At 46.4% G+C, this 61,401-nt stretch overlaps 2 protein-coding genes across 2 annotated transcripts; both read left to right on the top strand.

Moving 5' to 3' along the window:
* The first annotated feature begins 1,467 nt into the window (after positions 1-1,467).
* Positions 1,468-34,595, top strand: Slc2a11 (solute carrier family 2 member 11). The gene is given in 13 exon segments (XM_020151700.2): positions 1,468-2,067; positions 4,949-5,047; positions 9,266-9,426; positions 15,931-16,055; positions 18,086-18,124; positions 18,127-18,214; positions 18,765-18,913; positions 20,560-20,749; positions 20,864-20,972; positions 21,340-21,441; positions 21,517-21,592; positions 21,827-21,954; positions 22,171-34,595. Coding segments are annotated over 13 exon segments (1,509 nt in total). The 5' UTR covers positions 1,468-2,025; the 3' UTR covers positions 22,372-34,595.
* A 142-nt stretch (positions 34,596-34,737) lies between these two features.
* On the top strand, positions 34,738-35,665 carry Mif (macrophage migration inhibitory factor). The gene is made up of 3 exons (XM_074061360.1): positions 34,738-34,984; positions 35,185-35,357; positions 35,467-35,665. Exons 1-3 carry the CDS (start codon positions 34,877-34,879, stop codon positions 35,531-35,533), a joined length of 348 nt encoding a protein of 115 aa, XP_073917461.1. The 5' UTR covers positions 34,738-34,876; the 3' UTR covers positions 35,534-35,665.
* Positions 35,666-61,401: the final 25,736 nt, after the last annotated feature.

The following is a 61,401-nucleotide window of genomic DNA, read 5'->3' as shown; positions in this document are numbered from 1 at the left end:
GGGCACTGGACTTTAGAATGTTAAACCCAGTTCCAAATTTCACACCTATCCCCTTATGTATATTCTTATACAACATAAGGTATGGTTTTGCCTATTTCCAAACTTAATATAAAGGCAATATAGTGTAGAAATCGAATCACATGATTCACCTGTGTTGGTATGAAAGGTATTCTATCATATGCTATAATTTATTGCTCACTCTAACCCTGAGTTAGAACTCAGGGTTAACACTTGCTACGTTCAGCCCTTTTTACTTTAGTTATTTTTTGAATACGGTCTCACATATTTGCCTAGGCTGGCTTGGACCGTGATCCTATTTATGTCTCTCTCATAATTAAGATGACAGATACATACTGCCATGCCCAACTTTTATTGGTTGAGATAGGGATTTTGATAACTTTTATCCCCGGCTGGACTTGAACCATAATCTCTCAGTCTCTGCAACCTCATTAGCTGGGATTACAGGTGTAAACCACGAAGTTTCTATTTTTTTTCTTTTTCTGGTGGTACTAGGGTTTGAACTCAGGGCTTCCTGCTTGCTAGGCAGGCAGTTGACTACTTGAGCCACTGCACCAGCCCTGGTGTGTGTGTGTGTGTGTTATTTTTTTAAATAGGAGCTCATGAACTTTTTGCCCAGGCTGGATTTGAACTGTGATCCTCCTGATCTCTGCCTCCTGAGTAGTTAGGATTACAGGCATGAGCCACCAGCGCCTGGGCCATATATTTTTTAAGGCAGGAAAAACAATGTTTTGAGAAAAATAATCTATTTAAATTAAATTAAAAATAAGCAGTTTAAACCAAAAATGTATTAACAGCAATAATAACAATCCTATAAGCAAGTTGTGTCTGTCCCAAGAATTTGATGGTTTCCTGTTGGAAAGTCTACTGGTGTGTGGGCGGGGGTTTTACTCAAGTGGTGCTTGCCTAACAAGCCTAAGACCCTGAGTTCAAACCGCAAAAAAAAAAAAAAAAAAAAGCCTACTCATGTAATTGATCTCATAAACAAATCAAACACCCACATGTCATCTCAAGAGATGCAGCAAAAGCATGCAATAAAATACCCATTATAAGTGCTCATACTTTGTTGTGGTGGTGGTTTTCTTTAAAATGAGTGTTGTTTGGGGGCGGGGTGGGGGGTGCTGTGACTGTGGCTCAATGGTAGAACACTTGCCTAGCATTTAAAGCCCGGATCTGATTCCCAGGACCAAAAGAAGTAACATGCTGTTCATGGAAAATAAAGTTCAATAAAGACTGCAGTGCCTTATTCAGGTGTCTGCCCTATTCATCTTTGTTCAGATGACTTCACAAGTCAGTTTCAGCTCTGTTTCTGACCACAAATAGCATCTCTGGCAAGTCTGCTCTGGACTAGCCTTGGTCCAATCCCTGGATTTCATGCAGGCCCTGTCAAGTCTTCATCCCGCCCAGTGGACTGTGCGTGGCTCTTGTACTTCCAAGAGCGCCCCCGACGTGGATAGGCCAGGCTGGCTTCTCACGCCATAGGTCCTCCGGCAGCACTCCGAGACCGGTTCTCCTCTGCGCGGGCCAAGTCCCCGGCTGCGCCCGGGGCAGACAGATGAGCGCACTCCCGAGGCTGGTGGGTTTGCCTTTTGGTCTCTCCTAAATTTGCCTCGCCTCTGGGGAAAGGATGGCGGGAAGTAAAGATTCCATGCAGAATCAAAGGCTCGGCCCTCCAGAGTGCTAGGGGCCGGCTCTTCCGACGTCCTGCTAAGGGACAGAGGCCCCAGGTGGGGGTAAAAAGTGGCCAATAAGAGGTGTTCTCAAAGGGCGGCGGTGGAGGTCAGAGGTGGAGCGAGGCAGGGACCGCAGAGACGCAGTCTAGTGAAGGCAGCCTAGGAGGAGGAGGGATTCCAGGTTAGGACCCCGGAGCGCGGCGTGCTGAACCTGCAGGGGATCAGCCTGGATGACTCACACCAGAACCTCCTCCCGGTCTGCAGAGATAGGCTGTGGGATGGGTGGAGTGAGGAGTGAGTAGCTTTTCAGCCTCGGCGCTGCGGAAACTGCGGAATGGAGGATAAACCTGAGCCTTCCTTACAGCCTCGGAGCCAGGTGACCCACCCCAGTCATTCCCGGTTCCTCTTACTGTGCTGTGCACTTGCGCATGCGCCTCAGGCCGCCGCCGCCTGTAAGGTAGCCTCTGTGCACCACTGCGCCTGCGCATGAGTCTAGCGGCCCCGGCCAAGGGTAAGCGTAGCCTGAGCCCTCTGCTGTGCCGACCGCCCTCCTGCCCACTGCGCTTGCGCATCCGCCTGAGCCTCCGCGCGCTTGCACCGCTCAAATGCCCATGCGCGTGCGCTGTCTCCCAAACTTCAGCACCGCCCACCTCTCAACGTGCATGTTCTCCACCGACCTACGCCTGAGGAGGCAAATGTCCGCTGTCGCATAGCACAGCCTCGCTGGCTTCCCCACCCTGGGATGCTGAACTCTTTCCTTGCGAGTTTGAAAGCTCTGAATTCCAAAACTTACCCAAAACGCCCAGGCGTTTCAAAATGAGGGAGTGCGGGCCCCGGCGAACGACACGGGTGCAGTCACAATTGAAGGCTTAACGAAGGTGTCCAGTACACAACCTTGTGCGTTGTATGTACAGTGGAGTCAGGTGCGAAGCTCAGAAGACCATAAGGATGCCCTGTGGGCGGGTGCAAGGTTGCCGGACCCGAGGCATCCCAGGTGGGTCTTGGAGCAGACCGGACATGCTCCGGAGGCAGTACCCTTTTGAGCACTGCAGTCCTGGCCGCTCGCCCTCTCTTTTCCTTCTCCATACTCCTCAGGTGCTGGTCCTTCAGACAGATGCATGGCACATTCCCTCACCTTCTTCAGTCTTTGTGCAAATGTCAGGCCATTTTTCGTGACCACACTATTTAAAATAGTACCATCCTGTCCAAACACTTACCCCTTTTCCTAATTTATGTCTCCTTCTTAATACATATTTTGCAATTGCCTTCCTCCCCTAGCTGGAAGGAAAACGCCCTGGGGTCACAGATTTTATCTCTTTGTTCACTGTAATATCCCTAGCACCTGGAACAATAGGTTTATTGCCCCTAGTAGAGGGAGGAGTAAATATTTGTTCATTGAATCAGTAATCACTATCATAAGTAATGTTTGAATGGTTAACTTTTTTTTTTTTTAAGACAGTGTCTTAAGAGGCTGGCCTCAAATTCATGATCCTCCAGCCACAGCCTCCCAGTGCTGGGATTACAGGTTTGCACCACCACACCTGGCTTGAATATTTATCTTGATCAAGCATGGTTATAGACAATCAACATGCTTAATCTCATTGAATTAAATAATTTTCTGCAGCCTTGGAGACCTGTCAGCATTGCCTACCATGTGTGCTCAGTTGTCATCAAGTTTGTGTCTCTTGCTGCTTCCTACAGTTCTGTCTTAAGGAAACTCTCCCTTCACGAAGCTCCCTTAGAAATGCAACATGGCCCAGGTGGGATCATTTTCCTTCCACCTAGTTTCCTCCTTATGAGTTCCGGCTTAGGAGAAATTTGCTTAAGCCATGTAAGAATTATGTGCAGCAAAGGTCCCTGACACGGACCCGTCTTCAGATCTGCAGCAAGGTCTTCAGCAAGATCCTGCTCTCCAGAGCTTCTTCCTGGGCTTCCCCACCCCCAGAAAAGTATCTCACTGAACCGTGAGTGTACTTTTGCCTCCTGGCTATATCATCTCCCCAGCACCCTTCTTGGCTGGAATAAACATTATAGACAAGGTCTGGAAATACTTTAGAAAACCTTTAGCGAAACAACCTGTCATAAAACTTGCATTTAAGCATTCAAAAAGTAATTATTTCAAGACTTTAAATCAGCAGGACAATTTGCCAGGGACAAGAAATACAGTATGATATTTTGGGGGGAAAGGTCAATGATTTGGTTTTCTAAGGTCAACTACTTTATGAATGCGAAGGAAATTATCTGAGGGAAGCAGTTCATCGTTGTGCCTTTAGGGGAGTAGAGAACTTTGTATACTAAAATTTTCAAAAATTTTAATGAGCGGGCTGGGGGCATGGCTCAAGGTGGTAGAGCACCTGCCTACCAAATGAGGCCCTAAGTTTAAACCCAGTAAGGCAAACAAAATCTTGATGAGGGCTAGTGTTGTAGCTCAATAATAAGAGTGCTTGCCTAGCATCTGGGAGGCTCTGGGTTTAATCCCCATCATACACACACAAAAAAAATCTTAATAAATATCATGTATGTGTGTGTGCTGGACATAGAACTCAAGGGTCTCACAAATGCTAGGCGAGAGCTCCACCACTGAGCTCCACCCTCTACCACAAGCATATCATTTTGTAATTTAAAATCAGGAAAAATAGACTGCAACTCCCTAAAAAAAAGTAAGATAGGACATCAGGGCCCTTAGTTCTTCTGGTTGAGTGCCTTGGGAAATTTTCCTCCCATCTCTAAGGGGGTTGCACTAACATGGAAAGCTGTGCTTTGTTATAGCAAGTATTCCTGGCACATGTATACCCAGCCCAAAGCCAGATATCATCTCCAAGAACAGGCTGGTGGGCGGTAAGAGGAGGCCAACCACTCTCTGGGGGAGCCTGTTACCCTGGGGGAAGTCACTGGGGCTCAGAGGCTCCTGCCAGAGGCAGAGCTTCACTTCAGTGGGTCCCCAGCTCAGGACTGTTTTCCTGAACCACAGCAGGCATGCCCAGGGGAAGTCCAGGAAACAGGGCCAGGAGCTGTTTTCCATCCCAGGAAAATGCCAAGAGGGTGCAGGTGGGGTGAGAGTGGAGCAGAAAGCTTGGGTTTCCCTACTGTCTGCCAGCCTTGTGACCTAGGTAACTCCTCTCTGTGTGCCTCCCAGTACAAAGTGGAGACATTGTTACCTAGTACAATAAATTGTAATGCTGTGATTGGTAGGTCTGCCCCAGGGAGGGATGTGGAGATTGTTACTAGTCATTCTGTGTCCTGCCCTGTCTCCTCAGATCCAGGCCAGAGTCCTGCTCCTGACCATCTGTGCAGCTGGCATTGGTGGAACTTTTCCATTTGGCTACAGTCTTTCCATCATCAATGCCCCAACCTTGGTATGTACCTTCTGTACCCATTATCACTATGTGAGTGGGTATGGGGTGGAGGCCAACAGCTGCCCACCTCTAGGCTTCAGCTCAACATCCACTTAGTAGCAAAGTGCTACTCACATTCCCCTTTCCATTGGGATACCTTACTGGTCCCTTGAGGTTTAAACAGAGCTCTGCATCCTCCTGCAAACCTGTGCCCTCCTGAGTCCCTGATCTTAGCAGATGACTCTACATTCTATCTAGTAATGAGGGGAGATTACCCTTGACCCTTTCCTTCCTCTCTTGGATACCAAGACCTTCCTAACTACCTCTAGAATCTAGCCATTTCCCCCATGTCCCCAATTCTGACCCAATTCTGAGTCCTCATTAGATTCCCTCTTTCCCTGTCTTCCCCTCCCTCCCTTTCTCTTCTTTTTTCCTTTTTTTTTTTTGGCAGTACCAGGGCTTGAACTCAGGGCCTTGTGCTTGCTAGGCAGCTGTTTTCTCACCCGAGCCACTCCTCCAGCCCTCCCTTTCTCTTCTTGATCCCCTCACATTCTCCAAGTCACTTCCCTGCCCAGAAACATTCTATGTTTCTTCCCAGTGCCTAAAGGAATGACAGACTCATCCAGCTCAAGTCTAAGGCTTCCTGGGATCAGAACCTCTCCCTCTGCCTTCTGCCTTCATCTCCTCAACCCAGATAACCAAGTTAGATGTCATCCCCCAAATATCCTTTTTCTAAGCCTCCTTCTACTGGGAAGTCCTTTATGCCCACCTGCAGAAGCCTACCCCAAACATTTCCACCATCCCAAAGCCTTCCTTCCCTCCCTGGCCCTCAGTGTTATCACTTCCCAGGCTGTCATCACTCCAGCTTGTGTTGGCCATTTTGTGCCCATCTCATTTCTCTTGCCTTGTGTCTGAATCATCTTGAGTTCCCAGCACCTGACACTGCCCTGACCCATGTCAGTTGAATCTTTCAGTCCCCATGATAGAAGCTCACCTCTAACTTGTTTAAGAAGGTCAAATGTGCTGGGCGCCAGTGACTCACACCTGCAATCCTAGCTACTCAAGAGGTACAGATCAGAAGGATCACAGCTCAAAGCCAACCCAGGCAAATAGTTCGAGAGACCCTATCTGGGAAAAAAACCCATCACAAAAAAGGGCTGGTGGAGTGGCTCAAGATGTATGTAGGCCCTGAGTTCAAACCTCAGTACCAAAAAAACCCCAAAATTTCCAGAATAGGCCTGTGGCTCTTTCCCCTGCCTGGCTTTGTTCTTCACTCAGTGGGCAAGTGGGCAGCTATCACCAAATTGACTCTGAGCTGCCAAGGCAGGAGAGAGTTGACCCAACACCAAACCTACTACCCTCCCTCATGTCTTGTCAGGAGGATTAAGAGCAGTATTTCATCCTTAATCAAGAGAACGCTATTAAGGACTTCCCCATTCACAGTCTTTCCAAAACATGTGGCTTCCATGCACAGCCCTGAGGTAGCAGCTGTGGAGGGTGAGGCTCTGTGGAATCTGAATTACCTGGGTGCAGCCCTGACCTATGCCTGAGGCCATGGGCAAGTCATTTCAGCTCCCCTGTGCCTCACAAAGTAATGTATGCATAATCGGGCACAGTCATCCCTCAGTATCCAACAGGGATTGATTTCAGGATCCTGGGTTGATTCCAAAATTGCCTGGATACTCAAATCTCTTTTATAAAATGATATTGTATTTGCATAGAACTTACACAATCCTCGTTTAGATTTTAAATCGTCTCTGATGACAATAATACCTTATCCAATGTAAATGCTACGTTAATAGTTGTTCTACTGTATTGCTTAGGGAATAATAATGAAAAGTCTATTCATGTTCACTTCAGATATAGTTTTTTTCCTGAGTGTTTTCCCCATCTGCAGTTGGTTGAATCCACGCATGGGGAACCTGTGGATACAGAAACATGGCTCACTGAAGATAAGTCCAGGAGTTTTGTTGTTGTTGTTTTGTTTTGGCATTGGTACTGGGGATTGAACTCAGGGCTTGGCACTTGTAGACAAGTGCTTTTACCAGTTGAGCCATACCCCAGTTCCAAGTCCAAGAGGTATAAATATCACAAAAGATAATTCATAGAGGATTGACTGGGGCGTAGAGAATGCATACAAGCAAGGGTAGACTGCTGTAACCATATAAAAATACTAATTATGCTCTAAGGAAACAAGAAAATAGTTTATTCTGAACCAAATATGAGTGCCCATGGTCCAGGAACACGGATTCAAGATGCCCTGAATGACATGTTCCACCATGGAAAAGGTCTTAATAGTCCCAGAAGAGAAAGTCATGAGTGCATGAGGTAGGTGGGTTATAACAAAACGAGGATTTAGAAAACAGGATTTAGGATTTAGATATTGTCTTTATCATATTCTTAGCTTTAGGGTTGGTGGGGGCTAGAGGTGTGTCCAGCTTAGTGATGCATCCCAAGAGTTTTATGGACGTCAAGAGAATATTAGCCCCCCTCTACCCTGTACATCTATTATATGATAAATTTATAAAAGTGAGTGTTAGGTCAGATATAGAGGTTGATAGTAAATGACTATTAAAAGGAAGCCGGGCACCTGTGGCTCATACCTGTAATTCTAGCTGCTTAAGAGGCAGAGATCAGGAGGCTTGTGGTTTGAAGCCAGATTGGGCAAATAGTTCATGAGACCCTATCTCAACAATACTCAGTACAAAGAAAGGTTAGTAAAGTAGCTCAAGTGGTAGAGCACCTGCCTAGCAAGCATGAGGTCCTGAGTTCAAGCTCCAGTACTGCCAAAAAAAAAAAAAAAAGCAAAAAGCTAAGGAATAACCCAAGGTAATTTTGGCTCTTGATCTCCAACATTCTATTTCTCCACAATCAGGATGTTTTAGTCAGCCAACACCAAGCTATCTGCAGGATTGGTACAAGCTATCTGCAGGATCAGTTCATAGTTGTAATGCAGATTGAGAAGCACTGTAGTCTTATCATTCCCACACCCAAGAGACAAGTGGAAGGAGCAATTGCTTTTTGACCTTTCAGCTAAGATCAAGTGTAGAAGCCATATAACAGAGCACAGTAATGGTCAAGGATTATAGCCAGCCTGAAGTGACCTCACAGCGAGGAGACCAGAGGGAGCCCCTACCTCCTTCTCTTGCCACCTCTGAGATTATGCTGGTGTTCACCATTGCTCATATCCGACAGAAAACCAATCCACAAGGGAGCCCAGTGTTGTAGACTGTTCAGGAGGCTTCCTGGGGCAGCAGCAGGATGGAAAGGGACTTTAGTTGGCTTGGAAGATATAGTATAACCAGAACTACATTTGGCCTTTGCCCCTGGTTCCTGGCACCAAGCTCCTGAAATCCTTGGAATTTCCCTAGTATGGAAAGGAGCATCTTTTGTTATTTGGAATGAGCTCCTTTTGATCATACCTTAGTTTATGCTAGTGTTGTGGCTTATGGTGGGGCCCCCAGATAACCTCAGAAAGGCCAAGTGATTAGAGGAGGAGAACTTTCATCCCCACCCCCTGACTTTGGTAAGGGGAGAGAACTGAAGATTAAGCTCTGTAAAAATACTTGAACAGCAAGATTTGATGTGCTGTCAAGTTTGAAACACCGAGATGCTAGGAAGGTGGTGTGCCCAAAGAGGGCATAGAAGCTTCTACCACCACCCCTTCCCTAGAGCCTTACCCTGTGTATCTCTTCCATGTCACTGTTCCTGAGTTGTATCCTTTATAATAAACCAGTAAACATAAGGAGAGTGCCTGAGTTTTGAGAGCTGTTCTAGCAAATTTTTGAACCTGAGGAGAGGGTTGTAAACTCCCAATTTATAGAACACTTTGACTTGTGGAATTTGATGCTAACTCCAGGTAGAAATGGATTAAATTGTAGTACACCTAACTGGTATCGAGAGGTGGAGCATTGCTTAGTGTAGAAAACCTCAACATATTTGTGGTCAGAAGCATCGTGTGTGTGTGTGTAGAGGTACAGTGTAATCCCAAAGTGGGCAAATGGCGAAGGACCAGCTCTAGGCTACAAGAGATACTGAAAGTCAAAGAAACCAGCACATTGGAGGTGCTCAGGTGTTAGTTCTTGCCCCATGGGGCGCAGTATTGCTCAGGCAATTTGGTGTTTGCTCTCCCTAGGCACAGAGACCTCTGGGTATGTGTGGGTGGGGAGAGGCCTGTCTTGTCCAGCACCATTTCCTTACCCCCATCCCCAGGAATCTAACTGGCTTCTCTGTCCACAGCATATTCATGAATTCATCAATGAAACATGGTGGGCACGTACTGGTAGGCCTCTGCCCAACCACCTCATTTTGCTTGTGTGGTCCTTCATTGTGTCACTCTACTCTCTGGGGGGCCTCTTTGGAGCACTGCTCACCGGACCCATGGCCATCACACTGGGAAGGTAAGTGCTTCTGTTACAGGAACTGGTGACACTCCAGGAAGGAGATCTCCAAAAGGGAGGAGGCCTCTGCCTAGTCCTTGGGTACCAAGTAAAGAATTTTAGGACGCATCAAGATAGAGATCAAGAAAGTTTATTAGTAAAACAAAGCTGAGGAAAGATAGAAACAGTACACAGCCCAGACATGGGTGCAGGCACATCTGATAACAAGTGCAAAAAGTGCTCTAACATCAGGGTTATTTATGGTGAAAAAGTAAGTTGGGGGTTTGGCAGGAATTTACCTTAGGAAAAGGGCTTGCCTTTGTTCTGACACCTGGTTTATTTAATCATTCTTGCTGTTACTTTGTTTTATCAATTGGGCCCAGAGACTTCAAAGGAAGTTCCTTTTAAGATAGGTGTCATCTTTGTAAGTACTTCTTGTACCCAGAGGAGTCATTTTCCCGGGTGTTCTTCCCAGGATAAATGTCTTGCTTTAAGATATCCTGGCTTAGTTTCCAGTGCACACTATTTTTTGGGCAAGTGGGCAAGGTCAGGGGAAGGAGATCTGCTCTTTTTCCCTTTTGTTTTTTTCTTTTTTACTAAATGTTGCAATTTACTGAGAGGGCATAAGGCTTAAAGCAAAGAAAACAGTGCCTGCGTGCTTTTATTCAAGACATTTATTAATACCGTGTTTATCACTGAATTCCTGGCTGCTGTTTCCCAAGCCTCATTTTCCCTGATCTAGCCTGCCTCACTTCCTGGGTACCCCCAGCATGCCCTTTAATGGGGGGGGGGAGTGTTAGAGAGGGAAGATGTCCAGCGGACTCCAGACTCAGATCAGCACCTCAGGCAGCCTCTTGCTCTGCCTGTGGGTTAACCTGGCTAGTCACATTTTCAAGGAGATTTAGTAGAGTTCTGTCTGTTCAAGGAGGGGATACTCCTGGTTGCTCAGTCCATGTCCTCTGTGTTATTTGACCTTAAGCAAGTGTTTTCTCCCTTGGCCTCACTTTCCTTCTATGTATCTCATACAATTCTTTGGTTGCAAAACAGAAGAAACTGGTGCTCGAACAATAAAAATTATAATGACTGGAAGTATATTGAGGTGACTCCTAGAATGGAAGAAGTGCTTAAAGCCAGGTCTTGAGAAGGACGTGAACCAGGGTAGGGCCAAGGTTTCAATAGGCAGAGCCTTGGACTCTTATTTCTAGGGAAGATGACTTCAGCATACTCACCTTTAGCCACATTCTGTCTCCAACATCTTCCTTCAAGGTCCAGAATCCAGGAGGATAGGCTGTTATTGATACATTTTGAGTCACAAGATTAAATCTGTGGAGGACTGGGAGAGAAGCAGTTCCAGTAGAAAAAACAAATGGCTACCACACTCTACCCTTTGCTAGTTACTAGAACATGTGTTCATGTTCTATTCATGGAGCGAATACAATCTCCACCTCCTGAGTAGCTGGTATTACAGGCATGAGCCACCAGACCTGGCACTATTTAATATTTTTGTACCATCATTGACCTTTGAAACTGTGGTTAAGGGTATCAATAAGATAGGAAGAGGAAAGAAAGAAGAGTAAAATTATGAAAAGGGACAGGGTGGTAGAATTTCTTTTAAAGCATATGATGCAGAAAGCCTGCATCATATGCTTATTTTTGCTTGCTTGTTATGTGACCTTTATCCTCCAGTTTTCTTCTCTCTCTCTCTCCCTCTCTTTGTCTTCCTCTCTGTCTTTGTCTTTCTCTCTCTCTCTCTTTCACAAAAAGAAAAGGCTGTCCTCAATCTCTTGATCCTCCTGCCTCAGTCTCACAAGTGCTTGGATTACAGATGTGCACTGCCTCAGTCTCCTAAGTGCTGGGATTACACATGTGCACCACCACATCCAACTGGTTGAATTTCTTTGCCCATTATGGTGACCCAAATACGCATTCTTGAATGGGCTTGGTGGTCCTGATTGTGTACGATCTTCAGGGGTTGTTATATTTTAAGGTCATCTGCTTCTGGATGATGGGTTCATGGCACAATAATGAGATCCATTGATACCAGCCCTTCTCCCTTCATAGACATAACTTCCTTGATTGGATCAAAAAATGCTTAGGTATCATGTCTTTCTATTTAACAGATATCTGTTAGGGCATCTTCAACTGCAAGAAATAGAAAACCACAACCCAATCAGCTAAAATAATAGGAGATCTTTTATCTCCCACAACAAGAAGTCTATAGATGGCTGACTTCAGGGCTGTTCAGTGCTCCAGCTCTGGTGCTCTGAAATTTCCATAGCTACAGTCTTTATTCTGTGCCAGCTTTTGTTGTGGTTTGGATATGAAATGTCCTTCCCAAAGACTGAGGTGTTGAAGGTTTGGTCCCCAACTGGTGACACTATTGACAGGTGATTAGACCATGAGGATGCTAACCTCATTAATATAGTAATCCATTGATGAGTTCACCGCTGAGTGGACTATTAGGAGGTGAGGTCTTGTTACAGGAAATAGGTCACTAGAGGTGTGCCTTTGAAAAGTATATCTTGTCCCTGACCCTTTCAGCTCTCTCTCTGTTCTTGGCCACTCTGAGTAACTTTCCTCTGCCATAGCCTTCTGCCATAATGTTCTGCCTCACTTTGGGCCCAAAAGCAATGGAGCCAGCCAACCATGGACTGAAACCTCTGAAACTGTGAGCCAAAATAAGAATTTCTCCCTTTAAGATGTTTTTCTCAGGTATTTTGTCATAGCAATAAAAACTATCGAACAGCTTTAGTCTCAGGTTTATAGTTGAAAAGCTATCAGCAGTGCCCCACTCAGATGCAACAATAGAAGGGGAATTTATTTCTTCCTGGGTGATACTTAGAAGAAAAAGAAACTTTCAAAAAAAGTACCATGTTTTGTTGTCCAGCGTCAGGTTATTAGCCATCTTGCTGCTACAACAAAAATACCCGAGACTGTGTAATTTATAAAGAGCATAATTTTTTTTTAAGTCTAAAGACTGAGAAGTCCAGGATCAAGAGGCACTAACAGATTCAGTGTCTGGTGAGAGCAGTTTTTTGCTCCCATGATGGCCCCCGGTGTCTGTATCCTCATATGGCAGAAAGATTGAGCAGCAAAAGGCAAAAAAGAGTTAGGAGTATAGCTCAGAGGTAGAGCACATGAGTACCATGCAAATGCCCTAGATTTAATCCCCCAACACCCACACCCACACAGCATAAAGGGCCAATCTAGTTCCCTGTAGCCTTTTAAAATCATTAATCCCATTAATCAATGAAGGCAGAGCCCTCATTGCCTACTCACTTTCTGAAGGCCCCACGTTTTAATACTGGTACACTGGCAATTAAGTTTCAACATCAATTTGTAGGGGACACAAACATTCAAACTATAGCACTCACTTAGAGACTGTTTCATGCTATTGGCTTCACAACTGAACCATGTGGCGATAGGGGCACTGTCCAAACAAAAGTAGGGCTCTTCCTACAAAGAAGAAGGCAGTAATAGCTGTTACCTGAGCATCTAGTGACACCTGGTATGATATCCCTAGATAACAGTACTGGTATAAGCTTGAAGGGATAGAAAATTCAAATTTGGCACATATGCCTAGTTGAACTCCATTCAACTCCTGTCCCATGCCCAGTGGCAGGGACCTAGCGCAGTACTTCCACTCAGAAGCTGACTGAAGCCTTGAGATGTGCGGCTTTATTGTGTGCTCAGGGTTGGTATTTGCTATGGTCTGGATAAGTGTCCTCCAAAGGTCTCTGTGTTGGTTACCAAGCTGTGGTGCTGCTGGGAAGTAATGGGACCTTTCATAGGTAGGGCCTTACTAGAAGGAAGTTAAGACCTTTGGGGGCATGCCCTTAAAGGAGATATTGGGACTCCAGCCCCTTCCTGTCTCTTTCTCTGTATCTTTGCTGCCATGAGGTGAACAGGCCTCATTCACTACACACTCCCACCATGATGGGAGCCCAAAGTAACAAGGCCAAGTGACCTGAATCTGTGAGCCAAATAAAACTTTTCTCCTTTAAAGTTGACTATTTTAGGCATTTTCATCACAGTAATGGAAAGCTGACTAACAGTTGGGTGGGGTGGCAGGGTGGTAGAAAGCCCTATCCTTGAGCCCATGTGATTCTCCATCCTTGCCACTCTGGTTTCTTTGTTTATGAACCAACCGAGCTTTTTCTCATTGAGAGGATAGTAATTCACTAAAGTAGACTGACTTTATTCCAAAACTCGAGGTCAGGTATTGGGATTCTCCTTTTAGGGTATTCAGTTACAGACACTTGGAGCACCATAGGATGTCTGTATTAGTTACTTTTCTCATCACTGTGACAAAATACCTGACACGAACAACTTAAGGCAGTAAGGATCTTATTTGGGCTCATGGTTTCAGAGGTTCCATCCATTATGGCAAGGAGGGTGTAGTAGAACAGAGCAGTTCACACCATGGTGGACAGGGGGTTGGATGGGACAAGGTACAGCCCCCAAGGGCATATCTCCAGTGACCTACTTTCTCCAGGTAGGCCTCAGCCTCCAGAATCTCCCAAAATAGAGCCTCTAGCTGGGTACCAAGTGTTGAACATATGAGCCTGTGCGGTACATTTCATACCCCAACCATAACAATCTCCTAGGTCTAAAGAGTCGAGTGGAGGGGCAGCTACTTTTGGGACCCTGGCCCCAACTCTAGGGACTCTACTCTTCCATTTTGCACTTCTTCATCTCAATAAATGCTCCCACTTTACTTACAGTGTCAAGTAAAGTGACAGAGCTCTTTTTTTAGTGGTACTGGGGCTTGAATTCAGGGCCTCGAGGACACTTGGTAGGCAGGCACTCTACCACTTGAGCCATTCTGCCAGCCCTTATAGAGCTTGCTGAACTTGGTTTAGACCCACTAGTGAATATTCCTCCTGCTTACCTCCACTCAGAGTTGCCAGGTTTTCAAGTCACCTAATGTGTCAAGTCACAATATCTAATATGATATGTGCTTATATTAGTCAACTTTTCTGTTGCTATAAGAAGGTACCTGAGGCTGGGGACTTTTTAAGGAAAAGAGGTTCATTTAGTGTGGTTCTGAAGGTTTAAGGACATGACACTGGTGTTGGTTTTGCTCTGGTGAGGACCTCACGGCCGATGGCATCCCAGTGATGGGAGCACAGGCAAGAGGGGAAGACCATACGGAAAGATGGGAAGCCAGAGCGAGGGGAGGGGACAATAACGACCTCCCATTAGGCCTCACTTCTTATGGGTCCCACCACCTTCTTAACATTGCCACACAGGGGACCAAGCTCCCAACACATGGACTCTTAAGTGACAGACCATACTCAAATCGTAGAAGTGCTGCCTGCAAAATGGAAAGAGCTCTCTGAGATTTGCCCCTCCTTCTCGGGTGCAGCAGTTCATCAGGCACTTTGGAGGAAGTATGCCGGCATCTTAGTCCACGGGCCTCAGGAACGTCATTGACGTGGCAGATCCTCATTTTTAGTCTTCCTGCTCTATGTCATACCTGTACCTTATCAAGACATCTAGTGTCCTCGCTGCTGTTCTCCTCCAGGTCCTCTCAGTATGAACTCATCATAGTAGTGGACCACCAGGATGTCCCATGGAATCCATAGATCCCTGTGGAATAGATTGTGGCCGTCAGCTAGAGAGCTGCTGTATCCTTAAGGCAGATTGGATAAGGTGTATTACCATCCTTGCCAGGTGACAAGGATGTCTTTGTATTGAAATGGAGCAAAATGCATTGGCAAGAGCAAAGTACTGTATTGTTAATAATTATTATTAATGGAATTTATTGTTTCCAGTGAGAAAACCATATATTATTACAATTGCAATTACTAGTTACCACTAGTTTGTAATCTTTTGTCATTTTCCATACTGTAGTCTCAGGAGACCTAAGCTTTGGTTCATATCCTATTGCTGATGTGCTCTTATCTCTGGGCAGAACACTGTCCTTCTCTGGTCTTCAGTTTTCCCACCAATACAGTAAACGCTCCTGGGCAACCTGTTTAATAGCACTTCTGAGCTCCACATCAGGAGCCCAAAAGTGGGGTTTCATCATGTTGGAGCAGATGACATTTCTCATGTTCCCTTCCTTGCTTTGGAGTCTTGATCCCCCTGAAGTGACTTTATATATGATGAGAGAACTGTACTTGGCTTCCCACGCATCCCTTCCCTGTTCTTCCTCATGAGGGTTTTATTTAGTCTGAGAAATTACATATTCATTCATCCACTTTAAAAAGGAGTTCAGGAAGAGCAATGCTTCATCTAAAGAGGAAAAGCAAAACAAAAAAAAATTGTCATTTTAAGCTGCTGTGAGGCAGAAAGGAGAATAATTTGGGGGCATATTAGGAGAGGACAGTGGGAGTATGCACCCCAAGACATACAACAAGTGAACTTAGGGTTTTCAATTCACTTGGTTTGTTTTCCTTGAAACAATTCATGCACACACATGTTTCTGAGTCTGATCGGGACTTGTTGGAGTTGCAAAGAGGACATGGTCTCTCTGGACTGCAGCAGAGCCTCTCTTGCCCGTGTTCCATTTCTCCCAAGGAAGAAGTCCCTCCTGGTGAATAACATCTTTGTGGTGGCTGCGGCGATCCTGTTTGGCTTTAGTCGCAAAGCAGGCTCCTTTGAGATGATCATGCTAGGAAGACTGCTCATAGGAGTCAATGCAGGTACCTCCTCATGCCTCTCTGTTCCTATTCATTCCTCAGTTCCTTTTCTTTCCTTCCTGTATTCCTTTTATTCATTGACTAATTATTCATTTATGCCCACCTGTTTTACAAAATGATTAAATATGGCGTATTTTAAAAGATTGAAATAACTAGACATTGGCAGTAAATATAAATGAAAAAAAGTTGTACAGCAATGGGGGGAAATCCCCCAAACTTATACTAAGTCCTGTGTTTGAGTAACACTCTAAGCATGAGCTTCCTGGCAGCCAAGTTATAAGGAATATAGGATGAATTCTTTGATCTTCCCTGCAGAGGCAGAAACTCCTCAGTTTCTGGGTATCTTCATGTGAGGGAGCAGAATTTTGAGTACATCCACCTGGGTATTTAGGGGCTCCAATCGACAAACATGTCTTGACTCCCCTATTGTTTATACAGTTAGGTGCTAATGTCTATTTTAATTATCCGTTCCTGTGACACAAATTACTCCCGTATTTAGTGACTTTAAAAAACTGACATTTATAATTCCACAGTTTCTGTTGATTAGGAACCTGGGAATGTCTTAACTGGGTAGCTCAGGCTTGAGGTCTCTCAGGAGGGTGTGATAAAGCTGCCCGGCAGGGCTGCCATCATCTAAAGCTTTGGCAGGGGCTGGAGGATCTCTTCCAAGATGGCTCCCTCACATGCTGCCTCGGCATCATGGTGCTGCTTGAGTGTCCCTATAACATGGCAGATGCTTCTCTAGAGTAAGTGGTCGGGAGGAAGGGAGAGAGAGAGAACAAGGAGAAAGTTCTAGTGCCTTTTTTGTCTCAATTCTAGAAGTTCCACACCACCAATTTTTCCACATTCTGTTAATTAGAAGTGAGTCACTCAAAACAACCAACTCTGCAGGGGAAAGGAATCAGGTCAGACATTGTGGTGCCCTGAGTACCCAAGCAAGAAGGAAGGAAGAGCAGGGGGACCCCTCAGACTCCTTGGCCAGTCACACAGTTGCCTTCCTCTCAATTCTCTTCCCAGCGTGTAAAGAGAGAGCCAGACATTGATGGGAGATGTTTCTCCATCCCAGGCCTGGGAGGGAGGTGGTGCTGCTGCACTGCCTGCACCATTCCCAGGCTTATCATGCCCCATACTGTGGTCTCCTGGCTTTTGCTGTTGTCACCATCTGGGGTGGGTGGTGAAAGTGCTGTCCAAGTTCTGTGTTTTCCCACTGGCTGTGTAGGTACCAGGTACATCCATGGGGAAGGCAGGGTGAGGTGAGAACCTACACTGTAGTTGTCAATGAAAGTGTTGACATGAGAGCCTGGACAACTGGTGGGCATCCAGGATGCAGTCCTTTCCTTTTCCCACCTCTGCCTCGCAGAGACTATATTATTCATCTTTTCATCACTGTAACTAAATACTCGAGGTAATAAACTCACAAAGAGAAAAGGGTTATTTTGGGGTCCTGGTTCTGGATGTTTCAGTACAAGATAAAGTGGTTCCTTTGCATTAGATTTCTGGCAAGGGCAACCTATCACAACAGACCACTCTCTCTTCATGATCCAGGAAGCAAAGAGAAGAGGAAGAGACTGGAGTCCCATTATCCCCTTTAAGGTCATACCCCCAGTGACTGAAGAATCTCCAAAAGGCCATACCTCCTAAAGGTCCATAGCACCACACAACAGCAATACCCTGGGGACCAAGCCTTAGCACATGGACCTTTGGGGGACATTAAACATTTAAACCACTGCAGAGACCTTAATACCTACAAACATCCCATGAAAATGTGGGGCTGTGGTGAGGGACCAGGGTGGAAGCTGATCTAGAAAAGACTTTCTTTTCTCCCAGAAATCGTGAGGAATTGAGTTGTGATACTATTGGCTCTACACCAGACATGGTGGAGCTCCTCAGAGTATGTGGGGTGAGAGAGCACCCCTCAGTGCAAGAATCCAGCAGATAAGTGGCTGGGTGGTGATGAGGGAGGCCCCTGAGTGACCAAGTGTTGTGAGGGTCCCTCCTGGTGACTGATGTGCCCCTGCTGTGCACGTGTCCAGGTGTAAGCATGAGCATCCAGCCCACGTATCTGGGGGAGAGTGCCCCAAGGAGCTCCGGGGAGCAGTGGCTGTCACCTCAGCCGTCTTCACAGCCCTGGGGATTGTGATGGGGCAGGTGGTTGGACTCAGGTAAGCACCTCTTTCCCCTGTGCATTGAGTGACTTCAAAGATGCCAACAAAAACCTTTCCTCATCCAACTTCCTCTCACATCCACCAGATAGATTAGGATATTGCTCCTTTGCACGAAGGCATTGAAGTTCTGAACACATCCATGTTCCCAATACACAAAAAGGGTATTGATCAATCACACACGTGGGAATCACTTTTTCCCATTCTCTCCAGGACACTTTGCAGAGAACGGGTCTTGATAGGGGAGAAGGTGAAGATTTGGGTTTTTAAAGGGGAGCATGTCCGGGCATCCCAGGACATAGAGGAGAGGACAGAACCTGGATCCCTGGGGAGGAGAGTTGCTAGGTTTGAGTTGGGGCAAGGACCCTGCTCTCTCTTGGTTCCTACCTTGGTGAAAGAGATCTTGATGTTTATACAGAGATGGACAGACAGAGGCAAAGGGCAATGCAACCCTCTGCAAGCAGATTAGCAGATAGACAGGGGGCCAAGGGGAAAGGTGGGCAGACTGTGGAAGGAAGTATTTGTCCTATCCTGTCTTCTCACTCCCCAGGGAGCTCCTGGGTGACCCACAGGCCTGGCCCCTGCTGCTGGCCAGCTGCCTAGTACCTGGGGTGCTCCAGCTCACATTCCTGCCCCTGGTTCCTGAGAGTCCTCGGTACCTCCTCATTGACTGTGGAGACACCAGTGCCTGCCTGACAGGTGAGTCCCTGCCATTGGGCCCCAGACCACGCTTAATCCAGGGATGCATCTCACTAGACCATATCAGTCCTCATTTCTTGGGGTTTATTTATTAGGGAAAAGTCATCCTTCTATTTGTGCTTCAACTTCATGATCAAGCCATAGCATCCCTTCAAAACTGTTTATCAAGGGGACATCTTAAATTGTAGGACAGTGGGATAGGTCACATCCAATCCCTTCCATCCAGGAAACCCAGGGTGGTGCAGAGAAAGAGCCACACGTATATGCAAGGTGAAGCACCTGTGTAAGCCTTACCTGACTATGTCAACTGGGTGATGATTATTTTATCAGTAAACTATAGCTATAATAAGGATACCCAAGAACAATTGAAAAATCTCTGTCTTAAAGTAATAATCATTTACGACATATTTTACTCATTTAGGGAGCCAGTTTCACACTGCTGATCTCAGCTGGGCCAGCTCATGGCATTGTGGATCATGGCCCTTCTAAGCTAGTCTGGGCTGTAGAGACCTGAGCTGTACACGTCTTTCCTCTCACTCATGGTACCAGTGGGCTAGTCTAGGAATGCTCTTAGTGTGGTGGTGTCAGAGGTACGAGAAAGCAAACCCAGCTGCATAAGCACTTTTTAAACCTTTAGCCCCCTTCACATCCTTTATTCCACTAGCCAAAGGGAATCACACTGTTAAATAAAAAGCCAATCTATACATCTCTTCAAAATTTTTTATCCAGGGGATGTCTTAAATCACTGGCATTCCCTCTCCCAAGGAAGAGGTACAGATTTAGAGAAGAGCAAAGACCAGGGCCCATGAATTCCTCTTCTCCATTTGTCATCATAGGTACAATTATGCATGGCTCTGCCCCATGTAACAGATGTTCAGTCCCATCCAAGGATTCCCCCAGATTCTCATCCAGTCATGTCATCAGCTTAAAGACCTGGCTTTTAAGATCACATTAAGTCTGTATATGCCTTTTCTTGATCCAGAGTCTTAAGGTCTAAAAAGACAAAGCGTCTTTTCTTGTACTTAGCATATAATGGTGAAAGTGAGACAAGGGAACCAGAATTAGTAGTCTGATTTTAAAAATGACAAGGTAAGGACAAGTCATTGATCCGTAACAGCAATTCTCAAGAGTCCCTGGGAGCATATTGCCAGGTCTCCCTTGCTTGGGAGTAGAGAATGTTCCTTGATCAGGCTCTGGCTCTGTCCTCTGGGAGGGGCTTCTAGGTTATGGTTTTCCAAGATTCTTGCACCTCCCCTCTGAGATATTATCCCTTTTCCACTACCTTTCTTGACACCTTCTGAAGAGAGCATTGGAAAATGCTTTTGGTGATTAAGCAAATTTCTCAACCTGCTTCCTTCCTATAGAAAGTTGGGGACACAGAAGTCATTATATTTCAAATTGTTTCAGTATCTTTTAGTCCAAGCTAATAGAGCTTTTGCCAATACAACTTTCTCAAAAATGATTTCAGTTTCCTATGTATTTCACTTACGTGCTGAGAGAGAGAGAGATTGAGATTGAGATTTGAGGATGGGGTGAAGGCTCACTGTGAGGGGGAGAGAGATGTCTGAGGATAGGGTGAGGTCTCACTGTAAGGGACCAAAGAGGGACTGAGGGAGGGGAGCTCAGCACCCCTTTCCCCATCTCAGCCCTGCAACGGTTGAGGGGCACAGCAGATGTGGCAGGAGAGCTGGAGGAGATGGAAAAGGAGCATGCCACCTTCCAAGGCCAACGTGCACGGCGCCTGTGGGAGCTATTCCAGGATCCAGCCCTGCGGAGGCAGGTGATAAGCCTCGTGGTGCTAAGCAGTGCCATGGAACTCTGTGGGAATGATTCGGTGAGGTCCCTTCCCTACCCTACACCCTGGGCCCAGGGGCTTAAGTAGCTTGGATCCATGGGAGGTTGAAGGGAGCCAATGCCTCAGAGCTGCCCCTCCACTGACTCAATATTAGGTCTATGCTACACCTCCTCCGTGTTCCTGGAGGCAGGAATGCCCTACGAGAAGGTCCAGTATGCCATCATTGGGACTGGTTGCTGCGAGCTCCTCACTGCCTTTGTTAGTGTGAGTTGGGATCTGAGCCTGCCCTGCTGGGAGGGATCCTCAGGTACTGGTGCCCCTGGGACTGCAGTCTTCCAAATTAAACCATTTTCCACTCCTGCCCACACTGTCAAAAATGCAATGAGTCATCAAGCATTTATTGAGCCCCTACTGTTTTCTAGGCATTCAAACCATCATTTTGAGATGAGAAAACAAAATGAAGTTGAGAAAATAAAATGAAGTTGGGAAATTAATAAAACCATAATCTCCTGAATCAATAAACTACTCCCCCTAGCTTCCTTGTGAGGCCCCTCCTCATTGCCTGCCCCCAAACCAAAGGGATAGTAACCTGGTGTGTGAGTAATTCTTGAATTGCTCCTTTCCCTTGCAGTGTGTGGTGATCGAGAGGGTGGGACGGCGGGTGCTGCTGATGGGGGGATACTGCCTGATGACCTGCTGGGGAGGCATCTTCACAGTGTCTCTGTGTCTGCAGGTACTAGGGGGGTGAGGGGAAGTAAGTGGCTGGGCCAGGCCTATTTCCTCCTCACCCTTACCCCATCTGCTACAGAGCTCCTTCCCCTGGATGCCCTACCTGGCCATGTCCTGCATCTTTGCCTTCATCCTCAGCTTTGGCATCGGCCCTGGTGAGTGGACCCAAAAAGCTATGGGCTCTGGGCCTTGCTGCAGGAACAATGGGTATCTGGGTGAATGACGGGTGGGTGTGCGTGCAGGATCATCCAAAGACCCCAGAGCCCACCTGTACTGAGGCTTCTGGGAGTCAGTGGCTGAACTGGGCTTACTGGGAGCACACTGGGCTCAGGTGTGAGATATGTGCAGCAGGGGACTCTAGATGAGTGCCCCATCACCACTACTTGCAGCTGGAGTGACGGGAATTCTGGCCATGGAGCTGTTTGACCAGATGGCCAGGCCTGCCGCCTACGTTGTCTGTGGTGCTCTCATGTGGACCATTCTCTTCCTGGTCGGGCTAGGGTTCCCCTTCATCATGGTAGGATCACCCCTCTCCAAAGTGGGGTACCCTGCCTCAGGTTTTTTTCCCCATCACTGAGTACCCCAGAGGGAGGCCTCCCTCCAGGGAGACTGAGGGGAAGGGGTCTTACGTGAACAAAGGAGACAACTCCCTCCTCACCGTTGACTTGATATGGGCCTTCCATTGAGGGCTCTGGGGGCCACACCAGGTCTTGGGGTCTCTTTTAACCCACAGGAGGGCTTGTCCCACTTCCTCTATGTTCCTTTCCTCTGTGTCTGTGTCTGTGGGGCCATCTACACTGGCTTGTACCTCCCTGAGACGAAAGGCAAGACCTTCCTAGAGATCTCTGAGGAATTGCATAGACTCAACTTGCCCCAGCGGACTGGAGGCCCCAAGTGGAATAACCTGGAGATCATCCAATCCACAGAGGTCTAGCTGCAAAGGTGTGACCAGAGCCAAAGTTGTTGTGTCTGAAACATAGGTTTTCATTTCTTTTGTGTCTTAGTCTCTTTGTACTGCTAAAACACAGTATCTAGACTGAGTGGCTTATTATAAATAATAAAAATTTCTTATAGTTCTGAAGGCTGGCAAGTCCAGGATTACAGCATTGGCAGATTTGGTGAATCAGGGAGGACCCACTCCCCGATTCATAGCCAGTTCTCTTCTTGCTCTAACTGCACATGGAAGAAGGGCTGAGAGAGCGTCTCATAGGTCTCTTTTAGAGACGCTAATCCCATTCATGAAGCCTCTGGCCTCATGACCCAAAGGCCCCATCTCCAAATACCATCATATTAAGTATCAAGACAAATGATAATCAGATATCTCCAGAGAATAATGATATTTATTTGGGAATGGCAGAGCACTGCAATGGGAATGCTGTGTCATGGTAAACTATGGGTGTCTCCAAAGCCAGGCAAGGAGATGATTTTAAAGGAAAAAAGGATGAAATTTCCCTAAGCAGCTTGGATAACAAAGTTCATTGCTCTTGGGGACCATGCAAGTGTCCAGAACATCTTGTCTGAATAGTTACAGCCTTAAAGAATGTTAAGACAATTTGTGTTACAGGAATCTGTACATACATGGTAAGAGTGCAAAGCATGGAGTGTACATAGAATGAAAAGAAATCTCTTTTAGGCCTCATGTTAGTTGTCTTGTCTTACTATGACAAAATACCTGAGACAAGTTAACTTAAGAGGAAAGGTTTATTTTGGCTCTGGCTTTCAGAGATTTCAGATTATGTTGGCATGGACCCATTGCCTTTGGTCTTGTGGTGACACAGTACATCATGACAGGAGTACCTGGTGAAGGAGCCGTTCACATAATGGCAGCCAGGAAGGAAAAAAGAGAGAGGAGGAGCCATGAGTCCAACCACCTCCTTCAAAGGCGTACCTACAATGACTTCATTTTCACCCACTTGGCCCCACATCTTAAAGGTCCACCACCTCCCAATAACACCATGACCTGGAGACCAAGCCTTCAGCATATGGCCTTTGGAGGACATTTATTCAAACCTTAGCAGGCCTTTAGAAAGTCCTTGAAGAAACTATTGAGAAGGATAAAAAATTAAAACATCATTATGTAAACTAACCAAGATTAATGAGAGGCTGCAAAGGCCAGTGAAAATCTTGTGGAAATGCAGCAGAACAAATGTTATAAGGAACATCTAGACAAACTTTTTGAGTTAATGTCTAGAAAATACTTGGGAGCCAGAAAAGAAGAAAAATGTTAAATTAGGAAAAGCTAACTGCTACAAGAAACTTTCACCAAAGTTAAATGGAGTTTAGTTTCCATGGTGACTGAAAAACCAGTCAATTTGAAATAGATACTCCAATTAATAGGCTAAGACATAAAACAGTTTTAGCACCAAAACCCACCTAAATTTTGGAAAATGTAAAGCGCTCGGTGCTTCAGGGGAAGAAGTCCTCGAGAAAGTACTTCATCTCAGGCAGGCATGAGTACTTCGCACTTCATAACTTCCTAGCTCTGGATTTGTCTGGATCAGACAAGAATGATTTTATCATTGTATCATCAACTTTCACATGGGGATTAGGTTTCAACATATGGAGGGAGGGACAGATAAAATTTAAAAAGTCTTTAACTTCTCAGGTAAATGAATCATCAGGCTAAATAGTAAATGTACATTTAGCTGTATAAGTGATTGCAAGGTAGTGCTTTACATTCATGCTAACAAAACAGATGTTAGAGATCCACCTCTCCCTAGGGCACTGGGACGGGAGTTAAACATTTTAGAACACTGTTAAAGTATTGTTACTGATAAGCTTTTGTTGTAAGCACCCTTCTGAAAGTTTATTTTTCCTTTCTGCTAAGATGCTGGAGGCTGGGGAGACTTAACTCCCTAAATGACAGTTGCTAGGCCTTCCCTCGGGCCCCTGCTGCCTTGAGCAAAGGTCTGTCAGCTAGGCAGCTGGACAGCCTTCATGCCAACAACCAAAGCAGGACTCCAGTTCCAGAAGACATTGTCCCAGCAGGCAACTTTGCACAGGACTTTTTCCACCAGGTAGTCACTTTCACAGAGGCCAGAGTGGGAGCACTTCTTCCCCTGGTGGCCCAGCAGAAGACCTGTCATAGATGACAAGGATTATGCCATGACTGGTGCATACACAATCCTTCACTTCCATGATAGGCCTGCCATGATTGGTACAGATACACTTGTCACAGTTCTTTTCTGGCTATATAAGCAGGCTGCTCAAACTCACTTTGTGAGCAGATGGGAAATACTCTCCTGTGTAGCAGTGGCAGGAGGTAAAGAGAAAAATCGACAACAGAGTGGCCCAGCAGCAGTGGCTGGAAGGGTGGCTGGGGCTACCCTTGGCCACAGAGTAGCAGTGGAGCCAGCAAGTGGTTCCTATGGTAGCAGGAGCTGTCAGCAGCAGCAGCAGCTGGCCAGCAGCAGTCAACCAGACCTCTTGCAACAGAGACAACAGAAGCATTGGGACAGTAAGAGCAGAGCTGGGCAGCTGAAGTTGCCCGAGGTGAAATAGACAGGGGCTGTCTACAGCATGGAATGTAAAACTGACATCTGAGGGCAGTGATGAAAGTGAACCTGACAGCAGTCAATCTGGATCAGCAGGAAAGAGCCGCCCTCCCACCGCAGCTCCCTGCCAGGGGTGCAAAAGAGCTCTAACACTTTGGTCCTCAGCTCAAACCCCAAGGCCCAGAACCCCAGGCCACTACCTAGGTACCAAAGCCCACGGCTGCCTGCTGCTCCCCACTGCCGTCCACTGCCGCTGACTCACTCACTCGCCATGAGCCCAGCATAACTGGAGGAGCTTCGCACATACCCATGATTTCCACCTGGGTAGAGCAGAAGGTTCCCAGCCACCCAGCCAGCTGGTATGTGACACTAACAATGCATGAGACTTTTGCATACTCCAAATTCTCACTAATACTTGGTATTGTCAGTTAAGTTTTCAAGTTAAGCATTCTTGTGCTATTTCCCTAGTTGAGCGTCTTTTTATGCGCTCAGTAAGACCATTCAGATATCTTTTGTGAAGAATCTGCTTCTTTTGCCACTATTTTCAGTGGATTATCTTATTAGCCTTAAATTGTGGCTTTCTTTATACATTTTGGATGCCGGTTCTTTGTCAGGATATATATATGTTGTAAATTTTTTCTTGCAGGTGTAGCTTGCCTTTTTTATTTTCTTCAGTAACTAAGAACAGGAAATTTTATTTTGAGAAAGTTCAATTTATCAGTTTTGGGTTTATTTATGATTCATGGTTTTTTGTCTCCAAAGACATTCTTTGTCCGAAATTCCAAAGATTTTCTTTTAAATTTTTAATAGTTTTAGCTTTTACACTTATGTTATTGATCAGTATCAAGTTAACGCTTGTGTATAGTGTAGGAAAGAGATGCTCTTTTTATTTTTAGTGGATAACCAGTAGCATCAGCACTTTTTGTTGAAAAAATCATCTTTTACCCAAATGAATTACTTTGGCACCTAAGTCAAAAAATCAACTGAGGGCTGGCATAGTGGCTTAAGTGGTAGCGTGATAGCTAGCTAGCTAGCACAAGGCCCTGAGTTCAATCCCCAGTACTGCCACAAACAAATCAATCGAGTATTGTTGCATAGTAAAGAATTTGACCGACATTTGGCTGGAAACTGTAGCTTATCAAGTACAAGTGGTAGGATAGTGTGTTCTCTGAAGACAGAAAAATCTCTGGGTCGATGGCTGGAGGGGTGGCGGGGCAGGAGTGGGTTAAGTAATAGTCTCAGGGCGAAGGTGACCCTGGACTGGCTTTTCATGCATAGGATCAGCAGTGGCGTATTTTAAGGCAAAGCCATCCAGAGGCAGCAGCATTGAAGGATAGAAATGAAGCCCCTGTGTCTGACAGATGTGGAATCTTTTAGAAGGCAGGCAACAGCCTCCCCAGGGGTCCTTGTGTGTTCACTCTGTGTCTCTGTGTCATCTGGGTATTTCTGCCTCTGTCCAATGGCCTCCCCAGCTTATCCTTGGGCTGCAATGGCTGCCCTGGCTGCTGTGGTTACAGTCCTCCAGTGAAATAATTTGTTGACAAATGCTCCCTGAGATCCTGTGGTATACAGGCTATGAGCAGAGCAGAGGTCAGATAGAGCCTTGGTGCCCTGGTCCCCAGGCTGGGCCCATCTCTTCAAGCATGTCATGCTCACCCCATCTGCCTTGCCAGAATTGGATCTGATGAGACTGACTTCCCTCTGGGATTGAGGGATGTGCAGTTAGTGGGTGCTGTACTGGGAGGAAATGGGAGAGATTGGAGGGTCATTGTGGGGGACAGAGAAAGAAAATCTGGCCTGGCAGCTGACCTGTCTCTGCTGTGCCTGCATGTCCGTCCAGGTATGAGCATGAATGTTCAGTCCATGTACCTGGAAGGTACTCCTTCCAAGGGAATCCAAGGAACACGGCTATGCTCTCAGCTTCCGCCCACTCACCCAGGTCCCAGACTAGCCTCTCCAAGACCTCCTCCCAGAGCACTTAGCCCCTCTCCTGGCCTGAATTCCTCCCTCCCCCGCTTACTAGTTACCTGGGCCCGCCAGTCTGACGTTCTCATCTTCTTATCCTTGGGGCAGCAGGGGCATGTGGCTGCCAGGCTCCTAAGCTCCAGGTGGTGCTCATGAGAGCCTAGCCCAGACCAGGTTATTATCTGTTCTCTCGGACTTGCTCTCATTACCTCCACTCTCACACCCTCTGTGTCCCTCTGCTCCCACTTGTCACTCAGCTTACTCTTTGATTCCTCTACGAAATCATTCATTCATCCCTTTAGTTTACACATATCCACTTAGGCTCCCGCAGGCTCTCTCTCAGGCTGCACCTAGAGTTTTGAGAATAGTGGAGACCTTCACTTTGCAAAAAGTTCAACAGTCTTACAACAAATTGTTCAGAGCTGACATCCAGGAAGGGTTTTCTACATACCAGAGTTGTGCTGTATGCTTTACAAGACTTGGCTCCTTTAGTCCTAGCAAGACCCTGTTGATGTGGCCTGCAGTTTGTTGTGCTTCCTGATCCTCATTTTATTGGAGAGACCCAGAGGCCACCTGAAGAGTACACCCAATGGATAAGTAATGGAGTTGGGGCTCAGGCCAGTGCTCTCCAAGATGGGAGCCAGGATGGGTCGGAAGCATCAGGGTGTCCACATGAGTCCAAGCACCAGGAAGCAGGTGTCAAGTCCCAAGGTTGTGCTCTCCCTTCTCTCTAGATTTGTTCTATGGGCTGCAGAATAAGTGTTTGAAAAGCAGAATCTGTTCATATCAGGAGAAATATAATTTACAAAGTGCTTTCAAAGAACAGAAGCGTGTGCCACCTTCTCAGCCTCCTAACTGGCTTGTTTTAGAACTGCTGGTTTTAGAATCATTGAAAGTTCAAGAGAACCAGACACCTAGGATGTTTAGGGAGATCCAAGCACCTGTTCTGGTGGTCTCAGCAGGGGTCCGCATTCCAAGAGAAGATGCCAACTTCTCACCTGCTCAACCCTGTAGGCTTACACATGCACCATGAATACACACAGGGCTATCTTTGGAGGCAAACCATGAAAATCCCTCCTTGGAGTCCCAGGGGTGAGGAAGCTGAGAGACAGGTGGTCATTTCCAGCTGGAGGTGCTCAGGGAGCCTCATGAGCAGCAAGGTGCGCTTGAGTGGAGATGCAACACCTGTATGGACAGAGGGAAGATACAAGAAGGAAACCCAGAGCACACCTGTCCTCCTAGAGGAAGGTCCTGGGGCAGGAGATGAAGTGGGAGGATGTGAGCCTGAAGACCAGGAGGAGGAATTTGTTCTGTAAGGACGGGAAGTCATATCCTCCTCTGGTCCCTTCTACATAGCCAATGACCGTTGTCCCCATCTGTATGCCAACACCTCTCTGTGTTCCAGGAAGTCAGGATATTTTTTCTTTTTTGGTTGAACTCAGGGTCTTGTGCTTGCTAGGCAGGCATTCTACCACTTGGGCCATGCCCCCAGACCTTTTTGCTTTCTTTTTCTTTTCTTTTTGTTGGAACCAGAGTTTGATTTCAGGGCTTTGCGCTTGCAAAGAGGGCAATCTACTACTTGAGCCACACCTCCATTCCATTTTGCTCTGGTTATTTTGAAGATAATAATTCTTGAGAATTATTTGCCCAGGCTGGCCTCTAACCTTGATCCTCCTGATCTCAGCCTCCTGAGTAGCTAGGATGCCTGGCTGCTTTAGTTAGTTTTTGAATAGGGTCTTGTGTTTATGCTCAGGTCAACCTGGACTGCAACCTTCCTATTTATGCTTCCCGCATAGCTGGGATGAGAGGCATGCATCACCACGCCTAGCTTTTTATTAGTTGAGACGGTTCTCATGAACTTTTTGCTCAGGCTGGCCTTGAACCTTGATCCTTCCAATCTCCACTTCCTGAGTAGCTGGGATTACAGATGTAAGCCACCACACCTGGCTTGGATTTCTGGTAAGGATTTCTGAAGAGCAGCATAGACCACCAAATTTGGGGCAGGTCACTATGAGTTGCTTGTGGCTCTTGTGAGTCTAATGTGGTTCCTGTCACTTTCTGTGTGCTGAGGGCTCCCAGGCAGCCTGGTCTCAGCTTTGCTGAGATTCAGAGAGGGTGGGTGGGGACAAAAAAGGAAAGCACAGTCTCCTACCCTGCCCCAGTGCCCATTAGGATCTCCATCCTGTGAGTCCATGACTTAATCCAGACTGTTTGGTTACCATGCAACAAGAGTAGGCAGCATTTACTGAATACCTACTATATATGAGAAACTTGGCACTCATCATCTTATCTAATTTAATCTTCACACACATTTATAGGAAAGGACTCACCATCCCCCTTTTGAGATGAAGAAACTGAGGCTAGACTGAGGACCAGAGGGCCTCAGTCAAACCTTAGTACCACAAAACAACAAAAGAAAAAGGGAGAAGAGAGAAAGAGAAGTAAGGAAGGAAGGAAGAAAGAAAGAAAAGAAAAAGAAAGGAAGAAAGAGCCAGGCACTGGTGGCTCACGCCTGTAATCTTAGCTCCTTAGGAGGCAGAGATCAGGAGGATCTCAGTTTGAAGCCAACCTGGGAAAACAGTTCGTGAGACCCTGTCTTGGAAAAACCCATCACAAAAAAGGGCTGGTGGAGTGTCTCAAGGTGTAGTCCTGGAGTTCAAGTCCCAGTACCACAAAAGAAAGAAAGAAAGAAAGAAACTCAGGCTCTGAGGCTTTGAGGTTCTGAGAGCTTAAGCAATTCAGTCTGTGTCACCTTGCTCTTACCAATGTCCTAGTGTCCTGTGGAGAAAGCTGGCTGTGACCATTGGTTCCCTGTGTTAGCCAGCTTCCCATCATTGCATCATTGTGACAAAATACCTAAGACAGCTAGGTATGGGTGGCTCATACCTATAATCCTAGCTACTCAGGAAACAAGAGATCAGAAGGATTGCAGTTCGAAGCCAGCCAGAGTAAATAATTCTTGAGACCTTATCTCGAAAAACCTCAACACCAAACAGGGCAGGCAGAGTAGCTCAAGTGGTAGAGCAACTGCCTCGAAAGCCTAGCAAGTGAGAGGTCCAGAGTTCAAACCCCAGTACCATCAGAAAAAAAAAAAAAAAACCTAGGATAAACTACTTATAAGGAGGAGAGGTTTATTTGGGGTCACAGTTTCAAAGGTTCCACTCTGTGGTTGGTTGGGTGACTGTTGCTTTTGGGCCTGTGGCAAGGCAGAACATCAGGTAGGGAACCTGCTCACCTCATGGCAGCTGGGAGGCAAAGAGAGAGGGAAGAAAAGAAGTGAGGATCTCAATATCTTCTTCAAGGGTACATCCCCAAAGACCAAACTTCTTTCCACTACACCCCATCTCCTACTACCTCCCAACAGTGCCATAGGCTGGCAAGCAAGCCTTTAACACCTGGGCTTTAGGGGACACCTCTCCAAATGATAGCACTACTCACCCAGCCCACTTTGCAGTGTGTGTTCACAAAGTACTGGGGGTTGTTCTGTGGTGGGGTCCTGGCAGTTATTTTAAAGTATACCTTCAGGTAGGGCTGGGTGGGAAAGGGGGGTCACCTGTAGGGTGATACCCCTCCAAGTCTTCTTCCACTGTGACTGGATAGGAGTGGGGCTAGTTATCTTTGCTGTGGCTTTTCTCTTGTTCAGTGCCCTGAAGATGGGCACAGGCACTAGAAAATTGAGATGGTCTGGGCTCAAGTCCTGCTGGTTCTCACTGTAGAACTGCAGAGTGCCTGATAGAGAGCCGTCAAGGGATTTGTGGCTGGAGAAAGGTCTGTGCATACCAGTGAGAAGTAGGGAGAACTATAGAGAAGCCAGCCAGGTCTCCTGAGCTAGTGTTAGGGAGAGATGTTGAGGGGAAGAACAGGCAGCATCTTAGAGGGGAGCTGGGTAGGCCCCCTGTCCTTCCCCATCCTCTATTGTGGATGACTGCTCACAGAAATGGTCAACCAGCTGCCCACCCCTGGGGTCTTCTAGGCACTCATGTAGACAATCTTCTTCCTCATCTAGCTGATATTCTCTTCCCTCCCCTTTCTCTGCCTGGCAGCCATTACCCATGGGTATTGTGTCCCAAGAAGTCCTTTGTATCATCAGGGAGTTGCACGGGGTCTGCACATGGCAGAAACCCTGGCAAACTGCAGCTTGAGCAGAGGGGGGCTTGTTTTTTTCATGTAACCACAAGGCAGCTGAAGGGACCAGGTCAAGTGCTTGTCTCCTTTGAGTTCCTATTCCCTCTTTCTTGGTCTGTGTTTTTCCAGGTCCTGGTGCCCTGACATCTGGTATACATCTAGGGTCATGTCCAATTCCAGGCAGGGAAGGGACAGGAAGAAGAGGGCAGAATGGTGCCACCTTTGGCAAAGCAGACACTTGCCTATAAACCCAGGACACTGCACAGGCTATAGTCATGCCATGTGGCCATGTCTAGATGCCAGGGATTCTGGGGCAGTCAATATTTTAATCAGACAGAATCTGGATACTGCTGTCAGTGAGCATGAAGGTGGGAAGCAGCAGCTTTGCCTGCCAGTGTATCCTGGTGCATTTGTCTATTGCTGGCATATGATTATTGAGCCCCTAAAGATGCCAAGTATATTACTTTTCCATAACTCCTTTAACAAATCACCACATTTATCAACTTAAAACAACACACATTTATTATCTCACGGTCTCTGTGGACCAGGAGTCCAATGCAACATGAATGGGTAGTTTGCTTAAGGTCATCTAGGGAGGAATCTACTTCCAAGTTCATTCAGGTTGCCTGCAGATTTCAGATCCTCCCAGTTGTATCACTGAGGTCTCAGGCCCTACCTCGGCAGCAGCCAATCAGGCTCTTCTGCTCCCTACATCCAAACCTAAATGTATGGATTTTCCTCTCTCACCTGATGGTCTGCCAGTGAAATGTACCTCTGTCCACTGTCCCCTTGTCTTGCTCCACTCACCCCCCTTCATCTTCAAAGCCAGTAACATCACGTTTAGTCCTATTTTGAGTCTCTGGCTTCTCCTTCTGCCATACCCATCTGCTTTTAAGAGTCCATATGATAAGACTGGGCCCACCTACATTCTCCATGATAGTCTCCTTGTATCAAGGTCCATAACCCAAATGACATGTGTGAAGTGCCTTTTGCCATGTGACATAACATTCACAGGTCCCAGGGTTAGGATGTGGGCCTCCTTGGCAGTTATGTGTGCCTACTGTAGAAGTAACAGGTCAAGGTAGGCATACAGGAATGACGAAGGAGACTGTACCCACCTTCATGGGATTTGCTGCCTAAAAACACAAAGCATTAGCTCACAAATACAACAATGAGAAAGTCTCACACAATAGGGCAGGTGTTGGGCACATATAGAACTTGATTGAGCCAGGGCTCCAGGGGGCTTTCATAAGGCACTGAGGTCACATTGAGGTCTACAAAATGAGTTAGAGTCTGATGAGGGAATGTATGGGACAATCACATCTCAGGACCAAAGCCTGAGCCAGGAGTGGGAAACCTGGCATGGAAGGGCAGGACTTAGAACCAGGGAAGGTAAAGGAGGCTGGCAAGGGACCAGGTGTCATCCAGGGCATATGACAGTACTAGTTCTAGTATCCAGGGGGACTTTTTTTTCCCCCAGTACTGGGGTTTAAACTCAGAGCTTCGTGCTTGTTACACAGGCCCTCTACCATTTGAGGCGCTCCTCTAACCCTTTTTGCTTTAGTTATTTTTTTTAATAGGGTCTCATGTGTTTTTGCCCAAGCCAGCCTGAATCACAATCCTTCTATTTACACCTCCTGTGTAGCTGGGATGATAGATGTGTACCGCTATGCTCAGCTTGTCCAAGGGGACGATTTCGGCCACTGGTCCTCACAATACCTCTTTGTTGACACTATTGTCACTCCCAAATTACAGGTGAGTAAACAGATTCAGAGAGGTTAGTCAAGTGTCCAAGCCAAGAAGTGAGACTGAGAACTTCAGTACCTGCTCAGATGCCATTCCAGAAAGATGAAGGTGACTGCTACTGGAAACAGCTGGGGAGAGTAGTAGTAGATGATAAATGGCTCAGAGGCTGTCCTGGTCAGAGACGCCACCCCAAGGCTATGGTAACGACTTGAAACCACAGGGGAAGCACACAGTGCTTGATGGTGAGAGTTCACTTTGTCACTCACATCCACTATCACAGAGAAGGGGCCAACCAGATGCTGGTTCTTCAGTCTTCTGCCTGGAATCACTCAAGTCACTGATATGTTTCAATAGGCAAAGCAAGTCAGAGGTCAAACCTCCTGTCCTGGGGTCAGGAAAGAGAGCTCTCCCTCCAGGAGGAGCAGCCCACCTCAGGGGTATCACAGCAATCTTGAAGAAAGGTGGTGCCAGCTAGTATGGACTGAGTGGTGGAGAGACAGGGAGAAATGAGGACAAGGGGACAGTAGAAGGAGGTACATTTTACTGGCAGACAGTCAGAGGGAGGAAAAGCAATGCACTTAGGTTTGACGTAGGGAGCGGGAGGCACTGACGTGGCTGCTGCCAGCTGCTGGGGTTCAGAGGAACGACCCTGGCTGCAGACATCATATAAAGCATCCTCAGTGCATCTGTATCATGGAACCCTGGGTGCCTGGGCCCAGATGGAGGAATCGACATGTACAGTCTCTTTGCAAAAATGGTCTCCTGACTGGAGGCTTGAGTGGTGGCACTCAAGTCTCACAGGCATGGGTGTACTTGCCATCACATGGCCACTGTGTACTGTGCCATCAAAACTGGATTGTGCCTGTCAGAGACCAAAGACAGGCCTTTCCCTGGAGAATACTAAGAAGTTGGCCAAATGCAACATGTCTGCTCCAGGGCCTGAGAGGTCAACCACCCAGCACATGCAGCACCCTAACTCTACTTCAGCAGAGTAGGGGTAGCCACAGGCTCCTCTGCCCAATGGTGGTAGATCTGCAGGCTCATTCTGCCCATCTACTGCATGGCCAGGACCCTAATCTGGTTGCCAGTCTGTTCTCTTCCTGCTGTGTGTCATGGGTACCTTCATGCACCCATTTATTCACCTCATACTTGGTAAATATTTCCTGGTTGCCAGGCACCTGCTACATGTTCCCTGAGCTTACGGTTAATAAGTATACAAGATCCACCAAGGATTTTATGAGAGAGCACCTCTCTACTGCGTCTGCCTAGGGTGAGGCTTCCCAGAGGAGGTGAAGTTGTTTCCCAGGGGTGCTGTTGTTTGGGGTTTTCCCAGTCGAGTACACACATGTTGGAGGAGCACAGCAGAGTACCTTTGGCTCTCTTCCTGCTCCCTGCCCCTCCTCTTGGGGCCTCCCAACACGTAGTCATCCTTGATGAGTAGGGGTACAGTGAAAGTACCTGAACGGTGTGGCAGCTCACTCCCACCCACAGCAGTGGTGGGTGCCTCCCCTCTGCACCTCTCTCACACAGGAGTTCACACAGGACTCAGTTACGTATGGTGGATGGAATGAGCTGGACTTTATCACTCGGCATGGTGGATGGAATGAGCTGGACTTTATCACTCGGCATGGTGGATGGAATGCGCTGGACTTTATCACTCGGCATGGTGGATGGAATGAGCTGGACTTTATCACTCGGCAGAGCTCCGAGAGGGCATAGGACATCTGCCTTATTAACCGCCGCGTCCGTACTTCTGCCACAGCAGGAGAGAAAAACATCAGTGTCCCAAGTGAAAAGACTGACAAAGAAATGGGACAGGAAAGCACAGGGGACGCCGCGTGGTGAACCGCTCCAAGAAAGTGCTACGATCGTGGGAGGAGCAGGCGGACTTGCCCTCGCAGAGCCTTGGCCTCTAGTGACGTCACTGGGGGAGCCGCACCCTCTAGGGGGCGTGGCCTGCCCTCCGCAGCGGCGTCACGGGAGGAGGAGCCGCAGCGGCGCTGGGGGTGGTGCCGAGCCGTGGTCACGTAGCTCAGGTTCCCCGGGCTGCTTCCGCGCTGCGCGTGTTGCTTGGTGCTCCCACCCCGGACCCGCTGCTTCTCTGCCATCATGCCGATGTTCATCGTGAACACCAACGTGCCCCGCGCCTCCGTGCCCAACGGACTCCTCTCTGAGCTCACTCAGCAACTGGCGCAGGCCATGGGCAAGCCGGCCCAGGTTTGTGGGGCGGGGGGCACATGAAGAGGGTGTGCCCGCCAGACGAGCAGACTCGGGCTGAGGGGCGGGGAGGGGACGGGAGAATGGTGGCTCGAGCCCAGAATGGACGCCCTGGGTCCGGCAAGGTCGCCCCCGAGGGCTGACCGCGCTTTCCCTCTCACCGCACCCCCCACCCCCCCGTTCCGGTTCCGGTCCCACAGTACATCGCCGTGCACGTGGTCCCTGACCAGCTCATGGCTTTCGGCGGCTCGAGCGATCCCTGCGCGCTCTGCAGCCTGCACAGCATCGGCAAGATCGGTGGCGCACAGAACCGCTCCTACAGCAAGTTGCTGTGTGGCCTGCTGGCCGAGCGTCTGCACATCAGCCCGGACAGGTGCGTGGGGATGCGGAAGGATTGGGAGCGCGGACCCGCTGCGGAGGTGTGAGTAGACTGGCTCACTGTCAGCGCTCCGAGACCTGAGCCTATCTTCCATCCCTCGCAGGATCTACATCAACTACTACGACTTGAACGCGGCCAATGTGGGCTGGAACGGCTCCACTTTCGCCTGAAGGTTGCCCTGGCTTGATTTCGCCTGCACGGCCCTGCCCGGGGCCCTGCCGCACGCAGTATTCTGTGCTTGTCCTCACCGCAGCGACCCCCACCCTCCCGATCAGGAGAAATAAATGGTTTAGCGACCTTGACTGCCTCAGCTTCCTTGGCTTGCGGAGAAATTAGTGCATGGCAGAATATTGAGAGCCCAGGCCGGTAAGGGTGGGGTAAGGTGGGGTGGGAGTCGTGGTGTTAGGGCCAACTTGGCCCCCTCCAAACCTGCTGTTCGAAGTGTCCTTTTGCCTAGCCTTCCCCGCCCCCCATGCTCCCAGCAAAAGCCCCAGGCCTTTTCAATTCCTGGCGGACTGTTAGGACAGTAGAGGTTGGCATCCTGCCCAGTGCCACAGACTCAGGAATCAAATTCGAATCTGAGCCCTCCAGTTTTTGTGTGCAGATTCACTACTTGGGGGGAGGGGAGGAATCCAGAGTTGTGTTCTGGCCCAAAGGGTGACCCCAGGAGCACTGGGCACAGTGAGAGGAGAAGGGGTTAGAATCAACCGATTGGCATTCAGGGTAGGAGATGAGCTGGGCCTCACCTCCAGCCCCACTTCTCTCCATGTTCCAGATTGGCAAAGGGTAGCCGGAAGAAAGATTTCTCTACTCCGTTTCTGTTAGACCAGTGCTCCAGTTTCTTTTTAAAAAATACATACCAATATTAAAATAGTAATTTTATTTATCTTTTTTTTTGTACATGGCAGTCAGCATATCCTATTGGAATATCAAGGAAAGATTTTAAAATACCCAAAAGAGCAATAGAGTTGGGCTGGAGGAGTGGCTGAAGCAGTAAGAGCACCTGCCTAGTAAGCATGAGGTCCTGAGTTCAAACCCCAGTGCCGGGGGGGAAAAAAAAAAAAAAAGAAATACAATTAAGACTTCTGATAGTGAATGACTCTTGGTAGGCCTACCGAGATTTTAAAAAGGAAGTTTGATTCCAAAAGAACAGCTGAAAAAACAAGCAAATGTATGCAAGGCATGGTGCGTCCCTGTAATCTCAGCACTTGGGAGTCTGAGGCCAGCCTGAGCTGCACAGTGAGACCCTTGTCTCAGAAAACCTAGGAATGTGGATGAAGCTCAGTGGTGCTACACGAATGCTTGACAAGCCCTGGGTTCAATTCTAAGCACTGAAAAAAAATCCAAGTGTAAATTGCATTTATATTTTTCCTAGCTTCTTTTTTCCTTTTTACAAATTATTTTGTACAAAATAATAGATTTCATTACATTTTCATGTCTTCATATTATATAATTCAATCATTCACCTCATCACCCTGTTTCCTAAATAGTCCCCTTCAAGTCTCATGTCCTTTTGTTTTTTTTAATCTATTATTACTATAAGAGAAAACGTCTTTCTGTGTCATGTCTTGTTCCATCCATTTTCCTGCAGGCGATGTAATTTTGAGCTTTATGGTTGGATAATATTCCATTATGTATATATACCACATTTTCTTTATCCTTTATGCTTCTTGCAAAGGACCAAGCCCCCACCACAAGAGTTCCCTGACAGTACACCAAGTTGGGGACCCATTAGTACATTCATGTCTTGTGGTTGTATTCGCTCTGGAAAGCCTTCAGGTGGCCAGTCCACCCTGCTGGGACAGTGAAGGTGCTGGCTCTCAGTATCTCAGCGCAGCTCCTTTGGGGGTGGGGGGTTGTGGGACTTGTGGTTAGAGCACCTGCACCACGGGAGCCTGCACTGCTTTGCTGCACCCCTGGCTGTTACCTTTGTGCAGAATTCCTCACCACCTGCATGTAAGCCTGCAAGCTAGGGAGGCCCAGCCACTAGCACTGGGAATTCATCCTGTGCATGAAGAGGGGGCCTAGTAAGGACCAGTGCTTGGGTCTTAAAGACCCTTCCCTGCACTGTGTGTCCTTTGGGAGAAGTGAAGTCTGTGACAGCAACATGCACAGAGAGCTATTAATGGATGAACTGCATTCCTGGGGACTCAGGGAAGGTGGCCTCTTGCCTTGCTGGACTCCTAGCAGCCCCAGAGTCAGTTGAAACCCCTTGCTCTTCCTCCTCATTGTCTATCAAGGCAACATTCTAGATAGAATGTGATTTTAAGAATTCTACAGAATTTAATGAATTTGCTTTTGAAAGTTGAGTTGTTCTGGGAACAAAGGGTGCTGCTGCCTGGGCTCAGGGGCCCCCTTGCCTTAGTTCTGACTGAGGTAGTGAGGAGCAGGCTTGCCTTGAATTACAAAGGTACAAAGGCTGCCCTGTGAGTGCAGAGAACATGTGAGAGACCTGGGGTCCTGGGTGGACCCAGGCTCCTTCCTGGCCTAGCCCACATACGCCCTCTGTTCTCAGGTCACTTATGTGGCACTGATGAATACTCATCAGGCCTGGCAGGACATTTTATGTGTCTAGCCCAGGCTAGACAAGAGCAAGTCATGGGCAACTTCAGAACCACCCAGGCCCCAGAGGCCTCCAGCCCAGTCTGTAGATGGCTTTCCACATAGATCCACACCTTCCTTCCTTCCCTTCTCTCCCAGCTCAGCCTTCTTGATAGAGCCTTCCTTGGCTGCCCACCCTCACTAGTTTGCTAATCTGCTGTACTTCTCTTGGTCTCAGTAGTCCTGGCCCTGTAGGATACTCAGCACCCAGTCGCCTCACACACCCCCTCCCCTAGCCCTGGACCAGAAGGGCACTGGAGATAGAGGAGGTAGAATCAAGGGTGAGGTCCATCTTGGAGTGGGGGGCCCCTGTTGCTTTAGGGGAGACTACTTTCATAAAGGTCCCCAAAGCAAGACCCTCCTTAGCTTACCACACCCCCACTGAGGGCCTCTCCCCAGCTCCTGTCTTAGTCTGTCTTCATGAAAGGGATATGGAGCTCCACATCTGCCTCCATGCAGTTGAAGGTGTGTGGGGCATGGCCCCTTCTGTAGCCAAAGGTCCCACTCATCTCAGCCTGCATATGGGCTGTTTACTCCTTTTTGGATCTGAGTACCTGCTGTGTAGCAGGCTGCCTTCCTACCTCAGCCCTGGCCTTTTGTCATATCCCCTCAGCTCTGTGTATCCCCCAAACCCAGCCTCTCAAGCCTGAGACTGAGCTTTGCCCAAGCCCCCCACTTCCCAACTCAATACCTCTTTCCTCTGCTTTAGGCCCTGCTCTACTGACCCAATGTTGGCTTTGCTGTACTTAGGCAGAACTGCCCTTTCTGCCCTTTTACACCACAGAGAGCAGGAGGTCAGGTCTTTACCAGTTCTAGTTCAACTCCCTCATTTCACAAATGAGGACACAAACACAAGTTCCCTGGATATGCTGCTGCCAGACTGGCTCCATGGCTCCTGGGGCATGGCTGCATACGTGCTCTGTTCCCCAGCTAGAGTTCTTGCCTCAAAGGCCTCCCCAGCTAAAGTTGGGGTCTCTGGGAGTCAGGAGAGGCAGGCTGGGTGACATGTGGGGGGGCTGGAGGGGCTTACAGGAGCCAGAAATGCTGCTCTCCACAAAGCAGTGAGTGTTAAGAGGCTCTGTAGGTGGCTGGGGCATCCCCAAGTGGTGGCTCCTTGGAATGCAAGGAAAGAGGGTGTCAGGAACCTCTTTTCTCAGCCCAACCCACCATATTCCCAATCCCAGCGGACAAGCCACATCCTGTCCCCTTCTTCCTCACCAGTTCACTCCTTACCACTACTACTTTTTCCAAAGCATGAGTTCCACTGTTCACTGAATGGCGTATCCCTCCTCCCAGTGATTACCTAAGGCTGAGGGTCAGCCTTTCAGAGGTCAGCAAACAGTCAATTTCAAAGACACCTCAAACCTCAACGTTGGACAGGTGGGGGCTGGGCATGCAATGTCACCTGTTCTCACTCTGACCTTCCAGTGGTGCCATGTCATCTAATGAAGACCCTTGGCGTACAGTATGATGCCAACTGTCCACACAGCACTGTTTGCCACAGATGGTCAGCTGTGGCAGGCCTGTGCCTGGCTCTGCCAGTGCTGCTCCTTCTAAATGGAATGCATGTGAGCCCCACCAAATTGCCTGGGTCCACCCCCAAGCATGCCCTTCTGGTGTGGGAGAACACTCCCAGTCTATCTGCTTCAGTCCAGACCCTGTTATGCTGGAATTTCTCTTCCTGTGTCTCCAGCTTCCTGTGGACTTCCAAAGGGACTGCACCCAGCTCTGTGATCTGTAGGCTGCTGGCTCCAGGGGCCATTCAGGGCTTGTCCATTCTGGACAGTCCAGCAGTGTAGGCTATCCCACTGGCCTCCCTCCCTGTACATGTCCCACCTCATCCCCTCACCAGGCACACCTTCATTGCAGAGACACCTGCCTCTCTCCCAGACTCCTGCGCCTCAGTGTCTGCCCATCACCCTTTTCCCCTCCATCCTCACCCATTCCATTCCCTCTGGGAGCCTGATCTCAGATCAGGATCAAGTCCCCGTTCTTTTCCCTCCCTGGGTCTTGGTTTTCGCCCATCTGTGAAGTGAAGGGATTCACCAGATGTTCTTCCTATTTACTCAACTGTGGAGCATGATGAGAACATCTCATATCCTCAGGAGCACAATTAATCTGGGAACATTGTGGGAGGGGAGGAGAAAGCAGGTGGCCTGTGCCTGTACTCAGGTCTTGATAAATTGTGAAATCCCTCACCCCTTCTTCAGTAGAGGGCCCTATTCTTGATGTGGGAGGGTTGGAGAAGTATCTTAGATGGTTGCATGTGGAGCAGGAAGGAGCTAGGAGGCTGGTGAGTTGGCAGGGGTTGGGGGAGGCTTGAAGGGGATACAGGGCTCCTGCAGGAATGTAACTGAAATACATTCACTGCGGAATGCCACTGCCCCTGGACCTCAGTGAAGGGTGTACCTCTCTCAGGAGCGGGAGGGTCAGGCTATTCAGCAGTAGATAAAAATAGAGCAGGCTGATCTGAAAAGAACAGTTTTCTAATTGGGAGCAGTTGGCTCATCCATGGGACTTGGGTATTTTCCAGAGTTTCTGGGCCACTGGTATCTTCCTTGACTTCTCACACCAGTGAGGAGCTAAGTGTTGCCCACATAACACTGTGTAAAGCTCTGTAAAGCCACCACCCCATAAAGCTCTCTCCTGTGATCTCAATCCCTTTTCCCAGGAAGCAATGACAAAGCCAGGTCCCAGCCCTCCAGACTGCCCTTCATGAATTTTAGGACTAGGGTGGGACACAATGCACCCACTGACCACTTGCTCAGATTTCCCCTCCTGGTAAGTAAGGCCAGGCACAGTTCACCTCTGTGAGGCCTGTGTAAAAGAAACAAATTGTCTCTTTAGTCCTGGAGCCTCAGTCCCTATCTGGTGACCATGGGGTCTGGACTTACAATCTAGCCCCACGTGGGACTCCAAATGGAAAAGCTACCAATGAGGTAGCTTTGAGGGATGTCCCCCTCCCCCCCCCCCCACCCGCCCTCCAGGGACCTATTCTAACAAACCTAATTCTCGTCTTATATAGTTACATGGCTCAAACTCAAAACCTTGGGAACCTCAGAGAGAAGACTCCTGGCCTGGTACCACCTTCCTCCACAGGGTAACCCTCCCCTCAAATCCCTCCAGAAGATATTTTATGCAAATACAAGCAATATTTTACGCACATACAAGCAATATTTTACGTTCCCTCAGCCCTGGCTTTCTCCCTACAAATAGTAGCATATTCTACACATGTCCTGCATGCTGCTCTTTTTACTTAAAACCCTATCTTGGTACCTGAAGATTTTCCAGTATTCTCCTATAAGGTTAAGTGATTCCATTTAACCAGCCCCTGTCCACGCACAGGGGTTATTTAGGTTATTTTCAGCCTTCTGCTCTTTGCTCTGCTATGTTGAATTGTGTGGAATTCAAATAGGACATTCCCAGAAGTACAGTTGCTTGCTCAAAGGTGATGCTGTCTCAATGGGGCTAGATTTCCCGCTCAGAGGTGGGGTGGTCTATGGTGCCACCCAGCTGGGCAAGGCATGGGAGGCCCTCCCAGGCCCCACTTTGTCATTTGGCTATCTGTTGGGGAAATGCTTTCCTCTCAAGCCAAAAGGTTTTAATTTGCCTTCTATGAAATTGAGCATCTTTTTCATATGGTTATTCATTCTCTTTGCCTTCTCTTTCAAAGCCTCAAACCCATTTATCCACTGGGTTTTTTTTTTTTTTTTTGCTTTAAGTTAAAAAAAAAAATATATATATATATATTAAGAGGAATTGCCAAGTATTTTCCCCAGTTTGTCATCTGGAGCTTTTGGCTCCAGACAATACCATTCAAACTACTCTTTAACATTTGTCTCACTGTTCGGCCTTTCCCACTCCACAATAACCAAACTCTGCTCCACCATTTGTTCCAGGACTTAAGATGACTTTGTTTTTTACATTTACATTTTGGCTCTGTCTGGAATCCTCATGTCAGGTAGGAAATAAAGTTCTGTCATTTAGTGTAGATGCTACCCACACCCCTTACCAATCATTAGTTAAATCACCCTCTGATGAAATGTTGCTTTTATCCCAAATTAATCCCTGCTCTTGTACTTGGTCTCCTCAGATCTTGACTCTGCTCCTCTAATCATTCCCCTGTGATATCATTTATAGCAGGCAGAGCTTGTTTGCAGGACTACACCATCCCCTTTGTGCCACTCTGGATATGGGCTGCTTTGGGGGCTACCTTCCTTCTCAGGCCTCCTCCTCCTCATCCCATCTTGAGTCCACTTTCCCACTGCTCCCTGCTGCCCTTAGTTTCCCCCACTGCCTGCCTTCCCACTTGCCAAATTGCCCATGCTCTGATTCTGTTTTCCTAGAGAGACTTTGTCAACTGTGTTGGCCAGTCAGCCTACAAGGGCACAAGGGTCTCAGACGTCTCTCCTATTACGTGAATGAAGTAGTTCCTCCACACATCAATGTCACTGGCAATAAAAAAGGAGCTGAGATACATTCCAAAGTGTTCAGCTTGGCTTATCACTGAGGACCTCTTCCAAAGGAGTCTGTCCTCCCAGGCCAGCAGCTCTGCCACAGAGATCAGTGATGCCATCTGGAGCTGCTCTTTCACAGCCACACGCCATCCTCAAAGCTGTTGAATCTTCTGGATTCAAGCCCAGTCAGACAAAAAAGCAATGTGAAATCAACATCTCCACCCAGAAGAAACTCAGATTGAACTCTGTCGGGTCTTTGTACTTTTAGAAGAGAATCTTTCTGCAGGTAGTGACTCTCCATTTTTTTTTCCTCTGATAGATCAGAGGATAATATGCTTGATTATACAATTAGCCCATTTTCTTCTTTTTCAGAGAGAAGTGAAAAGAGCCTTGGGATTTCATTCCTTTTGACTACTTTTCCAATTCTCCTAAAAATGCAGACTTAATTCCAATGTTGTGTCTGGAGGGAAAGGGAAGAAAGTGTTAGCAGCCTGAAAGGCAATATGCAGACTGTCTCTCCCATTCAGTACCCTGAGCCCTAAGATAAGGCTATTTTTCTAACAAATTCCTTGAAGTTGTTTTTTAGAAACAGTGGTCTACAAGCTACACTAAGGGGCATGTGCCAACAACTAATTGGTGAACTTTACTTCATTATAATATCAAAATCTCCACCCCGGGAAGAGCTAAAGCTTCATTTCCATAACATGGTTAAGTATGAAGAAGAGCATTGTCATACTGCCCTGCACAGGATAATTTCTATCCATGCATGTGATGATTTTCCCCTCCTAAATATGCATTCCCTGCCCAAATAAACTGCAGCTTGCTCTAGCTTCAGGCTTTGGAAGTGATTCCCTGAGGACTACTTGCTGCAAACACGTTTCACTCTGTGTGACAACTATTCTTGGCATTCTGTCCCGACTGGATTCCCACCAAGTGGAGGATTCACTGAGTCCAGTGATAAGAGCAGAGCTTTGGAGAAAAAAATTAAATGAATTTGTCAGTGCACAGCATGGGGCTGATGACTCTTGATGCTCAGGAAATGTTTCTGAGCCAGACTGAAGAGAAAAAGCAAGAGGAAGCAGCCAGACAAGAAGGTGGAAGAAGTCTCCCCTCTACCCTCTCCATGCACACTGTACAAGATTACCTGCCACCCTCCCCCACGCCGATCTCCAGCATTTGTTTTATTAAAAAAGAAAAAGATGAGTGACTAAGACTTTGACCCCCATCCACCCATCAGTCTCCTTTAACTGCAAAGCATGAATGAGAGCTGTATGCTAAGAAAGGTTTGGGGCAAAACCCATTTCCAGGATCGAATCCCTCACGATATGATGGGGTGATTCCTTACTGAGTTGTTGCCTGTCAAAACAAAAACTACAGTCAAGGAAGAAAAAAGAAAATGCAGGTTTTAGAATTCTTCTATTGCCTTACTGAAGTGTTGAATAGGATCATCTCTGTGTTGCTACTAAGGATGCTGGTGACCATAGGCAGATAAAAAAAGCCAAAGAAGGACATGAAGGGTGTGAGGTTCTACAAGTTTAACATGTAAGTAAGACTATATATATATATATATAATTTTTTGTAGTGCTGGGGATTGAACCCAGGGCCTTGCGCATGCTAGGCAAGCACTCTACCACTAAGCCACATCCCCAGCCCACGAGACAAAGTATATTTAAATATAAGCATTGGGAATTGATGAAGAAATAATTTTTAGTCTAAAATATCACTTTACAGATACCATACAGAATATGACTTCATGCATGCAGAGAAGAGTAGATGTGAGGAAGTGAAGGAAATAATAGAAAATAGGTTTCCCTGTATCTAGGAATAACTCCAAGCTCTACAAAGCTCTACAAAGAGCAATGACACCCTGAAGGTCATTGAAGAGCTAAGTAAATGAAGAGACCAATAATGCCAGTGGGTTGGAAGCAATAATGCAATGATAATGGCTTTTTTCAGTCAACACAATTCTGATCAAAATTCCAAAAGATTTTTTGATGAAAATTGACAACCCAATTTTATAAACTCACAGTGTTGGAGCAAAATGTAAATGAATCTGCCAGTGCACGGGGTGGGGCGGATGACTCTCACGTGATGCTCAGATTCCAAATGACCAAGAAGAGCAAAACCATTTTCTTAAAGAAGACAAACTATGAGACTTGGTTTCTCATGTCAAGATGTACTATAAAGCTGCACAATTGTCATGGGGGCAGAAAGCAGACCAATGGAAAGAAAATCCCAGAAACAGATCTTGCCTCACACATATGGACATAATAAATAATTCAGGCAACATTGTGAAAGTAAGTATTATTCATTCAGGACTGGGCAGCTGACAATCGTTAACAAGGAGAGAGAAATCAGACTGAACTCCTATTTCACACCCATGCAAAAATCAGTTCTACATGAATTAAAGCCGTAAAGAAAAGACCAGCATGTTCTTAAAAGATCATATAGGAGAATACATCTTCATGATTTCTTAGATGAGACACAATAAAAACATACTGCTAAGGAAAATGTTGACACATTTACCCTTGTATAAGACACTGTAAGAATGAAAAGTCCTGCTACAGTTTCTGTAGCTCATATTATTAACAAAAGGACCACATCCAGAACATATAAACTCCAACACATTGCTGATAGGTAACTGTTACGGCTTGGATCTTAAATGTCCCCCAAAGGCCATGTGTTGAAGGCTTGGCTCCCAGCCTGTGGCAGTTGGGAGGTGGTGGAAACTTTAGGAGGTGGGGCTTAGTGGGAAGTCACTGGGGGAATATTCTTGAAGGGTATATTGGGAACCCATGCTCCTTTCTCTTATTTTTTTTCTTTCTCTTTTTTCTGCTTTCCCCAGGCTACCATGAAGTGAACAGCTTTGCTCTACCACATAGTCCCCTCACCATGATGTTCTGCCTTGCCACAGGCCCAAAGCAATGGGGCCAAATGACCTGGGCTGAAACCTCTGAAACTGAGGCAAAATAAATCTGTCCACATTGTAAATTGGTTATCTTAGGTATTTTGTCACAGTGACAGAAAGCTAACACAGAAACTCCATAAAAATGAGCAAAAGACTTTAGAGGTCACTTTACAAAACAGAATATCCAAGTTAAGAGGTGTTCAACTTCAGTAGAAATCAGGGACATGCAATGAAAACCACCACAAGATGCCATGACCACCCATTATGTTGGCTGTAATGAATGCCTACCATTCCACTCCTGAGTATACAAATTCTAGAGGAACTTGTTTCTGGAAACAACCCAAATATTCACCAAGAATAGGATGAACAAATAAATTGTGGTATATTTATTTATGGACTACAGCAATGAAATGAACAAGCTACAGGTACAAATATCACTGTGGGTGAATGTCACAAGCATAGCAGACAAGTTATAAGGCATAGATAATATGATGTCATTTAGTTAATGTTCAAAAACATGTAACCCCAAGCATGTCCAGAGGTCCACACATAAGTAATAAAGCTGACAAAAGCCAGAAAACGATTCCACTTCATGGTTACTATCCACAAGGAATGAAGGCTGTGATGGGGGCTGGCACTTGGGAGGTCAAAGGGTACCGTGCTGTTATTTTGTTCTTCACTGTTCTTTCAAGTGTCTGTTATGCATTTGTTGAACTGTATGTTTCCCCGTGTGCATATCATACTTCATGGTACAAAAGACATGCACCGGCAAAGCAAAGGGGAGAACATCACCACAGGCAGCCCATTGGGTATTATCCCATGCAGAGGTGCCTGACTATGGCCCATGCAGAGGGCAGACCCATTTCCCTGCCCTCTCCCCAGCTCACCCCAAGCCTCCCAGAGCTTCCTGCCACAGTATTGCTGCTGAGGTTGGGGGTACCTTTTGCTATCCCTGGAGAAACTTCTCAATTGGGTAGCCCTGAATTTCCTGGCCCAGCCCTGCCGGGCTGTTTGCAGTGTGTTGCCTGCCTTCTGGCATGTGCTATGACCCTACAACTACAGACCAGCCTTCAAAGTTGGAATTGGAAGAAAGGGGAGCATAGTTTAAGCCCCTCAATCCCAACGTCTTGTCCACTGTCTTTGAGTTTTGAGTGCAGATGAGTAGCCCCCGTGAAGCCTGAGGCTTTGGTGATGCCCCATGTGTGCATGGGGGCTTCTTGGGGATCACACAGGTTTCTGGCCTTGGCAGTTCCCCAAAGTGCTTTTGGTGCTGTTTGGTTGACTTTTAACTAGTGGCCCTGGTGAAAGATTCCTCTGTTCTAGAGTAAACACAGTCCATGTGGGAGCCTGACCTTGGCAGCTCAAAGAACAAACTGAGAGTTGTGTTCTTTAATACATAAGGCTTCAGCAAGCCCGGGCTGCTGAGGTCTGGGGAGCAGCTGAAACCAGAAACCTTGACCTCAAAGGAGCAGCACAGAAGATGCTATAGAAGACTGGAGGCAGGGTGAGCATGGACAGTACAAGCTTGCTGCCTTTCTTGTGTTCTCAGCCAATTTGACATGAAACTTTCAAGGGCAAGGACAAGAAGCTGGAGCACACAGGTTATCTGAATCTGTGCCATCGTAGGGAGGTCGTGATAAGTGAGCTGTCCCCAAAGCCTCCTGCCAGAACAGGGGCTATGGATGTCCCTCCTGATCCCTCAAAGCACATCCTCAGTCAGGTCCCCAGAGTTGTTTTCCAGTGTGTGGAGCAGCTCTGCTGCAGTTGTGAGTTCCCTAAATTCTGACCTGGAGTTGGGAGACTAAAACCATGGTTTTGCCCACAGAAGGGCAATAGTTTGTCAATGGACAGAGGCATTAAAAGGAATCGGGGCCCTTCAGAGAATATGCTGCTTTCTTTGGTTGAGATAGAGAAACAACTCAATGATGTCAATGCACAACCCAAAACTAGCAGAGGTCCTGTAAATAGCTTGTCCCAAGAGTTGTCTGACCCAGGGACAAGTCTGCTTGGAGAGATCCAGAAGGAACTGAAATTGCTTGAAAAACATACCAACATTTACCACCTAAAGAGCAACAGTGGGAAGTGAGGAAAAGACAATAGTTGTAGAAGGAGAGTGGTCTTAAGAAAAGATAAGGTGTCAAGAGGCAGGCAGGGCAAAGATGAAAGGGTTAATGGGATGCTGGAATGGACCAGGCCCAACAGGCCAACTCAGGAGACAAGAAAGCTCCCTGATGTGAGGAAAGGCAGACGTTTGAGATGAGGCAAGGCCATGTCCCAGCAAGCCAGGTGACCCAGAACACTCTTGAGGCGGTGGCCGGTCAACATCACAGTCAGGGACTTAGAATCAGAGCCATCCCATAAGCCTGGCTGATTTTTAATGCTGTAGAGAATATGGGCAAATCCAAAGATGGAAGAGCAGCACCAACCCTGGGAAGATATGCAGTGCATTTTGGAATAGCAGTTATTGTAGGTGGGAATCCAGGATTGCTGGGGACTCTAAGGGCACATGTTTAAAAGTGTGTGGATTAGGTCTGAAGGAAGGCCCAGCAGAGTCTCCCTTAAGGACAGCAGAACCAGTCAAGAGAGAGGAGCTGGCCTCTGGGAATGGCCAACAGCTACCAGCTTGTAAGGCAATTCCCGGGGAGGTTTGTGATTAATCAGAATTGACTAGATTTGCTTTCTGTCACGTAGGGGGACCCCAAAAGACAAAATCTAGAGGAATCTGTCAGAAAAAGCCAATGTTTGGGCCAGTAAGCAAGGAGAAGGTGAAAAGAGGGAAGACACTGGGATCAACAAACATGGCTAGCCCTCCATGTGGTGAAGAAAAAGAACCAGACCCATGCCAAGGGCCAGCACAATCACTAGGGGTCAGCTGAGCCATTCTGGCACTGCTGGAGCCAAAATAGTGTAAGGAAGCCCAAGTGGAGACATTTTCTCAACTACTGAGAACTATGTTGCAGAGACAATACTGCTAGAGGTCAGGAGCATCACAAGTGGACACAAACCAGTATCCAGAGAAGAGGACAGAGTTCCTGCTCCCTTGGCCCACAGCTCGGGAAACTGATGGCTTATAACTCCAGAAGGCCAACAAGCATCATGGGCTGGAGGAGAATTTCTCAGGACTGAAAATGCCAGGTGCGCTGAGTGTGCAGAGGGAAATGTAAAGTTTGAAATTCCAAACATATTGGGAGGATGTGAATGTTTTTAGGTTGGAGAATTGAAGCCCAAAGCATTCAAAAAGAGGCCAATGACCTGTCAAAGGTCCTGCATATTACCTTCCTCTCCAAGGCTGTGTGCTTACCCACCGGCCAGGAAAGGAGGGCTGCTAGGTCACTCCTGTAATGTGGGGTCCTTCTAGAAAGCCACATCTCAGTTTTTTAATGAGCTTGTCATGTGCTCCTGTTTTAAAAGATCTAGAGTTACCAGGATGAACCAGATGAATAGCCTCTGCCCTATCTACTCACCACAGGGGAATCCCTCAAATAGCAGCTGCTGGATGTCCCCAGATTCCAGTTCTCAGCCTCAGGTAGACCCCTTTTTCTGTTGTTCCAAGACCCCACCAGGAATATCCTAGCATCTCAGCTAATAAAGCGTATACAGGGAAGAGAGTCATAGCCACTGTGGCCCAGAGAAGGGTTAGATTAGCCCCTTTGAGCATGGGGGTGAGGCAGGGCACTGCTGCTGTGTTCCTTCTCTCTCTGTGCTCTGTACCACTCCTGCCAGCTCACAGTCATACCCTGCCGTGGAGACAGCCCAGATCTATTTGTGAAACATCCTCCCAATATGTTTGGAATTTCAATTTTACTCTAGGAAATTCATAATGAGAGAAGGCATTTCTACGTTGGTTGTTTATTGGGGTATTTGTCAGGGAAATCTTGTGTCTTGGGAATCTGGCCTAGCTGACCCTGTGCTTGTTAGTGCCCTTGTCCAATTTGGAGTTAAAAAGAGAAAGGGACCTAGTTTGCAAATGTCTCTTTGTATCATCCTAGGCCCACAGTGAATTCCTAATAGGCTGCTACTCGGCAGCTCTTCAGGGGAGCACTGAAGTCACCTGCCTGACTCCCTATTTGGCCCCTAAGCACTGCTGCCCCACATAGCCCAATCTCCTTAGTCAGCTGGGGCTTCATTCCTCCCCTGACTTCTGCAGACCTGTTCCCAGAGTCCCTGATACCCATTTTCTCTTCTGGATACGAACCCTATACTATCATCAGGAAACCATTTTAAAGGGCTCGCTCTGTCCACACTGGAAGAGGGAGAATATATTCTGATAGTGAAGACAATGGAGAGCAAGAAGGGGAAGAGAAGAGTGTCACCAGTGGGTCCACAGGGCTCTCTCCCAGAGGGCTGTCTGTGGCCTAAAGACTGAAGTAAACCTTGGCTTTGCAGTCCCTTGCTGAGTCAGACCCTTTGCTCATCCCTGCCTGGTCCAGTCCCCAGGCCTCCCTGTCACCATTTCTGCCAACTGTCTTCAGTTTGGCTACAAGAGTCACAAGGGATTCCTGCCTGAATGGCCTTTCCCAATTTCCCAAGCAATGCCTCCAGACATTACCTCGTGTTATCCTCACAACAACTCTGTTAGGTAGGAATCAGCAGCCTTGTTTTAAAGGCCCAGAGAGGTGAAGTAACAGGCCTCTCGAAATGTCGCACAGCAAGTGAAGGGCAGGTCCAGCTTCCAGCACAGTGGTAGGCAAGGGTGAGGATAGATTAAAGATGGGCTGAGTAGGGGCCAACCCTGTCCCAAGGAACTGAGTGTCCTTCCTCCTTTCTCTTTTCTCCTAATTCTTCTTCTTCTTCTACACTTTTTATCTCCCTTTCCCCCTTCCCTTCTGATGTCCTTTTTATGCTCCCGGATGACTTAAGCATTAGCTTTCAACAGCTCCTTGAAACAGTCTTACATGACAGGTAGCCCAAGGGTGATGAGACCTAGAGCCCTGAGAACGCGTGCAGGTCACAGAAGGACTGCCCAGGATTCAGACTGGCTTTTCAGGCTCCTATCCTTTGCCCTTCCAAAAACCGCACTTCTGGTTCAAAGTTCCCTGGCAGAAGAACCCTGCTCAGGACCAAGGTTGCTCATTTTGTTCAGACGAGGTTTTTTGTTTGTTTGTTTTTTTAATTTTTTAAAATTTTTTTTGGGGGGGGAGAGAGGGATGGGAAGGGATAGTGGAAGAACCTTCCTGCTACATTGGGAGGTGAGATGGGATGGGTTAAGAAAAGAGGGAATTTGTGTATCAAAATTCAAAGTAAACCAGACATGTGGAATTGTTCAAAGACTTACGCTATCTGCCCTTAAACTCTGCTGTGGCTACTCCTGAGCCCTTAGCAGCTGCAATTATCCATAGCAGAGGTGAATTTACAGCAAAGTAAATGAAGCTGAAGCTTCAGGGCCTGTGTATGCATTGGAAGGGAGCCTTAGTAATGCTTTGCTATCTATTTTTGGAAAGTTTGTAGACGTAAGGTATTTTTACAAGTTGGTTGATGAGCACTGCCTCTTTTCATTGCAAGTTCAATCCTGTTGGATAGACAGTACTCTGAGTAAGGGGGAAGGTAAAGCTAGAGGATCATTTTTTTTCTCTTATTATTCATATGTGCATACAAGGCTTGGGTCATTTCTCCCCCCTGCCCCCACCCCCTCCCTTACCACCCACTCCGCCCCCTCCCTCTCCCCCCTACCCCCTCAATACCCAGCAGAAATTATTTTGCCCTTATTTCTAATTTTGTTGTAGAGAGAGTATAAGCAATAATAGGAAGGAACAAGGGTTTTTGCTGGTTAAGGATAGCCATACAGGGAGTTGACTCACATTGATTTCCTGTGCGTGTGTGTTACCTTCTAGGTTAATTCTTCTTGATCTAACCTTTTCTCTAGTTCCTGGTCCCCTTTTCCTATTGGCCTCAGTTGCTTTTAAGGTATCTGCTTTAGTTTCTCTGCGTTAAGGGCAACAAATGCTAATTTTTTAGGTGTCTTACCTATCCTCACCCCTCCCTTGTGTGCTCTCACTTTTATCATGTGCTCAAAGTCCAATCCCCTTGTTGTGTTTGCCCTTGATCTAATGTCCACATATGAGGGAGAACATACGATTTTTGGTCTTTTGGGCCAGGCTAACCTCACTCAGAATGATGTTCTCCAATTCCATTTACCAGCGAATGATAACATTTCGTTCTTCTTCATGGCTGCATAAAATTCCATTGTGTATAGATACCACATTTTCTTAATCCATTCGTCAGTGGTGGGGCATCTTGGCTGTTTCCATAACTTGGCTATTGTGAATAGCGCCGCAATAAACATGGATGTGCAGGTGCCTCTGGAGTAACCTGTGTCACAGTCTTTTGGATATATCCCCAAGAGTGGTATTGCTGGATCAAATGGGAGATCGATGTCTAGCTTTTTAAGTAGCCTCCAAATTTTTTTCCAGAGTGGTTGTACTAGTTTACATTCCCACCAACAGTGTAAGAGGGTTCCTTTTTCCCCGCATCTAGAGGATCATTTTGAATGAGTTTAGTGGGACATTTATGTGCTTTGAAATCACTTCTTTGTCTACTTAAAACTACTGTAGATATCTTGGTACATAAAAGTCTTCAGGGACATGCTTGCTGCCAAGGAGAAAAGAAAACAGAATACTCTCTTCTCTATAGGAAAAATTACAAAATCCACACACCAAAAAGTGACCAGAGTCTATAGCTAAAAAGGTATTTTAAAGGTAAAGGCGTGCCTGGCAGTTTATATAAATGTCAGGATTTTTGCCCCCTGGAGTTTGTGTTGTCACCTTTTGCTTGTGATTTTTAAGTCTATAGAGTCACTTTTTAAAAAAAATTGCTATTATTTACAGTGCCCTGATTTTCTATTCAGCCTCATTTTCCACACAACTCTTCACTCAAGACTCTGTACCTCCTTAATGGTTTATTGGTCGTCCTTACTCTTAGCTGCTAGTGGAGTCTTCATGGCTCCATTCTCACACCATGCCTTTTACAACTGAACACTCCACTTAAAACATTTAAACTGTTAACATGACCTAACAGCTTTCTTTTCCTAAGCTTATTGATTCCTATGGGAATCATTCATCTTCAAGTCACACATGAGGAAGCTGAGGCCAAGGCCAATGCTAAGGCATAAGAGGATGACAGTGTTGAAGGTGACACAGCATGACATAAGGGATGAAGTTTTGTTCCAAGGCCATTCCAGTTGGTGACAAAATAACTGTCTCGGACTCCCATATTCCTTCCTTATCCCCCACAGTGACTGTTTCTCTCTGGAGCCAGAAATGCCGTGGTTTATATAGTTTCATTCACAGGCCCTTTAGCTCTACTTAACCAGAAAAGAGCTGATATGACTTGCCCAAGGTCACTCAGCTAGTAAGTGACAGACCCAGCTTTCAAATCCAGATCTCTGGATTTAGGGCAGAAATCAGAGAAAACAAGGGTAAATACATCTGCTGATGAAGCTGATGTAGCCCTCCTGGCAAATGGGACAGCAATGAAGCTGAGGCCACAAGTTCCCTCTAGCCCCTTCCTTCCTCTCCCCAGTGGCTCTCGAAGCCACATGGGCTGACTTTTCCTTGGATTTGGAAGACCAAGGCACTTTCAGTATCTTAGTAGGTCCGTATAACCACCCTACAAAGGGGATTTTACAGATAACTAAAGAAGCCTCAGAAAACTTGGGGAGCTCAACGAATTCCCCATTGGGATGTTCCTGGCAGGAGCCATTCATCTGGTGTCATGGCAGGCTCCTGTAGGGAGAAGACCACAGAAATGTGGGCTTACACCCAAGGTGCTCTGGTGGAGGATTAACAAAGTATGAACAACATCAAGATGGAGGGGCTTATGTCTCAAATCCAAGAAGTGGGTCCCATGTGTAATCTATTGACAAGGATCACTAAGGGTGAGGTCCTATACCCTACAGTCCAGAATCTTATTGAGGTCTACCACACCCAGAAGCCCTGAAATAGGACTGATGTGCTCCTGGCATACAGAAGGACACAAACTTCTCTTAAAACCGTGTCTAGTTCTAGGCTGGGTCTTCATGGTATCCTCTTACCTCCCACTGACATCTGTTCATCTGTATCTTTCCTCTCCTTAACTGAAAGGTAAGGATCTCCTAAAGGTAGAGCTAAGTTTCAGCATGGTTAAGGAGCTTTGGGCACCAGAAAGAACTGTGGTCAGACTTCCAACCACATGAGAAATCAACCTCCCTGGCCACTTTCTACTCCAGAGCTTTTGTTTCTTTTCCTACTGTCCTCCACACCCCCTTGTCAGCCCTTTCTTTCCCTGCTCCATCTTGTATATAAAAACTATACACCTTCTAAAAACTAGCAGGGGTTCATTATACTTTATATGGGGCTGGGGACCGAGGCCAGAGACTCAGCTTTGCAGAGAGGCCTGCCCCAATCTCCAGTTCTTCCTCTTCCTTTCTTCCCTTCCACTTTTTACATCCATCCCTGTCTCCATCTTCTGGGATCCTGCATAGATCCTTCCACCCGACAGGGCCTGACACTAGATTCCTGCTGAAGACCCAGAGGTATGGGGTGGACTGGCTGGAATCTCCTCCTCTAGCCTTCTACCCTTAATCCGAAACGATCTGCTGCCCCCATTCCTTCCCTTTCCGTGGTTTTCCCGTCCCAGTCCCCTCAGTCCCAGAGACTGCCTGGCAATGACCCAGGCACCAGGCACCTTTGGAGGCCCTGGGCACAGTGGCCACTGCTCACCGCCCCCTAACCGACCAGTTTGCGGCGGTTCTCGGAACAAGCAGTTGCCACGGTAACCGGTCCCCTAACGCTCCCCACCCGGCCACGCGCGCCACAAGGGGCGGGCGCCGCACGACAGGGGTGGGGCTGGCGAGGTCTGTGAGTCTGTTCTCTGCAGTGCCTTGTTTTTCAACCCCTGTTGCTCATTTAATTCTATGTCACTATTTAAACAAACTACGCTTTGACAGGTCTGCAGATGGGTAGCAGAATTCACTGAGAGTTTAACAAGAACGGGTCCATCCCATCCCCTGCACGCTTTGCGCTGGGCAGGACTTCCAGGAGGCAAGGGTGGGGCCCTCCAGGGACAGAGAATCCTGCAGTCCTGTAGTTGTTTGTTTGTATGGAAATATTGCGATTGCAATGGAGACCCTTCCCACAAATAACACACACAGGGCTGGAGGTGTGGCTCAAGCCGTACAGCGCCTGCCTAGCAAACCCCAGTCACTCCCCCGCCCAAAAAAAGATTGCTTAAATAATATATATATACGTGTAAAGAAAGAAAGAAAAAAGAGTCATGCATCATAGAAGATTATATGTGCTCATTTTTAGTTTTGCAAGGAGTTTTTGTTAGTATGGCGACTTGAGTGTATTATTATTTAATGAGTCCTTTGTACTATTTATTAGCATGTATTAAAAGTACAAGGAGTTTTCACTGTAATTCCATAGATGCATACAGTGTGCCTGGAACAAATCATTCACTCTATTATAGTCCCGTAGTTCCCTTTTCCCTTTCCCCTATCTCCAAAGGGATTATTTTATATTTATTTATTTATTTTGGGGGCAGTACCAGAATTTGAACTCAGGGCCTCACAGTTGCTAGGCAAGTGCTCTACCACTGGCACCGTACATCTAGCCCTTCCACATTTTCAAAATGTTTGGTGGGTTTCATTATGCTGTCTTCACCCTCAGGTACCTTCTCCATTCCCCTTCACTCTCCCGATTCCCCCCACCAGACAGCCTCCCTTTTATACTCAAGTCCTGTCATCAAAACCAACGTCATCACTTTGGAGCTTGGTTTATCTCATTCACCATGATGATCTCCAGTTCCATCCATTTTCCTACAAATGACATAATTTCATTCTTCTTTATGGCTGAGTAATGCTCCACGGTATACGTACACAACATTTTCTTTTTCTTTTTTTGGCAATACTGGGGTTGGAACTCAAGGCTTTGCACTGGCAAAGCAAGTTCTCTACCTGCTTGAGCCACACCTCCAGTCCCGTTTTCTTTATTCGATCATCAGTTGTTGGACATCTAGGCTGATTTCATAGTTTGCCTCATGTGAACAGTGCTGCTATAAACAAGGGTATGCAGGTATCTCCCTTGTGTGTTTATTTACACTGCAGATATATGACCAAAAGTGGTATGACAGGATCATAAGGTAGGTCTATTATTAACTTTTTGATGGACCTTCATACTGATTTCTACTGTGGTCACACTAGTTTATATGTCCACAAACAGTATACGAAGGTGACTTTTTCCTCCATCCTTACTCGCATTTGTTATTTGTTTTCTTGATGACTGACATTTTGACTGAGGTGAGATGGAATCACAATGTACCTTTGATTTGCATTTTCTTTTTGGCTAAGAATGTTGAATATTTCTTCATGTGTTTATTAACTTTGTACTTCATCTGAGAGCTGTCTGTTCAGTTCATTAATTGAATTATTCATTCTTTTGCTGTTTAATTTTTCTTTTGGGGGGTACAAAAGATTGAACTCAGGGCCTTGTGTTTGCAAGGCAAGTGCCCTACCACTTGAATCATGCCCGGAGCACACTGTTTAATTTTTGAACTCTTTGTATATTCTGGATGTTAATCTTTTATCTGTAGAGTAGCTGGTGAAGACTTTCTCCCATTCTGTGTGATGTCTCTTGATGCTGGTAATTGTTTCCTTTGATGTGTTGGTGCTTCTTAATTTGATACAATCCCATTTGTCTATTCTTGCTCTTTTTTCCTGGACAATTGGAGTCCTGTACAGAAAATAATTGCATAAGCCTATATCTCCCAGTGTTTTCCTGTAATAGTTTCAGTGTTTCAAATCTTACATTAAGACATTTGATCCATTTTGAATTTTTTTTTTGTACAGGGTGAAAGGGTCGTTTCAGTCTTCTATATGTAAATAACCAGTTTTCCCAGTACCATTTGTTGAAGAGCCTATATGTTTTTTGGCTCCTTTGTCAAAAATCAGATGTATATAGCTGTGTGGGCTTATTTCTGGTCTTCTATTCTGTTCCATTAGTCTTCATGTTTGTTTTTGTGCCAGTACCATGCTGTTTTTGTTCCTATAATTTTTTTTCAACCCTGGGGCTTGAACTCAGGGCCTCATGCTTGCTAGGTAGACACACTCAGCCCTTTTTCGTGTTAGCCATTTTTCAGGCAAACTATTTGCCTGGGCTGGCTTTGAACCTTGATCTTCCTGATCTCTGCCTCCTGAGTAGCTAGGATTATAAATGTGAGCCACCAGCGTTTGGCTTGTCACTATAATTTGAACCCTGATCTTATTCTACCTCCAGCATTGCTCTTTTTGCTAGTTTGAGTCTTTTATGTTTCCATGTGAATCTCAGCATTGATTTTTCTGCTTTTGTGAAGATGACATGGAGATTTTGGTGAGGACTGCATTGAATCTGTACATTGCTTTCTGTAGTACAGCCATTTTCACAAGATTAATTCTGCTACTCCATAACATGGGAAGTCTTTCCATGTTCTGGTGTCTTCAATTTCTTTCTTCAAGGTTTTATAGTTTTCATTGTAGTGGTCTTTCACCTCTTTAGCTAAGCTTATTCCTAGATATACTTTTCGAGACTATGAGGTCCTGATTCTTTCGTTGTTGGTATATAAAAGAGCTACTGATTTTTATATATTAATTTTATTTCCTGCTACATTGCTGAAAGTTTTAATCGGATCTAAAAGATTTTTGGCAGAATCTTTCTGGTCTTTTAAGTAAAGGATCATATTATCTTCAAATAAAAATAGTCTCACTTCCTCCTTCCCTATTTGAATCCCTTTTATTTCTCTCTCTTACCTCATAACTCTGGCTAGGATTTCTAGTACTATATTAAATAAGAGTGGGGAGAGTGGACATCCCTGTCTCATTCCTGACTTTAGAGGAAATGGTTTTAGTTTTTTTCCATTTAGTATGACGTTGGCTATAGGTTTGTCATATATTCCCGTTATTATGTTGTGGTATATAACTTATTTTCTCCACATTTCATGCTAAACTCCTTATCTCAGCTCAGTGGTATCCTTTGCTATTGTAAACTGTATGACAAAAAAGTCTTGGGGTGATTCCACTCTCCATTATCCCTCAGATAAAAACATGAATATGGTCACACCCTAGTGTGGTCCATCACCCTAGCCTGGGATCCACCCAAACCCTTTCCCATTTGTCAATTATTGGTAATCAAAAACCACCCAGGGTTTTCCCTGTGGATTAGCATGATTTTTTGAAATGCCTCAAAACAGAGGGAGCTCTGTCACTCTCTGTTTCTGGCTTCCACCTGGTCCACCGTGGCCTCTTGTAACTCCTTTCTCTAACCTAAATCAACTTTTGTTATCATCCTCACTATGTCTACGAATCCTGCCTAGATGCACCCACAGAGGATATAAGAATCTGGAATTTTGTGTTTACTAGTGATTACAACAATAAGAATTAAATTAAATTAAATTAAAGAGGACATGGATAAGTACCTAAATGAATTCAAAGGGACACAAATAAACAATGGAATGATCTCAGAATTCAAATAAACAACTGAATGAAATAAGGAAGACTATGCAGAATATGAAGGAAGAATTCATTAAGAATGTAGAAATCCTGAAAAAAATCAAAATCCTGGAAGTGAACAGTTCAATAACTCAAAAAAACTCAGCTGAGTCATTCTTATCATTGCTCTTTTGAGTTCATTGTTTAAAATTTCACCCATTCACTATTGGAGGAGACATGTTACCTTGCCTTTCATATTATTTATGTTTCTATACTGGAATTTATGCATCTGAGGCCAATTTGTTGGTTGGAAATTTGAACCACCTGTAGTCTTTCCGTGTAGTGGCAGTGTTTTTGTGCAATTTCTCTATTTCTCACTGCTGAACTGGGGGCTGTGGCTCAATAGCTGAGCATTTGCCCAGCGCTCAGGACACTGGACCTGGTCCCCGGCTCTGCTCAGATCAAAGTAAAGCAGCTGGAGTCTGTTGCAGAAGGGTCAGCTGTCTACTTCAGGGCTGCTCTTCACATAGTGGCGTCCCTTCTTTTTGTACTGTGAGCGGCTGTTGGCTACAGGGAGCTTTACAGCTTGTGAGCTGGGCAGATTCCTACTTACTCCACATGTTCCCACTCCCCCGCCCTTGCCAGGTTGTGTCCCCAGTGGCAGCAATCTTCCAAGCTTTAGGGTGAACCCAGAATGTGTCAGAGAGTGGGAAGAACAAACAGGACAATTAGTTTTGTACTGGCTAGGGGAGAACTGAGAAACCTATTTGCTCTGCATAATGGTCTCAATGCTTATAAACTTTGTCCAGCAGTTCACTTCCCTCTGTGGAGAAGGAGGATGTGGAAGTTCCGTTATTCAGGGGGTCTGCATTTGGACTCTCAGTCCTGATTGTCAACAAACAAACATCAGGATGCTGTGCCCAGGGGCAGGTCTCAGTGCTTTCAGGCCCTGCCTGACGGTTCTCCTCCCTATGAGGAGGGAAGAGACTGTGGGATTCACAGGATTTGCTGGGTTTAGGCATAGGGCTCTGACCTATCTAACAATCAACACAGGCAGCCAGGAAGCAGATCCTGGAGGCAGAATACTAAGCCAGCTAGCCACAGACTCAGTTCTTTAATTCTGCCCTAGCCTCAGGTGATGGGACACTCCTGGCCAGAATGGGTGAGGCCTCTGGACCATCCTCACCCCCCATGGCATCCTGTTGTGCCCTCATAGCTCCCTGCAGTTTGAGCTTCTCTATGGGGCCACATAAAACCCTCTCATCAAATTGACCACCTCTCCTGTCTCCCACCCAGACTGGACAGAGTGTCCCAAGACTCCCTGAGACATAAGTGTTCCTTGTTTATCAGCCACCAGACTCTCAGTCTCAAAAACATAGGCTCTCTCTCACAATGGCACCTTGCCATCATCCTCTGAGAGAAGGGGAGTGACAGAATGCCTTTCTTCACCAAGGTTAGTCTTCCACTGTAGACCCATCACTGACAAATCACAGTTTAAGACTTGTAGGAGTTGTAGACTTATTTTGCTTCTAGAATTGGCAGTCCATCACCTGGGCTGTCTGTTTTATCCCTCCAGAAGCTGGGGATGGGCTTGGTGCTGTTTGTTGCTTTCTTTTGTCTCATTTTCTTTGTGGTTTTCTGCTGCCCTGCTGCCTCTTTTGTGATTCCCAAAGGTCTTCTCTCTTCAGAATATAGCCTCTCCTGTATTACCTGACTCATCTCATTCATTGTTGAAGCAGTGGATGCTTCTAATCTGCCATCTTACCCTGCCTCCTCAGTATATCATAATAAAGAGTAATATACAATAGTCCTATACAAGCCCCCCTCAAAATTGGGTCAAATAGAAATGACACCCTCAGGTACTTTCACTTCAGCCTCTACTGAAGAAACCACTTTTGGGAATCTCATGTTTAAAGTTGAATGTGGGTGTTTACGATCCTGTACCCAGCTTCATGGCTTGTCTTTTCTGCCATGGTTTGCAGAGATGCTCTCACACAGAAATGTAGGCTTAATTCACTCATTTTCACCCTAGATTGGGTTCCATTCTCTTGTCATGAGTATTTAGATATAATGATCGTAATAGCATATTAAACTTCCAACCTGATGAATATGGGATGCCATTCTTAGCAAAGGCACCTGCAAACCCCTAATGGCCCTAACTTGGACCAACACTTAACATAATGGCTGACAATTAAGACAATGACCCTATATGCTTATGGATCCCCCTCCCCATTCAAGGTTAAACTGGGAAGGGCGAAGAAGATCAAATGCACAGTTTATGACTTCCTGCACCCAAGCAGCCTCTGTGCAGTCACCAAATCATTTGGGGAAGGGCCATAGAGAAAGACCTCAGTTTCACACCATCTAGTAACCCCACCCTATTGGATGAAACCCCAAGCCTCAACAGCTTTCCATCATTTGGCCCTTATCCAACTGCCCACCTCACCCGTGAGGTGTATAGTCCATGTTTAGGCAGTTGCATCTCATCCAACTGCCTGCCACACACCTTAAGTTGTACTTAAGCTTTGCTAATAAATCACTCTTTACTATCTTTCTTTTCTTTGTGGTTCTTTTGCTGCATGATTCTTCTGCTGCACTGGAGTAGCATAATAATCTTATACACGGTACCCAAGAACTGAATCTGGAACACCCCATAGAGCAGTAACATAACAATCATTGTAACTTTAATTTCTCATTTTCCTATATTTAGTGAGTGAGCTTTTTTTTTTCATGAAGTGCTGGGGATTGAACCCTTGGCCTTGTGCATGGTAGGCAATGAGTTACATCCCCAGCCCTGATTATTGACTACTTAGTTTTCATTTCTGTTGAGTTGGCTGTTTATATTATCCGCACATTTTTGATTGCACTATTTTTTCTTGTTGCTTATAATTTTATGGATGCCATTTTTTATGTGTGTGGTACTAGGAATTAAACCCAAGGTCTTGCCCATACTACCACTTGATATGTCAAACCATCCCAATATCCTTAGGCTTTTTTAACATCCATCATACTCATCTTAGTCTGTTTCCTGTTGTTATAACAGGTGCCTGAGACTTTGTATTTCATACAGGAAGAGGTTTATTTTAGCAATGGTTCTGGAGACTGAGAAGTTGAATATTGGCAGCTGCGTTTGGTGACAGCCTCATAATGCTTCAGGTCATGGTAGAAAATGGAAAGGCATGTGAAAGATGAAAACAAGGGACATCTTTGTTTTATAGCAACTCACTCTCACAGTAACTAATTCAGTTTCATGAGAGTGGGGACTCTACCTTGAGAAAAGCATTAATCCAGACAACTTCCACAAAGCCTCACCTTCCAGCATTGCTGCATTGAGGAATGAAGGTTCCAGCATACAAACTTTTGGGGGATACAGTCAAACCATAGCACAAGCTATCCACCGTCATAATAAAATTACTATTGCTCATTGTTCAGCAGCTACTAAGAAGACTGACACTATATTTCCAAAGAATGAAAACTAACATGACTGCTAAATACACAGCCACAATTGTACTCTCCCTTTTCCATACAATTTTTAAATTTGCCTTTATCCTCGACTGATATTACTGATTATCGTCAAATACCTCACAATTTGCAAATGTAAATAGCTATGAAAGGCTGTCTAGCAACTATCAGATG

This window comes from Castor canadensis, chromosome 18 (genome assembly GCF_047511655.1).
Source record: "Castor canadensis chromosome 18, mCasCan1.hap1v2, whole genome shotgun sequence".
NCBI classification, from domain to species: domain Eukaryota; kingdom Metazoa; phylum Chordata; class Mammalia; order Rodentia; family Castoridae; genus Castor; species Castor canadensis.
This window is presented reverse-complemented; position numbering and strand designations above follow the sequence as displayed.

Bases quoted from the DNA above. Each gene is read 5' to 3' on its own strand.
- Mif (XM_074061360.1), top strand. From the start codon at position 34,877: ATGCCGATGTTCATCGTGAACACCAACGTGCCCCGCGCCTCCGTGCCC. The intron at 34,985-35,184 runs GTTTGTGGGGCG...CCGGTCCCACAG, and splicing joins CCATGGGCAAGCCGGCCCAG to TACATCGCCGTGCACGTGGT. The intron at 35,358-35,466 runs GTGCGTGGGGAT...CATCCCTCGCAG, and splicing joins CTGCACATCAGCCCGGACAG to GATCTACATCAACTACTACG.